At 33.3% G+C, this 61,763-nt stretch overlaps 5 protein-coding genes, 1 long non-coding RNA gene and 3 pseudogenes across 7 annotated transcripts; all 9 read right to left on the reverse strand.

Annotated features, from left to right (window-relative positions):
- Positions 1-9,569: 9,569 nt before the first annotated feature.
- On the reverse strand, positions 9,570-11,010 carry LOC112493250 (uncharacterized). The gene is made up of 6 exons (XM_060813136.1): positions 10,891-11,010; positions 10,555-10,848; positions 10,352-10,447; positions 10,152-10,280; positions 9,915-10,050; positions 9,570-9,589 (listed from the first exon to the last, which is right to left on the reverse strand). Exons 1-6 carry the CDS (start codon positions 11,008-11,010, stop codon positions 9,570-9,572), a joined length of 795 nt encoding a protein of 264 aa, XP_060669119.1.
- Positions 11,011-18,635: 7,625 nt separating this feature from the next.
- LOC107415504 (cytochrome P450 CYP749A22) lies at positions 18,636-20,830 on the reverse strand. Its single transcript, XM_060813703.1, has 5 exons — positions 20,548-20,830; positions 20,244-20,467; positions 19,793-20,025; positions 19,334-19,712; positions 18,636-19,242 (listed from the first exon to the last, which is right to left on the reverse strand). Exons 1-5 carry the CDS (start codon positions 20,828-20,830, stop codon positions 18,814-18,816), a joined length of 1,548 nt encoding a protein of 515 aa, XP_060669686.1. The 3' UTR covers positions 18,636-18,813.
- Positions 20,831-22,895: 2,065 nt separating this feature from the next.
- Positions 22,896-23,874, reverse strand: LOC112493080 (cytochrome P450 CYP749A22). Its single transcript, XM_048462807.2, has 2 exons — positions 23,467-23,874; positions 22,896-23,039 (listed from the first exon to the last, which is right to left on the reverse strand). The coding sequence occupies exons 1-2, from the start codon at positions 23,872-23,874 to the stop codon at positions 22,896-22,898; spliced, it is 552 nt and encodes a 183-aa protein (XP_048318764.2).
- An 81-nt stretch (positions 23,875-23,955) lies between these two features.
- Positions 23,956-31,127, reverse strand: LOC112488851 (uncharacterized). Its single transcript, XR_009635062.1, has 3 exons — positions 30,878-31,127; positions 30,570-30,793; positions 23,956-24,658 (listed from the first exon to the last, which is right to left on the reverse strand). It is a non-coding gene; the product is annotated as an uncharacterized LOC112488851 (long non-coding RNA).
- A 972-nt stretch (positions 31,128-32,099) lies between these two features.
- On the reverse strand, positions 32,100-34,250 carry LOC107415505 (cytochrome P450 CYP749A22-like; annotated as a pseudogene).
- A 1,215-nt stretch (positions 34,251-35,465) lies between these two features.
- LOC112488843 (cytochrome P450 CYP749A22-like) lies at positions 35,466-38,036 on the reverse strand (annotated as a pseudogene).
- Positions 38,037-39,711: 1,675 nt separating this feature from the next.
- LOC107428756 (cytochrome P450 CYP749A22) lies at positions 39,712-41,849 on the reverse strand (the record flags this gene model as incomplete). The annotated part of the gene is made up of 5 exons (XM_048461981.2): positions 39,712-40,185; positions 40,275-40,653; positions 40,736-40,968; positions 41,195-41,418; positions 41,510-41,849. Coding segments are annotated over 5 exons (1,605 nt in total), but the record flags the coding sequence as incomplete, so codon positions are not given.
- Positions 41,850-50,324: 8,475 nt separating this feature from the next.
- Positions 50,325-52,645, reverse strand: LOC125418448 (cytochrome P450 CYP749A22-like; annotated as a pseudogene).
- Positions 52,646-57,604: 4,959 nt separating this feature from the next.
- On the reverse strand, positions 57,605-60,044 carry LOC107428769 (cytochrome P450 CYP749A22). Of its 2 annotated transcripts, none has more exons than XM_016039358.4 (5): positions 59,703-60,044; positions 59,392-59,615; positions 59,020-59,252; positions 58,560-58,938; positions 57,605-58,462 (listed from the first exon to the last, which is right to left on the reverse strand). In XM_016039358.4, the coding sequence occupies exons 1-5, from the start codon at positions 59,983-59,985 to the stop codon at positions 58,034-58,036; spliced, it is 1,548 nt and encodes a 515-aa protein (XP_015894844.3). In that variant the 5' UTR covers positions 59,986-60,044; the 3' UTR covers positions 57,605-58,033. The 2 variants fall into 2 exon arrangements, with proteins under 2 accessions (XP_015894844.3, XP_048318757.2); XM_048462800.2 differs by having other exon boundaries at positions 59,392-59,610; positions 59,703-59,897.
- Between the last annotated feature and the right edge of the window lie 1,719 nt (positions 60,045-61,763).

Genomic DNA, 61,763 nt, shown 5'->3' on the forward strand with positions numbered 1-61,763 from the left:
TCATGATTATGAGTATTATTTAAATAGTTATATAAATATAGTGGTTGTGGATTTTTATGTATATGTACCATATTATACCATTGATGATACGAACATAGGATGACCTGCTCCTAAATCCGTATTATATTAGCCCGGATATGATTATATTCAAGTTCTAATGGTCACCTTGATCCCTAACCAACCTGTGATTAGAAACCTTGATATATAATAAAGACGCCACAATAGGTGATGGATGTCTTATTGATAAGTCAAAACTAAAACACTCATTGGTGTTTTAGGTGTTCAAAAGAATAAAGAGAATTCAATCTCACAAATAATTTTCTGTATAAAATTCAATCTTAATTCTTATTGAAAAATAAGCCTTTAAATAGGCTAAAAGTCACGAAATAAACTCTAAAAACAAAGGGAAAACCGACCATACAAAGTGGTTTCCTATGGTGGCCGAAATTCTCACTCCTTTCCTAATCTAATTTAAATTAATTAATTCCTTTATTTTGAATTAGGAATTAATTAATTTACAATGAAAATAATAAAATAATAACTTTCCTAAACTTATTTCCCCAGAAAATGAATAAATAAAAACAAAAAAGTAATGGTAATTTCCTAAAACAAAAAGTAGAATCAAATGAGTAAACTAAAATACTAGCTTTTTTATTAAGTTGACTTTGACCAATCTTTAACCTCTTTGAGCTTCAAATCAGCTTCTATATGCTTTTTAAGATGCCAAATAAGCTTATTATGGAGTCCCACACATTACCCTTGCTTGGAGGAAAAAGAAAAAGCCAACTCAGCACAAAATACAGCAAAAATAGGCCAAATTTACTAACTGTCCGTACAACCCCTTTTTGGATGACTTTGAAGCTGCTTTAACTTGATTCCATGTCCTCTTAGACATATGTGTTGAATCCATGAAACATTGTAACCATTTCATGCTTCCCGGCCTCCATAATTGCACCAAAACTACTACCCAGGTCCGTATCAGCAAGATTTTTCTTAAACTTCTTATCTTGAGCCCTAGTGATCAGCTCGATCTTCATCCGTATTGGGTCACCTCAGTGGGTTATCGATTGAGCAGATTCGGATGGATTTGCATCAATTGATATGGAATTGTTCGATTATGATTACAACATTTATTTGACCTTCCTCTGTTTGATTACATATTTATTGAGGTTGAATGGGAAATCCCAGTCTATGACTCATTTAGGACATCGAATGTTGCATTGATAGTTTTCCCTTCCCCTGGTAGTTGATGACACACTGGATGCTAGTGTGATCAAGTAATAGATTATGGTAATGGATATGGTACACAGAATTATTGTTGTTATACTACAGTTACAATATATAGTTATTTATATTTTTTATTTCTAATATTTATAATTCATTACTCATAAAAATATTATTTTAATATAATATGGAAGATATTATCTAGTTTTAATTTCATTATCTTAAGATTTATAAAATTGTTATATTAAGGATAATTTAGGATTTTATAAAAACTGTTTGTCAAAATGGAGAAAATTTCAAAGAGTGAAAGTAAGGTATTGAGAGAAATAATTTTTAAGAATAACATTTATTTACATAATACTGTAAATGTTTATTTACTAAGCTTGTCTCAAAGTTTTGTATTTTTTTAAAACTGTTTTTTTAGACATCAGCTGACAGTCGGTGCGTACTACGTCTGGAATATCTTTTCATTGCTAATATATTGCTGCTTTTCTATTTTCTTATAAGGCTTTTATACATTTTGTTTTATTTATTTTCATACCCATTTATTTTTTTTTAATATGCTTTGGTGGATTGACATAATATTTTTGCTTTTTTTTTTCTTTTTTTTTTTTTCCTCTCTTGAGTTGAAATCCTTAATGGGCATGGCTATGATTTCACAATTCCTATTAAAAGTAGTTTATTGTTTTGACTTCTCTACTATTGGGTTATATTTAATTTATGGGGAGGTTTTACTAAACTCTCGATACCGGTTTAGTGGATTTTCCCTAGATGAGGCCATCTTGGATGTCCAAAAATGACTCTAGGAATAGTTTTGTCACAAATATTAATTGAACATATTTAATTATATATTGATTTTTTTTGTTTTAAAAAAGTAATTATAGAAATTTAACCATATTTAAATAGCCAATTAAATTGCCAAATCGCATATGGGTTCCATTAGTGATCAATCATCATAACAAACAGCATTTTTCATTAATACAATATGCTAAAAAAATTAATTGCTACTTAATTATTTTTAAGAAAAAAATAATCTCAAAACAACTAAAATAATATATAATATATTTTCATAATAATTATCTTTTCACAATGTTTAGAATTAAATAATAAAATACAATAAAAATATAGAAATTAAAATCCTAATAAAATTTAATTAAGTAAAGAAACTAAACAAAGTAATATCAAAATCCTAATAAAATATTAAGCCTAATTATAAACTATGTTATAATTTTTGGACAATATCACCAAAAGTCCCTAAACTATGGGGCTAGTGATACTTATGTTCTCAAACTATTTTTTTGAAAAATTGGTAACTGAATTTATTAATTTGTTACACCATTAGCCCTAACTAACTTTTTATCCAAAATTTCATTATCATGGACCAAAGTGAAACTGTTGTATAATTTAGAGACCACTTGTGTAAACATTAAAATTACCTAAATAATATTTTTAAATAAAATAAATATTTTTTTATTAATAATCATTTAAAAATCTAAAAAAATTGATTTTTTCAATTGAAAATCATAAATCAAGAAAATAAAATTTAACAAATACTTTATCCTTTGAAATATTCTTAGAAAGATAAAAATGCTAAAACATATATATTATTTATTAATAATTTTATTCTTAAAATCAAATGTCATTTAATAAACTCTCTTTTTACTTCCTTCATTTCTTTATTATAACAATTTTTTAAATAACTTATGGGAATAATAATTTATAAACATTTTTAAATTTTTAAATTTTTGAATTGGTTTTTATTTTATATTCTCTTAAAAAATGTCAAACATTTAGCATTAATTCAATTTTCAAATATAATTTTGTATCAAAAATAAAAAATTTTAGATTTTTATGATTTTTTAAATTTGAAGTTATCTTTGAAAGAAATATTTTTCTCTCACATTTTTTTAATTATCGGAACATATTTATTTAAAAATTTTAATAGTTCAAAAATATTTTTTTTTACAATAAACAAATGGAGTATATAAAAAGAAACTTAAATAAATGGCATTTTATTTTAAGAATAAAATTTTTCAAAAATAATTTATACATATTTTAAAATTTTAACCTTTTCTAAAAATTATTTCAATGGATAAAGTATTTTTATAATTTTATTGTTATATATTTTTTTTTTCAAAAACATACTTTTTTAGATTTTTAAATAATTATTGATAAAAAATATTTATTTTATTGAAAATATATTTAAAAATATTATTTAGGTTTTTTTAGTGTTTTTTGCATATGTAATCCTTAAATTATATAAAATTTTCATTTTGATCCCTTATAATAATGAACTAATGATGTAATAAGTTGGCAAGTTTAAGAATTTGTTAAAAAAAAAAAATGATAATAGTCATTGGAGGACCTAAATGTCGCTAGCCCTATAGTTTAGGGATATCTAATGACTTTATCCCTCAGTCCTTTTCTCCATCTCAACGCCAGTCCTACTAGCTTCTTGGCATACCCTTGATTGTTAGTTTTTAGAAAAGCTTTATCTTTATTATTGATTATTTATTTGATCAATTCATGTTCCATTACAACCAGTTGTGCTTGAGATCCATACAATTAAAAATACTTCTTTCTTGATACAAAACAAAAGGGATAATATGTTGTCAAAATTTTATGTAAATATTCACAGAAAACATGTTATGTTCAAGAGAATTTTTACCATATATGTTGACCCAAGAATCAATATATCAGGCTGAACTTTAGGTAATATGGCATGTGATAAACCCATAGGTGTATGGTCATGGCTTCCATTTTCATGATAAACATTTCTCGTGTTTCTATGGATAAATATGCATGAAGGGCCGTTTATTCCTTGTCATTAATGCATCAAATATTGTACGCAAGTAGGAAACTACCATAGTTTATAAAATATCTTGATAAGAGCTAATACAAGAAACGGGACCTGAAAGGTTGAAAAAATTATTGCAAAGTCTCCAAGGCACTCATTTTTATTTCTGTTTTACCCCTTTGATTGGCTTATCTCTCAAAGCTATCATATTGTTTTCACGGAAAGAGCAAAGGAATTTATATGCTGGAAGCAGATGTGCAGAGACAAAGATACCGAGTCTGTAGTATTTGATCGCTTTTCTATGATCCTATGTGTTCTTTTGTGCATGGGTGGTCCTCCCAAATGGATTTAACTATACATAATCCACAGTAAGACAAAAATGAGCTATTTTTTACTTTATTATATTAATGGATTACACATCTGATATTTACTAGAATATTGTCCTCTCTTTCCTTGATTACTTATATTATACAGTTATGAATCCTTTCCACAAACGTGTCTGCTTCAAACTCATCACCACTTGTAAGAAACTTGCTGCAATGTGAATGAAATCATATTGGTAACTAAAGAGGTAAAGAGTTTCTAACCTAAATTTGCCTTAAAAGGAAAATCACCTGATACCAGAAAACCTAGGTTTGTAAATATCTTTGGATGTTAGCCCAACTTCATCAGCATCTAAAAAATACTTCTCCCTTTTGTAATTGCTCTCAAATATCTTTGTATACCTCCATCTCTTTCCCTTCACATACTTTCCCCCTTCCCAGCATCATCTCAACATTAGAGATTATTGCAGGAATAGCAGTCTGTGAAACAAATCCACCATACAAGCAAGAGCTTGTCAATTTTTTTTAAAATAGTGTAAGTAAAATGGGTGATCAAATTGTTATATTGTAAAATTAACTATTTTTCTTTTCCAGTATTCACTAACTCTGTCTAAATACAAATATACTTTTTAGTAAGGCAAAAAGCTTACTTTCAAATTCTCTCCATGAAATGCATAATGGTCAGTTTCCTCATTTTTCACCTTTTGTGGATATAAGGTCGTTTCTTAATATCTTCTTGACATTAGCCTTCAACATCAACTTTCGGAAATTAAAAGCTTTTTTTTTTTGTTATTCAGTATTTGTTTGATGAACTCCTGCTTCTGTCACAACCAGTTCAGGTACGATAATATTATGAATTTTATTACCAAAAATAGTAACATCATTTTCGTAAAAAGTATGAGGCATAATAAATAAGACATATGACATAATTGAGGCTGATTTCAAAATCTGGCATCTTAGAATGAAACCAGTATTGAACGAAACTTCTTCTTCTTCTTTTTTCTTTTTTTTATTTTTTTATTTTTTGCAAATAGAATTTTACAAACCAACTAGCTGAGTCATACTCACATAGGATGTTTTTGGCTCATTTATATATACAAGGGTTTTTCCCATAAATAGCCACCTTACAACTCCATTTTAGAAAAATAGCAAAATATTTTTTTTTTAAAAAACTAGCCACCTTGAGACAAAAATACCCTTGATAAAATTGAAAATTACGCAAAAGGTTTTTTTTACACCCTTTCCTTTCTTCCTCTACACAGCCGTTCGTGGGGGTGGGGTTTCTCTAAACTCTTTGTATCTCATCGCCTCTCACTCTCATTTTTTTGTATTTTCTCATATCTCAAACTAAAATCAGGTAAAAATTTTATCTTTTTTCTTATTAGATGAAAGTAAGGAAATATGTGTTTTTTTTGTTTTTTCTCTTTCTCTTTTTTCTTGTAAGTTTTATTAGTTTAGGGGTTTTTAAGCTTTTTATTTGATATGGGTATGCAAGAAATTGATTTATGAGATGTTATATGTGATTTTAAAGATACTTAGGTGGCATATGGTTTGAAAATGGGAGAAATTTTGTGTAAAACTGAAAAATCGCGAAAAACAGTAAAAACGGAGGAAATTTGGCGAAAAAGATGAATTTCCGCCAATTTCCTCCAGTTTGTCAGTTTTCGCAAATTTCCGCCACATTTCCGCCAGTTTTCCGCCAGTAGGAAAAAGCTATATTTGGCCCGAAAAAAAAAACAGAATCAACTTTTTTAATACAGTTAATATGTTTGTTTAATATTATTCAAAATTTTATATATTTATTGATTTAGTTTAACGTTATTCATTTAATTTTGTAGTAAAATGGAAGATGATGACATTGTAATTGCGGTTTTATACAATGGAACATTGGTACAAAATGATAGTGGTGATTGGGAATATCGAAATGGTAAAAATGTAATGGTTTCCGTCGGCAAGAGATGCATAAAATCAGAGTTAGAGGATGAGATTTTCAATTCTATTAAGATAGATCGAAATGAATATTTGCTAAAGCTAAAATGGATATATGGACGATGTGCAGAAAAGTTGGATCCTACAGAAATACGATGTGATAGGGATGTGAAATGCTTTCTTCAAGAAGTGAGGAATGGAGGGATGATAATGATGCGGCCTCCATTGTATGTTGAGGTGATTTCAAAAGTTGAAGATGTATGTAGAAATGTTCATCAAATAGTATTTGCTTCGGATAGTGGGAGTAATCTTCATTCTTTTTCTTGTCCTCCAATTGGCGGTCGTCTACCACAAGCTTCCGGTACTGAACCAATCCAGGCTACATCTCAGGAAATTATGGTTCAAGAAACTCAGTTTAGAGATCAAGTTGATGTTTGTGGGGCCTGGACATCATTTAACATTCACGAAGGAGTTGATGTTGGAGGTGACTATGATGAACGGTTTCCTAACGACGAGGAGTATGAGCAGTTGCATCATATTGATCATGATGAGAATTACAATGCAGCAGGGGATGATGTTGGTCATAATGATGTAGATTTTGATCATGAGTTGCCGGACAATGATAATGATATGCATCTTGAAATGAACAATGAAGGAGTTGATGATGTTAGGGTTCATCGTGCTACAAGTGACCACATATCATCGAGCAACAGAAGTGGTTCTATGGCCATATTTTCATCAAAGTTCACTGGCTGTGAGAGCATAGTAGTTGGACAATTATTTCACAACAAACGTGACCTACAGAATAAACTGAGTATCTATTGCATGCGAGAAAATAAGGAGTTCAAGGTGACACGGTCAACTACACAACGGTATGAGGTTGTATGCTTGGAAAATACTTGTAAATGGCGACTACGTGCAACCACATTTAAAAATGGAGAAATATTTGTTGTGAGAATTTTTGATAATGTACACCAGTTGCTCGTTAGATATCGTGCATCGAGAACACAAGCAAGCCAGTAGCCGGGTTATCGGGCAATGTATCAAATCTAAATATGAAGGTATTGCACGTGTTTACAAACCCAAAGAAATTCAACATGATTTTTTGCACAAATATGGGGTGAATATAAGCTACAATAAAGCATGGAGAGGTAAAGAGTATGCACTTAACAGTGTTAGGAGATCTCCAGAGGAGAATTTTGCTAAGTTACCTGCCTACTGTTATGAGTTAGTGTCGAAGAACCCTGGGACTGTTACAGGTATCAAAACAGACGATAATAACAATTTTGTATATTTCTTTATGGCGATTGGAGCAAGCATTAGGGGATTTAAATCCCACATAAGACCCGTATTGGCTGTTGATGCAACTACATTGAAAGGGAAATACAAAGGGTACATGTATATTGCATCGGGCATGGATGGCAATAAGCAAATATATCCTTTGGCTTTCGGCATTGGAGATGGAGAGAACGAGCAAGTATATACATGGTTTTTCCAAAACCTGAAGGATTCCATCGGAGATTTTCCAGATTTAGTGTTTGTGAGTGATAGACACCCCGCTATTGAAAGGGCATTACGCAAAGTTTTTCCCAATGCATACCATGCGTTGTGCACGTACCATATAAGCAGAAATATTAAAGCAAATGGACATGCAAAAGATGAATCAATAATACAATATTTCATGCTCGCAGCTAGTGCATATTTGGTTGAAGATTTTGAGTTTTATATGGGGCAAATTGAGGCAAAAAACAGTAGGGCTGCCCAGTACATTTGATCATGTGACCCTACAAGGTGGGCACGTTCTCTTTGTCCATGTAGAAGGTACACTATCATGACCACAAATATTGCAGAAAGCTTGAATGGCATTCTGCTAGATGCTAGAGAGATGCCAATAGTAGCATTAATAGAGCACATACGGGATTTACTCCAAAGGTGGTTTTATGAGCGACGTACTGCAGGTGCAAAATTGACAAAGCCTGTGACTGACCATATGGAAGAGCAACTCAAACTACGAAATTTGGAGTCCATCGGACTACGTGTGAAAGCCATTAATATGCATGAATTTCTTGTGGAAGGTGGGAGTTTGAGGGGTACAGTTAATCTCCAATAAAAAACATGCTCATGCAAAGTCTTCGATCTTAATCAATATCCTTGTGATCATTGTATTGCCGCTTGCAGAGACCGAAAAATTGCTCCTTATGGCATGTGTTCTCATTACTACACCGCGGATGCATATCGTGCAGCTTATGCTGAGTCCATTTATCCTTTGTTAGATGAAAAACAGTGGCATGTCCCAGATGACGTGGCAAGTCGCATTGTTCTTCCACCAAGATGGACACGTAGGCGAGCCGGTAGACCGAGGATGCAACGCATACCATCCGGAGGTGAAGATGTTATTGGACGTAGATGTAGCCGATGCGGTGGTGTTGGACATTATAGGCAGAGATGTACGAATCCATTGTCTTATGCTTCGAATTAGAAAGTTTTAATTTAGTGTTATGGTTTAATATGTTTTGATAATTATTTCATATCTTTTTTTTTTTTTGAATTTAATCCTAAATGAAAAGAGGCTTTCTGGAATTGATTTTCAATCTTTAGTTTACATATCATTTTATGAAATGTCCAAATGATTTTGAAAATAAAAACAAACATATATCAAATTTTTTTTATTTAAAATGGTTATTGATTTTAAATGTCACTACATTTTTTGTTAATTCCATCTTCATCTTATATAATATTTGTCTCCACTCCCAATTTTTTTTACCCTACTATTAACTTATATAATCTATTAGAAATTGATTTTCCAAGTGGAGGAAATTAGTTTCTAATAGGAGTAAAAATTATTCAACGATTTCCGCTTGGAGGAAATGTTTTCCAACAGGAGGAAAACTATTTCCGCTTGGAGGAAAATTTTTCCACCTGGCGGAAATTTATCAAGAGGCTTCAATTTTTCTTCATATGGGATTTCCGACTGGAGGAACGTTTTTCCTCCATTTTTCCTCCAGTAGGAAAATTTTTCCACCTATAGGAAATATTTCCGACAAGTGGAAAATTTTTTAAAATTTGCAATTGAGCTCTTAAGGCGTTTGTGCATAACAGAATTCTAATAAATAAACATGGCACATTTCCTATAAGGTCAATTACTTATCCTTACATCAATACCACATTGTTATCTTTGTTAAATGAACATTATAAGCCACCATTATATTTACAATTAAAAGTCAAATATAATAAATAATATGCATCTATAAACATGACAAAAGGAAAGAAAAAAGCATCACCACACAACTCATATGCTAAGTTCTTTGTTGTAAACCTCATATGCATACTTCTTCCTAAAGAACTCCATGTTATCTTGTGTGGTAATCTAGCATGTAAGAATTCGATGGTCTGGAGTGTAAATATGCCACAGTCACCACTACAAAAACAAACAATTATTATAACATATATTAGTATTATTAGAACCATATTCAATAGTTAATATTTATTCAACAAACATGTAAGTATTAAGGGGTTTTACCCGTTACTTTGCTGAGGGGTATTTTGTGCCAATTCACATGTTAACTCGTCAACGGAGTCTACAAGATCCAGCCGCTGCTCATAAAAGGATGCAGACCGCAGTAAATATGGTAACACTATGCATAATTTCTGGAAATAAATTTGTCCCTTGTATCGGTTACCAGCCTTATCTGAATCATATACAGTCATGCGACGCTCTTTTAAGTCCACGTGCCCTACCACCCAATGTATGTTGCGCTTGTTTAGTGGAATCAACAACTGTCAATACATTACAGAATTTCAATTAGCACAATAAATAAAGGAAGGCACATGAATAAATGAATTGTTAACATTACACAATTTGGACATGTATATATTACATGATTTACGTATTTCCATGGCTTGGACTCCTTCATTCGAATCCCCAGCACATATTCTTGCATTGCGTATGAGAATTGGAACTTAGATGGATTGTCGATGAACTTTCCATGACATTGCTCAATGTATACCTACAACAAAATAATTTATTAGTTATCTAAAATCACAATAGCCACATATAGGACACCTGGCCGTTACTTACCCAAAATCCTCCATCTAGCACCTCAAAACTAGGATAAAAAATATCAGGAAATTGATTGGCACGTACACGAAATAGGTAAGGCAGGACTTCCATATGCTGCATTGAAAGACGAGTTAATTTTAAATTACATCCCATGCAGTTGAACAACTATCTATGGAATTTATAAAATTATAAAATAAAAATCTTGATCGAAAAATACTTACATCGTGATTCAGCCACTTCTCACTGTTTATAAGCAACTGGAAAAAGTCTTTACCCGCAGTCAAAATGTCCATATCAACCTTTGCTGCCCAACCAGACTTCATAAATTTGTCAAAATTTTTTACAAGTCGCGTGGGTACTGGTTTGTATGGGTCGAACTTCAAAGTAGAAGATGCACCAGGTAAAGTGCGCTGTAGTTTTTTCCGCAAGCCTCCGACACTATAAGGAGTTGTAATAGCTGCTGCCGCCTTCCTATCCCTCCTCCCAATATCTATGTTTTGCTTAGCAACTGCTACCTTTCTTGCACGTCTCCCGGCAGGAAACTTTGATGGAGACACTTTCTCAATAATCGTAACACTTGGTCCTGCATCGTCGTCAACATATGGCTGTGACTGTCTATCAATGGGGGTCGCATCGGGACCATACTCTTCATTATTTTCATCCCCTTCAACGTCCATCCCATCTCCCAACCCGTCAGCACTAACTCCCACTCCTTGGTGCTTCATTAACTTATCAAGCTTGGTGTCCAAACTTGCAAACTCTCTAAGCATGGCGATTTGTAAATCCTTAACGTCTTGCCGTACACTAGCCACTTCGCCTTCAAGGATTGTTAATCTCTCTCTCAAAGGTACCTAAAAGAAATAATAATTATTAATACTTGCAATAATGAAAAAAAGATAAACATTCATACAATTTATTCAAACCTCATCATAGGATGGAGTCGTTGGAGGTTGGGATGGAGTCGATGGTTCAACATGAACATGAGCAGCAACTCCTGCAGTCGATGAAGAAGGCTGGTCTGTCGGCTTATGTCCCATTCGTCGCCTTCCTCCTTTTCCCATAATTTCCACAGATGCCTCTTTCTGTTTCTTACTTATTCCACTTCTTGTAAGTGGAATACCTTCATCTTTTTCATCATGACTTGCCTGTGGTGGCTTGTCTCGAACAGCAGGTGCAACATTGTATGGAGTACTGTCATGATGTACATCCAATGCCAAGTTGCCGATATATGCATGCTCAACTTCAGTCACATTCATTAAGCCATGAACGGGATACTGCAAAAGACAAAAGGGATTATAATCAAGTGATTAGCAAGTAATACTAATATTCATACAAATACTGCAAAAGTGTATAAATAATATTATTATGTTGGAATGTATATTTATATATATATATATATATATATTTGTACATATAAGTGGAAGAACTCATAGACTTACATCACGATGAACGAAGAGTTCAGTGGCCTTCTCAAATCTTGGCACTTGTGAAAAATGCCAATTAAGAATTCGAGGGAATGCCATGTCCGGCAACTTCTTTCCGAATGCTTGACCCAACGAAGGAATTGTCTCAAAACCCCAAATCTGTCAAACAATTAATTAGTAATGAATAAGTAACGAAATACACACCATAAATACAAGTGTAACAAACTTTAAATAATAGTGTAACAAACTTACCATGAAAGCCAAAGGAAACCCACAAAGACTATAACTCTTTGACTTGTTTAAAGCCATGGACTCTCTATGCTCAAAAGCACTCTTCAACGATCTAATGGTGGTAGTATATGATAAAGTACCCCATGGATAGTTATTGAAGTACTCTAAATCGTCCACCATCTCCAAGTGATTATGAGGTGCGGTGGCCATGCTTTCTTTGCCTAGAAGAACCGTCTCTAGGAAATATAATAAAGCCAACTTCAATCTATCATCGTCGGCTTCATCATTGTCTTGACACTGTGCAGTCATGAAAGCTTCGGTTATCTCCGAATTAGTGACCTTTCGCTTTCCGCCAAAATACGTGTCACTAATACGAGTAGAGATGTTAACCTGCCTATTGGGTTCGTAACCAAACCGTAGACCTGTAATTATGGTGAAGTCTCTCTGTGTAAATCTAGCACCACGCCCTCCAAAATTGAATACCATAGAGTCCTTGTTGTCGCAAACACATTACCTATACAGCATGCTATTGTCGATGTGGCCACTAAATTGTATCTCGTTGGCCTTCAAAAAGTGGCCAAAACAGCTATCCTCAAACTTCTTTATTTGGGCTGGAGTCAGCTTGAACTTAATATCTGACACGGCTTTCCAGAAGTTCGATCTACAATTAACCTTTGCCCTCGATATCTCCGAGTCCCAAAACCTTCGTTGGTAATCTGAATCCATTTATCTGCAAATCAAATACAACAAAACATAACAGATGGAGGAAACGTTTTTTCCGACACGAGAAAAGCCTGAAGGACAATTTTTCCGCCTGGAGGAAATTTTTTTCCTCCAGGAGTAAAAAAATTCCCGCCAGAAGAAAAAAAAGAGGAAATATTTTCCTCGGGTTGGAAAATTTTCCAGAACCAAAATAACATACACCTAACAGGATTTGTGCAACAATATAATGAAAATGGCTAAAGAATATTTTCAAACCAGCGCATAATACATTATACATTAGTAGTGTACATTATATATTGCTTCCTAAGGATAACCTATAGATATATTATGGTTTCACATTCAAACCTCCCATTAAATTCAAACAAAAACACAACTTCATAATAGTTTTAATTTCACATTTCACATTCTAACCATGCAACACAAACATTTCTGTCACACCAAATAACACAATATTATAAGCACAGCGCATAATGACAAGGTTCAAAATTGTAAAACTCATTCAATACAGCACAACTAAAGGTTTTCAGATAAGTTCGTTACATTAAAGCGAAATTAGTTTGCAAAATATTTTCTATGTTGTACAGAGAAGCAACTTACATTAATGGGGGACAAACCACCACCAATGCTTCTCTATCTATTTATATATCTCTCTCTCTCTTTATCTATCTCTGTGAGTGTATGTGTAATTTTATTAGCTTGCACTTGTAACTCCACGATCGCAAATTTTGTGCTTCAATTTTTTGCTCAGTCCATCAGTTGCTCTTCCAATGCTGAAAGAAATAGAAAATCAATATTAGTAACCATGCAACAATCAAATCTAGCATATTATATGTGTAAGATGTGCATATGAACAAGAGCATATGAGAAATTTGGAAATTTTCCACCAACAGAAAAAAACCACAAGAAGCATAAACCCTTTTAAACAAATATAATCCATACAATTAGGTATGTCTAACCAGTCATAAGCCAGATCTCAACATGAAAACCAAGAAAAACAACTAACACTCCAGTTAAAATCTCTGTTCTGGTTGCCTAATCAATTCACTCAAGTCAAAACACTCCATATCAGCAAAGATATTAGCCCATCATTGCATGAGATGTGGTATGCGATTTCAATTTGTGATAAATCCTATAATTCAAATTAACCATTTAGTGACACTTGGTTCTATCCTTTAGCGGGCAATGTCCTGTAACCAAATAGAAACGCAGACTTCCATAGTCAACCATTGGAATAACAAATTACTTGATAAACTAATTTGGGGTGGTTGAGACTGAAGGCTCCCTCTCATGGCATCACATTGTCCATAAAAACAAATATTGTTATAATTACAGCTTCACAATAAAGAACTGAGCACATAGCCTAAGAACTGAAAACAAGGCTTTAATTTAGTAATGCTGGTTTAAAGCACACGTATATGGCATGGACTAGTTGCTCTAGATGTTCATGTTATTTCTACCCAAAAAATAAAAATAAAAAAATTAAACTCCACACCTCATAAAATTTGACTAGAAAGCTAGTTTCATCATCAGAAGATAAAAGAGGAAGAGAAGTTTACTTGCCAAATCTGTTCAAGCTGAAATGCAAGAAATCCAAACTTAAAAAGCTTCAAAACTCAACAATGACATCTCACCAAACACCCATCTAAAACCACATGCAAGGTTCCCATCGGATAGAGAAGCCAACAAAGAGTGATATTGATTTGTACCAACAAAATGGAAGTAATAATTTTTTTTCTTCTCTCAAACTTGAAAGTGAAAGGAGATTGATTTTCAAAATATCATCTAGCTTCTACACCTTTAAAAACCATGACATGTACAATGAACTTAGAAATGAGAGACTCCATCAAAACTTAACTGCAACAATGATCATAACTAATTTGATTGAAGTTCAAATTCTCAACACAAATCAACCAAAATTGTTCAAGTAATAGGAACACTTATTTGTGTTGCATGCTCAAATAATGGTAGTTAATAAGCTAATAAAGTGGAAAGATGTAATCTGGTCAGCACATACAGTGATCCATGCTAATAAAAAGAACGAATATTTATAAGATAAGCACTGTCATTAAAATCATAATCATCAACCTCACTTTCACATAGGATTTCAAAAAAGGAAAAATCTCAATTTCACATAAATCGATGGTAACAACAATCAAGATAGTTTTCCAGTCAAATCATAGACCCCAAACTACATTTCCAGCAATTGGCATTGAAACCCTCCAGAATGCATGAATGGGTCCCAAATGGGACCTGTATGCACATACAATGCAGATTTAGTCCACTGAATAAATGCAGAGACAAAGGAACCAGCGAAAAACAAAACAAGAATTGAAGAACTGAGAATAGCTGTGTCCAAGTAAAATAAAATAACCTTTCGACAAAAAATGTCAGTGCTAAAAAATCACGCAGGCATAGATTGGTTAAGTAAATTTGAGTACCAAGTTTTACGCCAAGACGCTAAAAAAATTATATAAGGGATCTATTATTCTTTTACCAACTTAAAAGAGATCACAAAATTCAAAGACTGTACAGGGAAAATTTTCAAAACCATTTCTTCCAAAATTTGGAAACAAGTTCAGACTTCAGACATCATAAGAATAATAAAAGAAGTTATAAACAACAATGGAATTCAAGAAACAAAGCCAACACAAAGAATAAACTAATCAAGACAACTAAAATACCAAACAGTAATTAAATAAAACCTAAAAATTAACTGAAGAAAAAAATTTGCATTTGAAAAAGGTCTAAGATTGATACTTCTGAGAAGATGGGGCGCCAACATTTTATGAAGTCTAGATATCTGCTCCTCTTGATTGATATCCTTAAATTCTTCCTGAAACTCCTCCAGACTTCCAAACTGCAAGGCATAAATATCAATTACTGAATGTGGGAATTTATAAACATCAACTTTGATACCCATTTTAAGGTAACTTAAAATATCTGCCATTGCATTAGATGTTTAAGATACTAACCTTCCCAGCATCAAGGAAGTGCATGAGCATGAAAAGTTGATCAAGATTGTTCTGAAAGAATACCAAACAGGAGTCCATTCATAAGTTTGAACAAACAAATACCAATCATTTTATTTAAGTAAAGAAAAGAAAGGAGGTGATATATAATACTCTGAACAAGGAGGAAGATGATTCCCTTTCACCCCAAAAACACCCAGGAAATGCAGAGGAAAGAAAAGATACAACAGACATAACACCGCAAGCATTAACTGGCATAAAGTTCACATACCAAATAATGATAGCCAATGTGGAAATATGTCCAAAGGACATTAACAATCATATGGCTGCATGCATTTAGATACCTAAAATTACGTAGTAAGAGAAATTTACAACTGAAAAGGAATTGATAACAAGAAGACAAAGTACAAAACTTCTATCATTAGGAAGATAACTTGTAGCGATAAATTAGGGGTCAATTTTCCACATCACTGCAACCCATTTAACTTTGTCAGCCCAAGGCATTGGAACAAAGCCATACAAAATTCTAATTATGCAATCCCAATTTGAATCTCAAAATAAAAAGGTTTTTTTAAACCCTACACAGAAGTAAGACAGCATGTCTCATCCAAACCCACATAAAATCTGCAAATAAGCTGACCATAGAATAAATCAGCAAGACAAGCAAATTTTTCAAGTTTCATTTCACCAAAATGCTCCAATACAATATTGGCATGTTTAAAGCATACATAGAAAATCATTAACAGTTCATCTTCATCTTATCGAAAATTTTCAAACCGAAGTGTCCACAAAACCACTAAATAGTTTATTGGACTTTTACCATATGCAAACATTCTATGGACAGAGGAGCATTCTTCTATCTCTGGTAGCTCTCAATCGAACGGCTCTTGCCGACACAACAATGGACGAGGACGATGCCGGCGAATGGGAGACGAATGTCGGTGAAAATGGTGGCCGGGATGGTAATTTTTGAAATGCCCTAGCTGCGTTTTCAAACGTTTTCAAAGGGAAAGTAAAAAAAACAAAACCGAAACCAAAAAAAATAAAAGGCCTTTTGATAGAGAAAAGAACAAAAAAGAAAAAAAAAGAAAAAATAGAGATAAGGGTACTTTAGTCCAAACGGGTAAAATATTGGTTAGTTTTTAAAAAAATAAAAAAATTTGCTAGTTTTCTAAAATGGAATTGTAAGGTGGCTATTTATCGAAAAAACCCTATATACAATCTATGCTCCAAAGGCATTGCAATTTGATTGGATTGTAATATTCCAAACATTACCTCTTGCAGTTTTTAATCTCTGCGTACAGAAAGCAAATAAAGAATATACTTCTATAGCTATGAAATAGTGTTTGACGTCACAAGCAACGGTTTTGATTGGCCCATTTGCAGGATTCTAAGTACTGATGACCGACATTCAACTATCAAAGGCATTGCCTTTGCCATCCCCTCAATATTTGGTCTAAAGTTGTGCCATGAAAGCTGTTATTTTATCTATTGTCTATCAAATGAGAACAAGGTGAAGTTAAGTAGGTAAGCAGATTTTGCCTGTCTTGTCCAAGCTTCATTGACACTGTTATATGTGAATTGTCATTTATTTACCCAAAAAAATAAAAACGTTTAAATACACAACATAAAAAGAATTTTATATGATTCTTAACCAAAAAAAAAATATATATATATATATACTTTTTTAAGACATCATATTGATTTTATTTTTGGATGGGTTATTAAAATAGAAATAACAATAATGTTAGAGATTTTTTTTTTTCATGTCATATGAGAAAATGTATTTATTTTAACTAAGTAGAAGACATCCACAAATAACAAATATTAAACTACAAACAGTACAATAAGAAAAGAGCATAATTATAATCAAAATAAAACTCACACTAATAAAATAATGCCATTAATTAATAAGTAATTAGAAAATTCAAAACTTCAAAATGAAATGCCAAAAGTTATAGTGAATAGTAAATAAAATAAATATTGAATATTAATTTAAAAACAAGAACACTTACTTCTTTTAGATAAAGAATACTTGCATAATTATTTAATATATTAATTCAATTAATTAAGTTTATCATTTAGAAATACTTAAAAAAATAATAATAAAGTAGATAGAAAAGATAAACTTTTAATTATAGCGGCCTATTATATAATTATAGAGTCATTTTCATAATTTATTGAAAAAACACTATATATATATATATATATATATATCTAAAAAAAAAAAATTTTAAATGCTTGGGGGGGCATGCTCCCCACTTTAAAACGTGGCTCTGCCACTGCATTTATGGTATATCAAACAAAAAGAAAAATCAATAAACAAACAGAGTTCTATAAATATTAGAATTTGTTGGTAGATAGCAGGAATTTATTCTATTTGTTCTTTGCTGGATTCTAAAAGGGAAAAAAAATAAAAAATTCTTCACATGGCCTTTATCACCATCTAAACATTTTGGCAATCATCAAAGCTGTTATTCCATTTTGTCTATCCATTAAAAGCAGAGTAAAGCTAAGCTTGGACTTATCAACCAAAAAGCTTATAATAGTTGGTAGTATCCTGTAATTTTAAACTAATATCTCCATAAAAATGTATATATGTGTATATATATAATTTTGCTATGATTGGCATGCATACTCATCTCATTGTGCATTTATCACACCTATTCACTTGTGGATAGGCATAGAAAAATAAAATAACATCATAGGCCTATCTATGTGTGGATAAGCTTAGTACGCAAACCATAAGATGAGCATGCATGCTGATTATAATAAAACTGTATGCTTTTTACGAGAGATTGCATAAAACAAATAAAGGAGTAAGCATTTCCATGATAATTCACGAATTTTCTTACTCTACTACTAAGGAATTGGTAATTGAAACATGAGTAGATTCAATAGTATTTTTTACAGGCTTAAAACACTCAATTCTATTTATTGAGATAGTTTGGAACTTAGGATGCTTGAAAGTTACAGGAGTAATCTTCATTGATAGTCACCACAAACATTCTAAAATGTCATTCTACTGCATGCACGCCTCGCATTTAGAAGTTTATTTGTCATTCTTAATATCGTATTACAATTCCATCCATAGGACTACCAGGTGCAAGTTTTATGGAAATTCTACTACTGGTTACAGTGGCTGTAGTATCGCTTGTATGCCATGCTGTGGATGAAGTGTAAGAAGCTGAAACGGCGAGTGGACATAGGCTGGAGAAAGAGTGAAGCTGTAACGTTGAAGAATCATTGAAATGGTAATTTTTGCTTCGGTTATAGCAAAGTTTCCACCTACACAGTTTCGAGGTCCAATTCCAAAGGGTAAATATGCGGCAGGGTTGTTCTTAGTAGCTTCAGCAACCCCTTCTAGGAATCTTTCTGGTTTGAACTGATCCACATCTTCTCCCCATATTTGAGGGTCATGGTGAAGTGCTAAATTTGGAACATATAGGACAAGGTTAGCAGGAAGAGTGAGCTTTCCTACTTTTACTTTCCGTCCAACTTTTCTTATAACGCCAGCTACAGGAGGATATAATCTCAGTGATTCATTGAAGACCATGCCCATCTGCATGAAATGAAAAATTAAGAAGAAAAACAAAAGCATTTCAAATTTGGAGAGATGAGTCTCTTGCGATTAATGTGAGTTTGTGACTTACTATTTTTAGTTTGGCAATGCCTTCTGGACTTGGATTTTGATGGCCAAATATATTGAGCACCTCCTTTCTTACTTCTTCTTGCCAATCTGTATGGATTGCCAGAAGTAAAACCGTCCAAGAAAGAAAAGTATTAGTGGTTTCTTGTCCAGCAAAATAAAATGTTTTGCACTCATCAACTAAATCATCCACCGAGATCTTCTGGCTGTCGTTGGTGTCGTGATGAGCCTTTAAAAGCAAGCCAAGAAAATCACTACCAAAGCTGTCTCTTTCACCTCTCATTACCTTCTCTTCTCTTTCCTTGAGTATTTCTATGATATTGTTGCGAATATCATCCTCAAGCTTGTCTGCCTCAATCTCATCACCAGTTCTAAGAAACTTGCTACAAAATGAATGAAGTGCCATTGGTGCTGTAAAGAGGTGATCAGTTTCTTATACAAGATTTATCTAAAAGCAATTTACCTGATACCCGGAAACCTAAGTTTGTATGTATTTTTGAATGATAACAAGACCAGTCTCATAAGCATATCAAAAATACTTTTCCCTCTTTGGTAATTGCTCCCAAAGGCTGTTCTTGATATTACTTCTGAACTCAACAATCTGAATTCTTCAAATACCTCGATCTCTTTCCCTTCATATATTTTCCACTTTTCCAGCATCATCTCAACACAAGAGATCATTGTAGGAATTGTACTCTGCCAAACAACCCCATCATAATATTAGCATAATCACTCTACCATAACCTAAGACCTTGTCAATTTTTTCTAAATAGTGATTAGTAAAATGGACGATCAAACTGCAAAACTTTCTAGGTAGATTCAAGCAGCAAACACATCTCATTTACTCTCTTTTTCCTACATACTGTATCAAAATAAAATAATAATATACTTTTCAGTAAAGCAAAACAGCATACTTTTAAGCTTTCTCCATGAAATGCGTAATTGGCCAGTTTCCTCAATTTCCCCCATTTCTCACCTTCAGTGGTTACAAGGCCATCTCCTAATATCTTCTTTACATAGCCTTCATTGTCAGCTTTTGGAAAAGCTCTTTCTCTATTATTAAGTATTTCTTTGATCAATTCCGGTTCTGTTACAACCAGTTGTGCTTGATATCCATACCACTGAAGATAATTCTTTCCTGTCACAAAAGGGACAATATGTTGTCAGAATTTTATGTAAATATTCAAAGAAAACATGTATGTCCAAGAGCATTTTTACCATATATGTTGACCCAGAAATCAATATCAGGCAGAACTTTAGGAAATATGGCATGTGATAAACCCATAGGTGTGGCCATGGCTTCCTGTTTCATACTCAACATTTCTTTGGTGTTTCCATAGATGAATCTGTATGAAGGGCCTTTGATTCCTTGTGAACGCATGAAATACTGTACGCGAATAGGAAACCACCATAGTTTATGAAATATCTTGATAAGAGTTAATACAAGAAGCAGGACTAGAAAGCTTGAAAAAATGATCATGGGGTCTCTCAAGGCACTCATTTTTCTTTATGTTTTACCCTTTGATTAACTTATATCTCAAAGCTTATATATTTTATTTTATGGAAAGAGCTAAGGAATTTTTATGCTGGAAGCTGATAACACAGACAAATATACCCGTTCTGTAGTATTTGACCCCTTCTGGATGGTCCTTTATGATTGACTTTTTATAAATGGGCGGTCATCCCAATTGGATTTAACAATACATAATCCACAAGTAAGACAAAACTGAGCTATTTTTTATTTATTGCATTAATGAAGTAATCATCTGATATTTACTAGGATATTGTCACCTGTTGCAATGGACTTTGAGGTTCTTCTAGTATTCCTATTAGGTATCCTTGTCCACTTCACAAATCCCTGAGAAGAAAGAATGAGCTAAATATTCTAAAATCTATAGACATGCTTGCTGGAATATATATATATATATATATATAAAATAAAAAAATAAAAAATTATAAAAAAAAGATGCCCAGAATATTAATTCAATTACTAAAGTATTAGTTTGGTGAAACATAAGGCATAAGGAATAAAGCATGAGACATAATTAAGATTGATTTCAACAAAATAAGGCATCTTAGAGTCAAATTAGTATTTTACCGACCAATTTAGTTTTGAACCATACTTAGTACTCGCATTCTAGTGTTCAAATAAAAGTTTGAAGATAATCCTTTCATATGAATTAAATTGGAATAGATAAAAATCAATTTTGGTTTTGACCTTTATCATTTGGTATGGTTGTGGTTGCCTGTCATCATAGAAACTGCATTACTACAGAGTCTTTCAGATTTATTACCAAGGCCACAATCAAAAAGAAGTACAATCAACAAAGTAACCAAGTTAGGTTGCGACTGACCTACCAACGCTCCAGAAACAATGCAGTTTGATTGGGTTGTTATATTCAGGCATTATCTGTTGCAGTTTTTAATCCCTGCATAAGAAAGCCAATAAACAAATAAAATATATAGTTTTATAGATTTAAAATGTAGTGTTTTGCGTTAGAAGGAACATTTTTTATTTGGCCTTTTGTTGAATTATACATACAAATGACAAACATTTAAATGTCATACACATTGCATTTATCACCCGTCAAATTTGGTCTAAGAGTCCTGAAATCTGTTATTTTATATAGTGTACTATGCGTGGAAAACAAGGTGAAACTAAGATTGGACTTGTCAACCTTCTCTGTAATTGTCTATATCGCCCTAGTTTTTTTTCTTTTCTTTTTTTTATTATTTTTTTTTAATAGTATAACTTTATAATACAAATAAAATGAATAGCATTTCATGACAAATTCAGGCTACGTTGCTATAGAAAAATGTCACTATCATTGGAGTTTCCATTTGACTGCATGATTTTAATTACAAATCAGCATAAGCAATTCCAAAAGTCACTCTGATGCATACAAAAGTTTTATTCATCATGTTAATGAAGGGTTTAAAGTTACAGTACTTGGAATCTTTGCTTTAGGATTGATCAATCTCTGACAAAATGTCACTTAGGACCAAACTATTTAAGATTCTTTGCTGTCATAAAAGTTCAGACTCTGTCAAAGTTCAGCTTGTGGAACCAAGACTCCAGTATACCAAGTAGTGAAAAATGAGGCTCCGTGTCTAGAAAACATGACTGGTCTGTGAGCATCAAGTCCATATATCTAGGATATGATGAGTATCCATTCTTTGAGTACCAAGTCCATATTTAACATGGTGATTTTTTTTTTTTTTCCCCTTTTGGTTGATCACTTTTGACCATTCAAATTATAAAAAGTGTCACATTTTGAATCATTTATTTTAGATAGATGACTTTTATGAAAATTAGACATATAAAATTCATGTAATTTTATTTGGAAACTGTTTTAGTTCGTTTCATTTTCATTTTCATATTTTAGCATGTTGATTTTATCAAAATTATTTGTCAAAAATGCATTGTTATTAAAAATTTGTGATTTTCTACCGTACATTTGCTCATACTATAATGACATGATTTGGAAAAACAAGTTGAGAACAGCATGATATTTCAGAGGCTCAACCAACTTTGCATCTCGCTCATATTATTAGAAATGCCCCACTTAAACAATAAGATCAACAAAAGTGCTACTATTAAGATCTTTGAGTACTCTAAAGCATATGTCTTTGTTGATAGATGAGGTATGACTTTCCATCCCAAGGGATATATACATTCTCATCTCACTGCTGCTTTCTGTCTTGGACATCTGCATAATTAGTGTTAGAAACATAACAGAATCACACAGTACATTGAATAGAGAACCAAAATCCATAAGAATACCAACTAAAAATAATATTGAAAGACACAAGGTTAGCTTCATGGATGCAGCCATAGCTTAAAGCTTGTTTTATATCAGCTATTATATATATGGATGTGCATATCAATGAAAACGAAAACTTCTTTTTTATTGCCATCTTTGCAAATTTGTTCAATTTTGTAATCCACATAAACAATCTAAAATGTCATTCTGTTGCATACAAGCCTTGTTCTTGCACGTTTATTCATCATTCTTAAGATCAGTTTACAATTCCTGTCTTTTTGTAAAAGTACCATAACAAGAGGCTTAAGTCACTGTTTTTTGGGGTAAACGAATGGAAAGTCTCTACTACTCTTGACAGTGGCTGTAGTATCACTTGTATTCCATGATGTGGATGAACTGTAAGAAGCTGAAACGGCAAGTGGACATAGGCTGGAGAAAAGGTGAAGCTGAAGAGTTGAAGAATCATAGAAATGGTAATCTTTGCTTCAGTTATAGCAAAGTTGTTGCCCATGCAATTTCTAGGTCTTAGTCCAAAATGAAAAAATGCAGCTAGGCTGTTCTTAGTAGCTTCAGCAACCCCATCTGAGAATCTTTCTGGTTTGAACTGATTCACATCTTGTCCCCATATGTGAGGATCATGATGAAGTGCTAAATTTGAAATACACAACTCCAGGTTAGCAGGAAGAATGAGCTTTCCCACTCTCACTTCCCTTTCAGCTTTTCTTATAACACCAATAACAGGAGGATACAATCTCAGAGATTCATTAAAGACCATGCCCATCTGCATGAAATGAAAAAAGAACAATAAAAAAAATATATATATATATATATAATTTAAAAAAAAAAAAAAAAAAGGATTTTGATGCAGTTTTGCAATAAGTATGAGTCTGTTACTTACTGTTTTTAGTTTTGCAATGCCTACTGGATTTGGATTTTCATGGCCTTATTATTGAGCACCTCCTTTCTTGCTGCTTCTTGCCAATCTGTGTGGATTGCTAGAAGCAAAACAATCCAAGCAAGAAAACTATTATTGGATTCTTGCCCAGCAAAATAAAATGTTTTGCACTCATCAACAAAATCATCCACTGTAATCCTCTGGCTGGTGTTGGCATCATGATGAGCCTTTAAAAGCAATCCAAGAAAATCACTCCCAAATCCGTCTTTTTCTCCTTTCATTACCTTCTCTTCTCTTTCCTTGATTATTTCTATTATGTTGTTGTGTATTTCTTCTTCAAGCTTGTCTAATTCAATCTCATCCTTCGTTCTAAGAAACTTGCTGCAAATGGACGAATGACATATTACTGTGGAAAAAAGGTGGTGATTCTTTTCCAACTATAGATTCATAAAGAAAAACTTAACTGATACAAGGAAACCTAAGTTTGTAAGCATTTTTGAATGTTAACAATTCCAACTTCATCAGCATCTGAAAATATTTTTCCCTTTTTGATAATTGCTACCAAATGCTGTTCTTTAAATTACTTCTGAAGATAACAATATGATTTCTTCAAACACCTCAAATCTCTCTACTTTCATATATGTTCAACCTTTCTAACATCATCTCAACACTAGAGATCATTGCAGGAATGAAACTCAGTGAAATAATCCCATCATATAATAACTCCAATCACTCACCCTTCCACTAACTAAGATAGATTTTCTATACTTGTTCTAAATACTAATTAGCAAATCAAACTACTATACTTTCTCTGTTTTCCTTCAGAAACAGTCATTTACTAATTACTATGTCCCAGTGAAAAGGAAGAAAAACAGCAAGAAAAAGAAAGAAAGTGAACACTTTCTTTCTTTTTCTTGCTGTTTTTCTTCCTTTTCATGGTAGCAGAGCCAGCCTTCACGGCTACTCAGAAATATGCGTTGGTTGTTGTTTCACCTTTCTCAAGCAATGTTATGAAACTTGAGGAAGATAATTTTGTTCTATGGAGGTCACAAATTCTTCCTACTCTCAAAGGACACGATCTGGAAAAATTCATTCTAATCTTAAGAACAACGTCAGGAAAAGTTTCAGTTCTTGCAGACGATAGATCTGGCAGTGTTGCTAATGTTGATGAAGAACTTGACTATTGGGTGAAACAGGATCAATTGCTATTAGGATGGATTCGAGCTACAATTTCACGGGAAGTTCTACGGCATCTGGTTGGGTTACAAACAACATTTGATGTTTGGTAGACTCTTGAATCTAGGTATGCATCTCACTCAAGATCTCAGATTTTACGTCTTCGAACACAGTTACAATCCACTAAAAAAGGAGGTTTAAGCATTAATGAATATTGGCTCAAAATGAAGATAATTGCTGATGATCTTGAGGCTGTTGGTGAATTTGTGCATGAGACAGATTTTGTGTATTATATTCTTGGTGGTTTAGGACCTAAGTTTGATCCTGTCTCTGAAAATCTTAATTCTCGACTAGACTCAATCGGCTTGACAGAGGTTCGATCTCGGTTACTTGCGTATGAAAGCAAGTTGGAAGACTATAATTCTGCTCTTTCTATGAATCTTGGTCATTCTCATTCAGCAAATATGATAAGTTCAGTTTCTCATACTGGTTTGAATTCTGTAAACTTGGTTCAACCTCCAACTCATGGGCATGTTGAGACCTCTGGATGTAATTTTCAGTTTTCTGGTTCCAATATCAATGTTGGTCGTGGTTTCTTTCCACGAGCTCGGTTTGACAGAGGATTTGTTGGCAACTACAATGATCAAAATGAGAATTACAATACTCAAGATCGAGGTTTCTTTGGTCATGGCAGGGGTACTAATCGACCAATTTGTCAAGTCTGTAAAATGGTTGGACATACTGGTGATGTTTGTTATTATAGGTATGCTCAACCATTTCAGTAGAGTGTTCCACAGCCAAGCTTTACTGTTGGCAGTGCTAATCCTAGGACTTTCTTTGCTGGAGTTCCACACACTCTACAATCTGGTTTTTCTGATAACTTTTTGTATAATTACAATATGAGATCGCCAGTTATGCCTGAATCAACTATTGGGATGGTTGCTCCAAATTTGCAGTCATATGGTTCCATGTCTGGTTTATCTAATCCTTTTTCTTATGGTGTCTCAACACCACTTGGTAGTTCTAACAACATCTTTAGTCAAGTGCCACAACAGTCTACTGGTTTTTGTGTTCATAATGGTGTACCTCATTTCGATGCACCTCTTTTTGCTTCAATTGGCATGAATTCTGCTGGTTATCCTTTCATGCCTCCAATGTCAGCTTCCATTGGATCAAATGTTGTTGGTCATTCTTTAGTGCCTCAAATGTCAGCTAATATGAGTAATTTGTCTCTTTCTCCACATTCTAGTGCTAATGTTGTGTCTGCAATAGTGGACCCAAACCCTTCCTAGTTCTTAGACAGTGGAGCTACTAATCATGTAGCTACAGATGGTGATAGCTTGCTTGAACATATTAAGTTTCAAGGAAACAACAAACTTACTGTTGGCTATGGGCAGAATGTGGATATTACTCATATTGGTAACTCATTCATACCTTCCATCTCTATGGTAGTAAGACTTAACAATGTTTTGGTTGTTCCTTGCATAGCAAAAAACCTGTTAAGTATTTCTCAATTAACTAGAGACAATGGATTGATTGCTGAGTTTGCTGATAGCTAATGTTTTATCAAGGACAAGTTAGGCAGAACTCAACTTAGAGGAGTATTGGAAGATGGATTGTACAAATTGCAAGCTCCTGTTCTTAGAAGACAAAGACTACATCCAAATAAGATGTTCACAAGTTCTTTTGCTGCTGATTTTGGTTCAGATCGTGACAAGGGTCACTATTTCTCAAATTGTGCTACTAAATCTACTGCTGGTGTTTCTGGTGTTGTTGGTGAATCGTTTTGCTTTCCTTTAGCATGTACTACTTCTTCTCAATGTACTACTTCCTCTCAGAGTTTACCAGATGTAAGAAGTGACAGTTGTCGTAGAATCAATGTTTCAGAGTTTGCATTGTTTCATAATAGACTTGGACATCCAAATACTAAAGTTACATTGGAAGTCCTCAAAAGTTGTAATAAGAAATTTCTTAATAAAGATGAGTTCTTTTGTGATGCCTGCCAACTTGGTAAAAATCATTTGATCAATTTTCCTGTCTCTACTTCTAGAGCATTAGCACCTTTGGAAATCATTTATACAGATTTATGGGGGCCTGCTTCAGTTAGTTTCAAGGAAGGATACAAGTATTACATACAGTTCTTAGATGATTACTCAAGATATGTTTGGATATATCCTTTAAGAACCAAGTCAGAAGCTCTGGTAATTTTTTCAAGTTTTCATGTTATGGTTGAAAGGCAGTTTGATAAAAAAAATCAAAGTTTTTCAAGCTGATTGGGGAGGTGAATTCAGATCCTTTCTTCCTTATCTCTCAAAGTTTGGTATTGTCTTTAGGCATCCTTGTCCTTATATTCACACACAAAATGGAAAAGTGGAAAGGAAGCATAGACATCTTGTTGAATTGGGATTGTGTCTCTTGGCTCAAGCTCACATGTCGCTGGTTTATTGGTGGGAAGCCTTTCATTGTGCTTCTTTCTTGATCAATCAGCTACCAACTCAGGTTCTTAATCAGCTTTCTCCTTATGAGATGTTGTTTCATAAAAAACCTGATTACACTTTTCTTAAAGTTTTTGGGTGTGCTTGTTTTCCGTATTTGAGACCTTATAACAAGGTTAAGCTGAATTTTCATACAACCAAGTGTGTCTTTTTGGGATATAGCCCTGATCATAAGGGTTATCATTGCTTACATCCATCGGGAAGGGTTTATATTACAAATAGTGCTATTTTTCATGAAACTGAGTTTCCTTTTATGACTGGTTTTTCTTCAGGTTCTGCTAAGAAGGATGAACTTTCCTCTTCTTGTTCATCTTCTGATGCACCTCTGTTTGTCCTGCATAAAAATGTCTCCTCTACTCCTTTGACTGACTCCACTCCAGATATCTCTTCTCTTCCTAATAACAATTTACCAAGTTCTTTTCCTCAAAATACTTCATTTACTGAATCAATTTCTTCTCTGGCAAATTATTCTCCTTTACCTAATGTTTCTGCTCTTGTTCCTCCAGTTAATTTGTCTCCACATAATTGTTCTCCCCAGTCTGATACTTCCACTTCTGCTCCTAATACTTCAAATTCATCTTCTAGTCTTCAATCTCCTATTAGGCTAAATACTTCTTCTATTATTCCTCAACCAGTTTTGTCTAGTTCAAGAACAATGTTGAAACCCAATACTCAATCAGTTCATCCTATGATAACTAGATCAAAGAATGGTATTTTCAAACACAATGCTTCAAAAATTCTTTTAACTACTAAACATCCTTTACCTCCTACTTCTCTTAGTCAAATGGTTGTCCCAAGAACAGTCAAAGCAGCTCTTCTTGATCCTCAATGGAAATCTGCTATGGAACTTGAATATTCTGCCTTGATGAAAAATAACACTTGGCAACTAGTTCCTTGCACTTCTGATATGAATATTGTTGGCAATAAATGGGTTTTTAGAGTAAAGTATAATGCAGATGGTATTATTCAAAGGTGTAAAGCTAGATTAGTTGCTAAGGGTTTTCTACAAACACCAGGGTTGGACTATTTTGAAACCTTTAGTCCAATTATTAAACCTGCTACAATTCGGTTGATCTTAACAGTAGTTATTTCTAAAAATTGGGTGGTATGGCAGTTGGACTTTAATAATGCATTTTTGAATGGGGATCTCAATGAAACAGTGTATATGTCACAACCTGAGGGTTTTGTTTCTTCAACACATCCAACGTATGTTTGCAAGCTGCAAAAGGCTTTATATGGTTTGAGACATGCTCCACGAGCTTGGTTTGATAAACTTAAACAAGCTTTGCTTCACAAAGGATTCAAGAACTCACAAGCTGATACATCCTTGTTCATGTATAATTCTGGTACAACCTGTGCTATGATATTGGTGTATGTTGATGATATCATAATCACAGGTAACAATGCTATTTTTGTTAATCAGCTTATTGGCAATTTGAACCAACAATTTTCTCTTAAGGATCTTGGTGATTTACACTTCTTTCTTGGAATTGAAGTTCATAGATCTGAAGTTGTTATGCATCTAACTCAGAGTAAATATATTAGAGATCTATTGCAGAAAACCAAAATGGATGGTGCTAAAGAAGTTTCTTCTCCTATGTTAACTGGCAGACAGCTATCCCTATATGATGGTAACATGTTTGATAATCCTGAGCTATATAGAAGCACCGTTGGAGCACTTCAGTATCTCACAATAACTAGACCAGAAATCTCCTTTTCAGTCAACAAATTAAGTCAGTTTCTTCATGCTCCTACCACAGATCATTGGGAGGCTTGCAAGAGATTACTGAGATATCTAAAAGGTACAATTCAACATGGTCTTCAACTACAAGCCTCAAACCAGTTAGTTCTCCATGCTTTTGCAGATTCAGACTGGGCTAGTAATCCCGATGATAGAAAATCTACAAGTGGTTATTGTATTTTTCTGGGGGCAAGCTTAATTTCGTGGAGCTCTAAAAAGCAACATGTGGTTGCAAGGTCCAGTACAGAAGCTGAGTACAGGGCTTTGGCACATGTCACAGCTGAGTTGTGTTGGTTGAGGAACCTTAGTCAAGAACTGCAGTTTTTGTTTGACAAACCAATAATATGGAGTGATAATATTGGTGCAGCACTATTAGCTTCTAATCCTGTACATCATGCCCGATTCAAGTACATTGAGATTGATTTGCACTTTGTTAGAGACAAGGTTTTAGATAAAGAGCTTGACATTCGTTATGTGCCTTCAAAGGAGCAGATTGCTGATATTTTTACTAAATCATTAGGCACTTCACGTTTTTTATTTCTGAGAAACAAGTTAAGAGTGAGTGAAGTTCCTGTAGTTATGAAATCTGCATTGTTATAGCATTTGATGTTGATTAAAAGGTGTCTTCAACTTGAAAAGAAAGCATTATGGAGTGCTGCCAAGTTTTTTTTTTTAGTTGATGAAAGGAAGTATTGTCGTGGAGTACTATCAAGTTCAGTTCTGGAAGCATTGTGGAATACTGTCAAGTTCAGGTCTTTTTCATTAAGGTGAAAGGTGTCTTTAACTTGAAAGGGGGCGTATTGTGAAATGGTGCCAGCTCAGCATAGCTTTAGCACAGCCTTGGTGCCAGATTATCACACCAGTTAGTTAAATGTCATGTGACCCACCACATGCTTGTATTTTAGTTATAAGTTTGTTGTTTCTGTTTTAGAGTACTAATATAAATACTTGATGTATTAGTTTCTTGTTTTTTACTTAGTTTTACAATAACTCGAAAAAGAACTCTCTGGAAGTTTTCTCAGGAAGTTTTCTGCTTTTCTGATTTTTTCTTTCTTGAATTTTCTCTTGCACTTTCTTTCTTTTTCTTGCTGTTTTTCTTGCTTTTCACCCAGTAAAATAATGATGTAATTAATTAATTAGTAAAACAGTAAAGCCAAAAGCTTACATACCTTCAAGCTCTCTCCATGAAAGGCATAATTGGCAAGTTTCCTCAATTTCCCCCATTTCTCTCCTTCAGTGCTTGCAAGGCCATCTCCTAATATCTTCTCGATATAGCCTTCATTACCAGCTTTTGGAAAAGCTCTATTTCTATTATCAAGTTTCTCTTTGATCAACTCCTGTTCAGTTACTACTAGTTCAGGTATAGCTCCGTACCACTAAAGATAAGTCTTTCCTGTCATAAGATGGACAATTTATAGTCGGAATTATATGTAAATATTTATAGAATCATTATTATGTTCAAGATCATATACAATACCATATATGTTGACCCAAAAGTCGATATGAGGCTGGACTTAAGAAAATATAGCGATAAGCCTGTAGGATTGGCCATGGCTTCTCTTTCATGCTTAATATTTCTTTGGTGCTTCCATGGATGAATCTGTAAGACGAGCCTTTCATTCCTTGTGAACCCATCAAACACTGTATTCGAGTAGGAATCCACCATAATTTATGATATATCTTGATAAGAGCTAATACAATAAAGAGTACCAGAAAGCTTGAGAAATTTTTTGCAATGTCTCTAAAGGCATTCATTTTTCTCTTTTTTTTATTTTTTTATTTTGTATTTTTCCTCCTTACAAATTTGTTTTTTATTGAAAGAGATGAGGAATTTGTGTATACCAGTTTCGGAGGACATTTCTTGATGATCACATATGACTTTTTGTACATGAGTGGTCCTGCGGTTGACAATATGTAAGCAACAAGTCGAAACTGAGCTACTTTTAATTGACTGCAACAGAGAAGCAATTAACAAATTCCTGATAAGCAAGTGTGAGCTAAATAGTCTAATAGTAATAGTAATGCTTGTTGGATTTTAACCAAAATTATTATAGCAATATGAATTTAATTACCAAAATATTATTTCGGTGAAACATAAGCATACAACATAATTAAGAATGATTTAACAATTACGCATCCAAACTGTCATTGTCAATCCTTGTGATTCAACAGCTCGAATAGAAAGGCGCTGTATACCTAGTGTTTTATGTAAATGAAATGTTTGGAAAGAGACATAAATGAGCTTTAATTTGGACATCTCAAGCTGAAAAAGAACTCTCATCTGCAATGGTTGTCCATCACATTACCTTTCGCAATATTTTATTTCCTAAAAACAGAAAGCAAATAAATAAAGTAAAATAGTTGCATAGCTACTGTATGATGTTTGACTTTAGGAGGATGATTTGCATTTTGATTTTTCTAGATACTAAACACAAATGATAAACATTCAAATGTTGTTTGTGGTTACTCTTTCACCCCATTACTTATTTGTTACTTCCATTTCCTTATTGTCTATCCATGAAAAACAGAGTGAGGTTAATTCCAAGTTTCCTGTAACTATTGGATTGATGCTAATGCATCATCTGCATAAACATTTCCGAAAGCTACTCTGGTTTATACAAACGATTATTATACACTCTTATTCATCATCCTTATCATTGGTATACAGTTACAGATTTTGTAAAAACTCAGGTGGCTTAAAACAAATTTTATTGAGTTTTCAAATGCATCAATAGTTTTTACAGTGGCTGTAATATCACCTGTATTCCATGTCGTGGATTAAGTGTAGAAAACTGAAATGGCGAGTGTACATAGGCTGGAGAAAGGGTGAAGTTGTAGCGTTGAAGAATCATAGAAAAAGCGATCTTTGCTTGAGTTATAGCAAACTTGTTGCCCACGCAATGTCGGGGCCTCATTCCAAATGGAAAAAATGCTGCTGGGTTGTTTTCATTGGCTTCAGCAACCCTTCAGAGAATCTTTCTAGCTTGAACTGATGCACATCTTCTCCCCATATTTGTGGGTCGTGGTGAAGTGCTAAAGGTGATATAAACAGGTTTAGGTTAGCTGGAAGAATCAGCTTTCTTGGTCTAACCTCCCTTTCAACTTGTCTTATAATGCCAATAACAGGCGGATATAATCTCAGAGATTCATTGAAGACCATGCTCATCCGCAAGAAATGAAAAAATAAAAACAGAAAAAGGACTTCAAATGAATGAGTTTCTTGCTGTTTATCTAAGTTTGACTTACTGTTTTTACTTTTGCGATGTTATATGGATTTGGATTTTCATGGCCGAATAAATTTAGCAACTCCTTTCTAACTTCCTCTTTCCAATCTGAGTGGATTGCTAGAAGAAAGACAGTCCATCAAAGTAACGTGTTAGTAGTTTCTTGTCTAGCAAAATAAAATGTTCTTCACTCGTCAACCAAATTGTCCGCTGAAATTCTCTGGCTGCCATCAGCATCATGGTGAGCCTTTAAAAGTAATCCAAGAAAATCACTACCAAAGCTGTCTTTTTTGCCACTCATTACCCTCTCTTCTCTTTCCTTGATTATTTCTATAACGTAGTTGTGTATTTTTTTCATAACCATATCCGATTCAATCTCATCACCAATTTTAAAAAACTTGCTGCAAAATGGATGAATGACCAAATTGGCATGGGAAGAAGTTATCATTTACCATCTCTAAACTTAGTTAAAAGGAATATACCTGATCCCAGGGAACCTAAGCTTTAAAGTATTTTTCGATGTTAACAAGACCAACCTCATCAGCATCTCAAAAATGTCCTTTCCTTTCATGTAACTGCTTCCAAATGCTGTTCTATATATTACTTCTGAAGTCAGCAATGTGAATTCTTCATATAATTCCTCTATCCCTCCATATGATTTCCACCTTTGCAGCATCATCTTAACACTAGAGATCATTGCAGGAATCATACCCTGTCAAACAATCCCATCACACAATTACTGAAAACTCTCTCGTATCAATTATTTTTTCTTTTTTCTTTTTTTTTTTCTTTCCCCTTTTTTCTGAATTAGTAGTTCTTTGGTAGATTCAAATAATAACCACACCTAATTTATTTACTCTGTTTTCCTTCACAAATAAGAAATCACTGTACTCAAATAAAACTAACAGTAAATGGTGTATGATAAAACTTAGAGCTTACTTTCAAACTCTCTCCAAGAAAGCCATAATTTGCCAGTTTTCCGCAATCTCACCCCCTTGTCCACCTTTGGCGATCACAAGGCCATCTTCTAATAGCTTATTGATGATGCCTTCATTTTCAGTTTTTTGAAAAGCATCATCTTTATTATCAAGTATTTCCATAATCAATTCCTGTTCGGTTACAACCAGTTGAGCTTAAGCTCCATACAACTGAAGATAAACCTTTCCTGTCACAAACTGATAAAAACCATAACCAGTACTTTATAAAGATGTTCAGTAGCTTGTTACCATATCTGCTGAGCCAGAAATAGATATGAGGCTGAACTTCAGAGAATATGGCTTGTGATAAACCCGTAGGGGTAGCCATGGCTTGATTTCTCATCCTCAGTGCTTTCCATACATGAATCTGTCAAGAAGGGCCTCTATTTCCTTGTGAACCCACCAAATACGCGAGAAGGATTCTACCATAGTTTATGAAATATCTTGATCAGAGTTAACAGAAGACACAGAACTAGAAAGCTTCAAAAAATCACAATAGGGTTTCCAAACACACTCATCTTCTTGCTTTTACAGACAAAGATACCAGTTTCACCGTGTTTTTATCCTTAGGTTGAAAGATTATTCTGCCTGACTTTCTATACACTAATCGAACCTACCAAAATTGAGTTGGCAAATGTGAAGTCCACATGTAAGATATAGATACACCATTTTGGCTGTACTTTGTAGAGTAACAATAATGCTATGTAATTTGTTTGCCTAGTGTGGCCAAATGAGTTTCATTTATCTATATTTAATTGATTTTCCCACACTTTCATTTAATGAGGTCGATAACCAGTTGAGCTTCAGCTCCATAACACTGAATTTAATTCTTTCCTTTCACAGAAAGGGATAATAAGGAGTCAGAACTTATGTAAATATTCACGTAACCACATTATGTTCAAGATCATAATACTATATATGTTGATTCAAAAGTCAATGTGAGGTTGGACTTTAGAAAACATGACATGCAATGAGCCTGTTACCTCAAAACTTCCAAATTTGCTATTGTTGAAAGAGCTGTGGAATTTATGTATACCTGTTTTGGAGTGTTTGAACCTTCTTGATGATAACAAATGCATGACTTATTTTTTTAATAGATGATTGGTCCTGCAGTTGACAATATGTATTCAACAAGTCATAAATGAGCTATTTTTAATTGACTGCAATGATGGAGTACTAATAAATTCTTGAGAAGCAAGTATGAACTGAATAGTTTACTAGTAATAGTGATGCTTGCTGGATTTAAAACAAAATGGCGATAAAAATATCATTTAATTACCAAAAATAGTATTTGTGTCTATCCTTTTGATTCCATGTATAACTGTGAATCATTAGCTTTTTGATGTGATAGAAAGGCATTGATCTGCCTGCGCTCTAACAACATCTCCATCTGATTGAATTGTCATATCCAAGCATTACATTTTGCACCTTTTAGTCCCTCAAAACAGAAAGCAACTAAATAAAAGTAAAACAGATGTATAACTACTATTTGACTTTAGGAGGATTGTTTGTACTGGGCCAAAGGTTGCATCATCAAAGCTTTTATTTCCATTTAGTCTATCCATGAAAAAAAGAGTGAGGCTAAGATTGGACTTTTCAACCTGGGAGCATTTTTGGGATTATTTTTAGCCTAATATCCCCTTTTTTTCCTTTTTTTTTTTTTTGTTTTTTTGTTTTAACGTTGGTAAGATTGAAAAAAGCAAATAAAGTAGGTAATTTAGAGTTGTTCAACTGTTACTTATGTTAATCACTTAAAAGATCTGTAATAACCAATCTTTTTTCTGTGTTTGACCACCATTTGCCCAATAACTTCAGTCTTTCATGACATGTTGTGAATATATCAGAACGGAATTAAACGTAGCACTTCCGAAGAATAACACATTCTTTTGAAATCAAAACATGATGAGCATATCCAATTGTATCTTTTATGGACTAGAATGCTCAACTTATATATTGAAATTACAACCAAAGTTGCTAGTTGATGCAGTGATGTTAATCATCCTTATAAAGGGAATACATAGAGTTACACAGTATTTCTAAAGACTAAGGAGGCTCGAATCATATTACTGTGTTTATTAATGCACCAAGTGCATATGGAATTACTACAGTGGCCGTGTTATCAGTTGTATTCCATGTCGTGGACGAAGTGTAATATGCAGAACTGGCAAATGGATATAGGTTGGACAAAGGGTGAAGGGGTAGTGTTGAAGAACCATTGATAGAGCGATCTTGGCTTCCATCATAGCAAAGTTGTTGCCCACACAATTTCGAGGCCCCATTCCAAATGGTGAAAATGCAGCTGGGTTGTTTTTAGTAGCTTCAGCAACACCTTCTGACAATCTTTCTGGTTTGAACTGATTCACATCTTCTCCCCATATTTGTGGATCATGGTGAACAGATAAACGTGGGATATATACGTTAAGAATAGCAGGAAGAATCAGCTTTCCCAGTCTAACCTCCCTCCCAATGTTTCTTACAGAGGCGGTAAGAGGAGGATATAATCTTATAGATTCATTGAAGATCATGCCCATCTGTAAGAAACAAAAATTTTAAATTTTGAAGACATAATTTCAAACTACGAATGACTTTCTTGCTGCTGGTTATGAGACTTTGACTCACTATTTGTAGTTTTGCAATGCCTTCTGGATTTGGATTTTCATGACCAAACAAATTGAGCACCTCCTTTCTAACTTCCTCTTGCCAGTCTGGGTGGGTTGCCAGAAGCAAGACAGTCCATGCAAGTAAAGAGTTAGTAGTTTCTTGTCCAGCAAAATAAAACGTTTTACACTCATCAACCAAATCGTCCACTGAAATTCTCTGGCTGTCATTGGCATCATGATGAGCCTTCAAAAGTTAACCAAGGTAATCAGTTCCAAAGCTGCCTTCTTCGCCACTTGTTACATTCTGTTCTCTTTCCTTGATTATTTCAATAATGCAGTTGCGAATTCTTTTCTCAAGCATTTCCGATTCAATCTCATCGCAAGTCTTTAAAAACTTGCTGCAAAATGGATTCAATGACAAAATTGGCATTAGAAGAGGTTATCATTTTTCAACTCTAAATTTATCTAAAAGGAATTTACCTGAGGCCAGGGAACCTAACTTTGTGAAGATTTTCAGACGCTAAAAAGGTCAATTTCATCAGCATCTCAAAAATGTCCTTCCCTCTTAGATAGTTACTTCCAAATGTTGTTCTAGAAATTACTTCTGAAGTCAACAATCTGAATTCTTGAAATACCTCCACCTCTTTACCTTCATATGATTTCCACCTTTCCAGCATCATCTCAACACTAGAGATCATAGCAGGAAACATACCCTGTAAACAATCCCATCATGCAATAAGCGTCCATTATCAATTTTTTTTTTTTTTTCTGAACGGTATTACTAATTTCTTGGCATAATCAAATGACAACCACACCAAATTTACTCCTCTTTCTCAAACAATTACTTACCACATCCAAATAAAAGTTTACGTTAAATGGTATATTTGTAAAACTAAGAACTTACTTTCAAACTCTCTCCATGAAAGGCATAATTGGCTAGTTTCGGCAAATTCGCCCATTTCTCACCGTTAGTAGTCACAAGGCCATCTCCAAATATCTTCTTTAAAATGATTTGAATGTCAGTCGTTTGAAAGGCTCCATCTTTATTATTAAGTATTTCTTTGATCAATTCCTGCTCCGCTACAACCAGTTCAGCTTGAGCTCCAACCCATTGAAGATAAACCTTTCCTGTCACAAAAATGATAAAAACCATAGTCAGTATTTATAGCTTCACAAGTAAAATATCCATAAAAGGATGGATGTTCAGTAGCTTGTTACCATATCTGTTGAGCCAGAAGTCAATATGAGGCTGAACTTTAGAGCATATGGCATGTGATAAACCCAATGGGGAAGCCATGGCTTCAATTCTCATCCTCAATATTTCTTTGGTGCTTCCATGGATGAATCTGTAAGAAGGGCCTTTGATTCCTTGTAAACCCATCAAATATTGTATGCGATAAGGAATCGACCATTGTTTATGAAAAATCTTGATAAGAGTTAACAAAAAACAAAGGACTATAAAGTTTAAAAAATCATAACAGGATCTATCAATGAGTTTCCCCTTTTTCTTTTTTTTTTTTTTTTTTTTTTTTTTTTTTTTTTGGGTGCCCCTTCTCGATCCACTCGAACTTAGAGATGTGCTTTTAGTGAGAGCGTGCGATAAGGAATCCACCAGAGTCCTTATCCACCATAGTTTATGAAATATCTTGATAAAAATTAACAGAAAACAAAGAACTATAACGTTTAAAAAAAACCGTTTCAAAGCATCTCTATTTTTGCTGATGAAAACACGAATTCAAGTCAAAAAACATGTTATCCCTATTTGTGCTGATAAGAGCACGAATTCAAGTCAAAAAACATGTTGGATTTGAGTAGTGTATAAATTTGGTGATTTGATTCAAAAAGAAAAAAAAAAAAAAAATCTATCAATGAGTTTTTTTCTTTTGGTGGATTTCCATTTATTTGTACCGAGGCTCACTTTGATATGATGAATTTATATTATATTAATCTGTGTTGTAAGATTATTATGTAAGTTGCACAATAAATCTCTATAAATTGATGTATAATATTAATTATTTAAAAATTTTAACATTAAAAATTTTAAATATTTAAATGAAAATCTTATGATTTGAATTGATTTGTACTATACTAAATAAGAAAAGTGAACAAAATTGATTTTGCAATACTATTTTACCATTTATTAAAAAAATATATTATTCATTGCATAAATTATGTATTTCTTATTTTTTAGTAAAGTTATTATTATTATTATTATTATTAACATTATCTTAAAGTGTATAACATTTATTTATTTTTTTTACCAAATTATCATACATTTAACAGTTATCTAACATGTATATATATAATCTATGCATGATATAGACGTTTGTATACTTTTATTATATAGAGTTTAATATTAACAACGATTTTTTATATCCATATTACAATATGGCACAAACCGGTGCTTTAAAATTTTCTTATATATATATATATATATATATACTGGAAAGCTTTTTGGTTTTTTGATTTTTTCCTTATATATATGCATAATAAAAAGGAAAAAATCAAAAAACCAAAAAGCTTTCCAGTATATATATATATATATATGCATAATAAAAAAGAAAAAACAAAAAACAAAAAACCAAAAAGCTTTCGGTATAAATGCGTTTATTAGAGTTAAAAAATAATAATAATAATAATAATAATAACAATAATAATAACTTTTGCAAAATGAAATAGTTTTGGAAAAATAAATAAATAAAAAATGATGATGATGATGATGATGATGAAATAAGAAACATAAAAGGGCACCAACGGAGCTTATACACGCTAATCCCAACCGCCGGGTATTGACAAGGCGGTATATAATGCTGAAATTGGTGGGCCCAGTATTAACCAATGATCCTCGGATAACGTACTCATAGTAGCCAAACATTGTTTTGGGTTAAAAGAATACCATGCAGGATTTCTATAATTGGCACCAAACATGCACCAAGGAACTATAATGATAAGCGCACCTATCAATTTTTTTACGACAAATAAGTCATAAATGAAGACCCAATTTTTTTTATTTATTTATTTTTTTTTTTGAATGAATGCTTGAAGACCGTCTTGGTAAAATTACCAGACGGCAGCCCACCTGTGGTTCAGTCATCAGGGGGAAATATTATTAACGTCAACAACAGGAGGCTACGTAAAGGAGTGGACCATTTATTACTAGTTTACCGCAAACCGTGCTGGGTCATTTAAGACTTTAATCAAACATGTGGAGGGCAAGTGACTAAAGCAAAATTTCACCATTCGACTCAACTGAGTGACAAATTTCTGCAGTTTTTGACCTTTTTTTTCCTCCCTGAAACGTCGCAATTAGACCGTCTCCTAATATGTACTGGACATAAACTGTAGGACCACACCGTTTAAGATCCTATCCCCATCATATTAAGTATCACACTTTTTGACAATTCAGCTTGTGAAGCCATTGATGAATCTATAACATGGATTCATGGGTCTTCGTGTCAGAGTTCAATTGTTTCAAAAATATAACAAATAAAAAAATTAAAAACCTTAGAAGGCTCAAATCAAATTTTACTGAGTTTTCAAATGCATCAATGGTTTTTACAGTGGCTGTAATATCACTTGTATTCCATGTCGTGGATTAAGTGTAGAAAACTGAAATGGCGAGTGTACATAGGCTGGAGAAAGGGTGAAGGTGTAGCGTTGAAGAATCATAGAAAAAGCAATCTTTGCTTGAGTTATAGCAAACTTGTTGCCCACACAATGTCGAGGCCCCATTCCAAATGGGAAAAATGCTGCTGGGTTGTTTTTAGTGGCTTCAGCAACCCCTTCAGAGAATCTTTCTGGCTTGAACTGATGCACATCTTCTCCCCATATTTGTGGGTCATGATGAAGTGGTAAAGGTGATATAAACAGGTTAAGGTTAGCTGGAAGAATCAGGTTTCCTAGTCTAATCTCCCTTCCAACTTTTCTCATAATGCCAATAATAGGAGGATATAATCTCAGAGATTCATTGAAAACCATGCCCATCTGTAAGAAATAAAAGTTTTAAATTTTGAGGACATAATTTCAAACTATGAAATGACTTTCTTGCTGTTGTTTATGAGAGTTTGACTCACTGTTTTTAGTTTCGCAATGCCTTCTGGATTTGGATTTTCATGGCCAAACAAACTGAGCACCTCCTTTCTAACTTCCTCTTGCCAATCTGGGTGGATTGCTAGAAGAAAGACAGTCCATGCAAGTAAGGAGTTAGTAGTTTCTTGTCCTGCAACATAAAACGTTTTACACTCATCAACCAGATCGTCCACTGAAATTCTCTGGCTGTCATTGGCATCGTGATGAGCCTTCAAAAGTAATCCAAGGTAATCGGCCCCAAAGCTGCTGTCTTCACAACTAGTTACATTCTGTTCTCTTTCCTTGATTATTTCAATAATGCAGTTGCGAATTCTTTTCTCAAGCATTTCTGATTCAATCTCAGCGCCAGTCTTTAAAAACTTGCTGCAAAATGGATTCAATGACAAAATTGGCATTAGAAGAGGTTATCATTTTCCAACTCTAAATTTATCTAAAAGCAATTTACCTGAGGCCAGGGAACCTAACTTTGTGAAGATTTTCAGACGCTATAGAGGTCAATTTCGTCAGCATCTCAAAAATATCCTTCCCTTTCATGTAACTGCTTCCAAATGCTGTTCTAGAAATTACTTCTGAAGTCAACAATCTGAATTCTTGAAATACCTCCACCTCTTTACCTTCATATGATTTCCAACTTTCCAGCATCATCTCAACAGTAGAGATCATAGCAGGAAACATACCCTGTAAACAATCTCATCATGCAATAAGCATCCCTTGTCAATTCTTTTTTTTTTTTTTTTCATTCTTTTTATTTATTTATTTATTTAGTTTTTTGGAATGGTATTAGTAGTTTCTTGGTACATTCAAATGACAACCACACCAAATTTACTCCTCTTTCTCAAACAATTACTTACAATTTCCAAATAGAAGTAACATTAAATGGTATATTGTAAAACTAAGAACTTACTTTCAAACTCTCTCCATGAAAGGCACAATTGGCTAGTTTCCGCAAATCCGCCCATTTCTCACCGTTAGTACTCAGAAGGCCATCTCCAAATATCTTCTTTAAAAAGCTTTGAATGTCACTCTTTTGAAAGGCTCCATCTTTATTATTAAGTATTTCTTTGATCAATTCCTGATCCGCTACAACCAGTTCAGCTCGAGCTCCGATCCACTGAAGATAAACCTTTCCTGTCACAAAAATGATAAAAACCACAGAAAGTATATATTCGCTTCACAAGTAAAATATCCATAAAAGGATGGATGTTCAGTAGCTTGTTACCATATCTATTGAGCCAGAAGTCAATATGAGGCTGAACTTTGGAGAATATGGCATGTGATAAACCCAAAGGGGTAGCCATGGCTTCAATTCTCATCCTTGATATTTCTTTGGTGCTTCCATGGATGAATATGTAAGATGGGCCTTTGATTCCTTGTAAGCCCATCAAATATTGCATGCGATAAGGAATCCACCATAGTTTATGAAATATCTTGATAAGAATTAACAGAAGACAGAGGACTATAAAGCTTAAAAAAATCATAGCAGGATCTCCCAATGACCTCTTCTGTTTTTTTCTTTTTTTCGTTTTTGGCTTTCTTGCCCTTTTTGATCTACCCTTATGTCATAACTTAGAGATATGCTTTTAGGGGGACCATCCAAGGAATTTCTGTGCTGGATTTTTATATATTAGTACAGTGGATCAGTTTGATATGTTGTATTATGGTAATATTTATTATATTAGTCTGCATTAGTATTATTATACTGTGTTAGATGCAATTTGTAAACCTCTTTAAATTGATATATAATATTAATAATTTAAAAAATTGAACATTAAATATTTTAAAATATTTGAATGAATGTCTTATGATTTGAGTTAATTTTTACTATACTAAGTAAAAAGTAAGCAAATTTGATTTTGTATTACTATTTACCATTTATTTAAATAAATATATTATTCATATCATTAATTATGTATTTATTATTTTTTGGTAAAATTACTATTATTATTTTTATTATTATTATTCATAAATTATAAAAACATTATCTTAAAGTGTATAATATTAAATTTTTTTTTTTTACAAAATCATCATACACATGATAGTTATCTCATATGTGTGTGTGTGTGTATACATATATATATATATATATAACAAACAGAAAAAAAAAACAAAAAAAAAAACAAAAACAAAAACAAAAAGCTTTCCCAATATAAATGTGTTTAACATAAGATTGAAAAAACTAATTTTTGCAAAATAAAATAGCTTTCACACACACGCAGAGAGAGAGAGAGAGAGAGACACACACACACACACACACACACAAAATAATAAATAAAAGCAACCTGAAAAAAAAAAAAAAAAAAAAAAAAAAAAAAAAAAAAAAGAGATGACGATGATGACGAGGAAAGAAAGAAAAAAGGGCATCAAGGGCCTATAGACGCTCATACGACAATGTAGCATTATACAAGCTAATATGACAATGCCGCATATAACGCTGAGATTGGTAGATCCAGTATTACTATTAACCAATGTTCCTCGGTAACGTGCTTATACTGGTTAAACATTGTTCCGCATGCCACCAAGGAACTATGATGATAAGCGCACCCAACAAAACGGAGTTGGCAAATACATATTCGACAAATAAGTCACAAATAGGCTATTTGGCTGGCTGTATCTGTCAAGTAATTTACACCTTAAGTAATTTACACTTTTCTTGAAGAACTTTTTTTTTTTTTTTGGGGTTTATTTTCGTTTTTCCTTTTTTATTTTTTTTTTAAATGAATACTTGAAGACTCTCTTGGTAAAGTTACAAGACGGCAACTAGGAATGTTAATAGAACGGAATGAAGTCAATTTTTAAAATTTTATTTTTGTTTTCGTGAAAAATTTTATATTCCATTCCTATAATTTTTTCTGTTTCTTTATAGATGGGACGGAAATGGGGATTCCCCAATCGGGGACAGGATGGGGTGGTTTTTCTATTTTTTTTTTTTTTTTTACCATTCATATAATTTTTTTTGAAAATTTTATATAATTTTTTTTATGAATAAAATTTAAATAAAGTAATTAAAATACAACAAAAATATAATAAAATATATCGATATTAGCAGCCAAAATTGAGGGTTTAGTGTTGGAGCTTGTAAGAAAAGAAAAAAAATGATGTTTTACATAAATAAAACTATAAAAAAATTTAAAATATAAATATATATATATATATACTGGGCTGGGTTTGGGGCAGGGTGTTTATTCCTCGTCCCAGTCCGTTCCCAGTTCAGGTTTTAAATCTTTGTCTCGAACTTGAGCATAATTTCGATTTTTTGGGAAAAAACAGCTATGTTAAGGGCAGTGCACCACAGGGATCAGGTCATGTGGGGCAAATTGTCATTTCTAACAGCAGCCCACCTGTGGTTTAATCATCAATGGGAAACATTATCAATGTCAATAACAGGAGGCTAGGAAAGGAGTGAACCACTAACTAGACCTAACAATTTGTGTTCATGCGTCGTATTCATGTCAACACGTTTAATAATCATGTCAAAATTGCTTAATCCGAATACGACCCATTTGTTAATCGTGTCAGATACCTAAAATACTAATCCGACCTGTTTATAAACATGTCAACACGACATGATCCGTTAACATGATTACTTTAACGGGTCATGTTAATCTATTAAACTATTAACTTGAAATTGATCTGTTAACCCGAAAACTAACCTATTAACCCAAAAATTAACCTATTAACCTGAAAATTAATTTTTTTTTTGTTTTGTTAAAAATTTATTTTTTGTCTTTAAAAAATTAATAATAGAAAATTATTTTTATAAAGTTTTTAATTTATAATATTTTTTAGTTATTAAATATTATATTATGGATAAAATTATAATTTAAATGGGTTGTAATAGATATATAATCGTATCGGGTTGAAATTGATATGTTCAATAAATAGATCATAACGGGTCAATTTCGAATTAAACAAATCAACTCGAAAATGATACGATTAATAATCGTGTTAAACGGATTAATCTAATTATAATCCGAATTCATTTATAATAAACTCAAATTTATTTATTTCGTATCGTTTCCAAATCGTATCGACATGTCATGACCCAAATTACCATCTCTACCACTAACTACTAGTTTTCCGCAAGCTGTGGTGGGTCATTTAAGACTTTAATCAAACATGTAGAGGGCAAGAGACTAAAGCAAAATTTCACCTTACGACAACTGAGTGACCAGTTTCTGCAGTTTTTGACCTTTTTTCCGCCCAATGTCGCAATTAGGCCGTTGTCTCCTAATATGTTCTGTACATGAACTCGTAGGACCACACCATTTAAGATCCTTTATCACACTTTTTAACAATTTAGCTTGTGGAGCCATTGATGGATCTATAAAATGGATTCATGGTTCTTTTGTATCAGACTTAAATTGTTTTAAAAATATAACAAATAAAAGAAATTAAAAATTAAAAATTAAAAAAAATCAGACTTCAATTTCATGAATGAGCCGATTGGGACTTCCTCTATAGTCTCTTGTTTCAGATATTCCAACTTCCAATAAATTACCAACAAAATAATAATATTATTAATTTAATATTTATAATTATTTCCAATGACCAAGCAGCATTAATATGAGCATAATGTAGAATAGTTTGGTGGGCCCAGAAGAGGACAAAGAACTGAAAAAAAGACATTTATTCACAAACCTTTTTTTTTTTTTTGCTGCCCCGATGCCCTCCTCACCGTGACTCGAACCGGCGCGACTGTGGCACATGTAGTGGCTCTCAACCACGCGAGCTAACCAACTTCGTCCATTTAATCGCAAAACTTGTAAAAATAAAAATAATAACTAGACTTGTAGCACAATAAATAAATATATGATGGAAGCATAGTTATTGTTATCATTGTTATTTTTTTTAAATATTATTATTATTATTATTTTTGAATGTGGAAGCATAATTCCTGTACAGACAAGTAGGAGATATTTTTTTCACCGAAAACGTAGGAGATATTTATGATTTCCCACAGTACAAGTTACAGCCGCTTGGATTTGGGTATGGCCACCAAGTTACAGTTGCTACATCAAGTTAAGTGACCGTTGTGACTTGATTTCTTTGAGGAATATCTGAACAATTTTGAATTTCTATGGAACTTCCAAAGTTGCTTGCTGATCTTTGTCACCTTCATCTTCACTGTCATAATTTATTAGAATTTGCTGTCTATTGCCAATGTTATTCCATGACTAGAATTTTTCTTTATCAAACACCACACTATGATTTATATTAATTTTCTTGATAATAGGATTGTACAACTTGTAAGCTTTTGACTAATCACAAACACCAAGAAAAATACATTTTTTACCTTTTGCATCTAATTTTTTTCTTTTCTCGTCAGAAATATGAAAGTATACTATGCATTCAAAGATCTAACCGTTGATCTACCTCCTTTCCAAGCTTCCTCAAGGGTCAAAATATGAATACTCTATTTAACTGTTTTGGCTAGAAGCTCTTGGGAAGCTTACTTCTCCTCATAAAACTTCGTACCATATTTAGAATTGTATAATTTTTTCTCTCACACATCCCATTTTGTTGAGGTGTATACGCTACAATAAGCAGTCTTTTGATTCCATACTCTTCACAAAAATAATTAAATTCTTATGAATTAAATTCTCCAACATGATCTATGTGAAAGACTTTTATTGGTCTTCTAGTATATTTCTTAACAAATGCCTTGAAATGCTTAAAGGCAGCAAATAACTTCAGATTTTTCCTAGAAAAAAATAAATCCAACACTTCCAATTAAAATCATCAATGAACGTTATGAAATAACATTTACCTCCATTTGATGTTGGTTTTAAGGGGCTACAAAGATCAAAATGAAGTAGTTCCAACAACTTCTCAACTCTCCAAGATTGTTCTTTTGGAAAACTATCACGGTGTTGTTTGCTAATCTTCACAAACTTCTGTAAGAGAATTAAATTGTGGAAGACCATCAACCATCTTCTTCTGCTTTAAAGTCCTCAACCTACTAAAATTTAGGTGCCCATACTATAAGTGCCATAACCATGCTTTATCTTTTACACTTGTAGAGAAACTAGAATGTGTTGTCTTGTGAAGATACAATGGGAACATTCGATTTGCAGTCATTCTAACTTGGGCAATTAAACCCAAATTGTCATCTTGAATTCCACAAACACAATCCTTGATAAAGATCTCATATCCCTTTTCTTGAAGTTGTTCAACACTAAGCAAATTAGATTTCAAATCAGGAACATATAGAACATTTGGGATAGAAAGTGTAGAATTTCTCTTAGTTTGGACAGAAACTCTTCATTTACCCATAACAGATACTACAAAGTTATCACCAAACTTTACAATATTCCTAAAAGATTCATCCAAATTAGAAAACGCATATTTAACTCCACACATATGGTTGCTGCAAACAGTATCTAAATACCATAAATTCTCATTAGTTTCTTCTTGAATGTGAGACAACATAAGAAGAGAAATTCCTTCTTTCTTTTGCTACAAAATTAGATCTTTTACTACGTTCATTACAATCTTTGTTTAAATTAGTACGACATTCTAAACGATAATGTCCATACCTATGGCAACGGAAACATTCAATTTTTGATTTGTCTACATACTTGGGTTTAGGCCTAGTTGAATTTTTACCATCACGACCCTTTCCATTTCCTTGAGAGTCAGCTACTTTATTTTCTTCTGAGTTGTGATGCTTGTTGTCAGGACCCATCCAGAATTCCTCCCCGGAACCCTAGACAAGCCCTGATCCCAGGAAAACCCTACCGGACCCTCATATGAAAAATCCGGCAGAACCTCCCCTAAAGGATGGACTTACCACAATCACCTGCACTGAAAACACACTTCTATACTCGTCCCCTTATTCCTCCCGCAAACTACAATTTGATTTCACAATTTACAGCACTTCATAACAATAGCAACAGTCCAGTGCATAAATAAAACATAAGAGTCCCAATAGTATACAGAGCTTTATAAAGTGCTAATCAACAGAAATACAACAAGATGAAAGAAATAATACACTGAAATGAATGAGTACAAAGGTACTTCTCGAACACGATAGCAGCGGAAAATTGGTTCACTCCGGAAGAACGTCTACCACCACTTGCACCTAAGGGAACGGAACTTAAAAACGTGAGATGCTAATCATCTCAATGAGTAACCCTAACTACTGAACACTTTTAATGATAATAAAATAATAATAATAACAATTAAGGGAATTGATAAATACCAACAATAAGTAAATAATTAATAATAACTGTTGGAAATAATAATTTCCCTCAAAACTCTCACCAATCACTCCGTTTGAAATGTTCCCTTTTTAAAAAAATTTCACAAAACCAGATGTACATACTTCCCGAAAACCAAGGGATTAAACCATTTGATAAACAATAAATAAATAAATACATACCCCAATATAATTAAAATGTAATAAATTATAATAAATAATTTTTGAACACCTTTGGGGTTTTAAACTTTATTTGAAAACTACACTTGACGCATCACACCATATACAGGTGATGCCCTCCGATACCCAGCGTCCTGAGCACCGACTGGGGGGGGGGGATTAAAGAGAGAAACTTGCAAACGGCACGTCGGCGTCCCGACAGTACCGCTGCTGAAACCATCATCCCGGCCAAGGAAGGGGGCGGCTGAGGCCAATAACAAACTTGCCTGCCCACGGTCCAATGGCAACTCACGGGTGAAATAACAATACTTGCGCGCTGAACCACATATACATATACCAGAACACCAATACTGTATGAATGCGTCTAAAATAATTATTAAACCAACTGTACCATTTTCCAACATTTACCGTGGGAAATATACTAAAATTTCACAAAATACCATCCCACATATTTTATTTAACAAACGGCACGGAAACATCGATAACCAATAAATCACAATTTTTTCGAAGTACGGGGTTCAACAATAAAAATACCGCAGGCATAATTTATAAAATTTAAACAAATATTTTCATAAAATATTTAACCCAATTATGCCCGAAAATAATACTTAAAACCACGTACGATTATTACTGAAATATAATTTGCTCATGCATAATAAATAAATTAAATCACAATAAAACCATAATTAAATCGTACCACATGAGCATAATTTAAATACCAATTAAACATAATTAATTGCCCAAAATATTTTTTGAAGGTGGGTCACTCACCTTAAGCGCGTAAATCAACTAAGATCCTTCGCAGGACCAACTCCACTACTCGTACGCGTACCTAAAACAACCACAGTGTACCAACCAAATATATTAATATTTTATTCGGGTAATTCCCAAATGGGTACCCGGGGAGCGAACACCAAACGATATCTAAAGGTTGCGAGTTATATACCGAATCGAAGCTCGAGTGATGAGGATCACGGATTCGATCTTACTTTCCGGTGATCGAACCTGAGGTGGTCGGAATCTCGCCGGAAAGCTTTCGGGTTTCGACTCCGCAATTCTCCCAAACCATCGCGAATTGGCAGAAACGGATGCCAGATTCGGGTTCAGGAGGTCGAACACAGTGGACAGGGGCCAGCGGTGAGACTGGGTACTCGCCGAAACAGTAACTTCCGGCGAGCCGCCGCGGTCACCGGCAACCGTCGCCGGCGGCGGCACGTGCGGTGGCCGTTGGCTGGGATTTTCTGTAGATTTGTAGATCGAGGTGAGAGGAATCCAACGGGATCGGCGGTGAGGCAAACGGAGGCCGGACGGCGGAGAAATCGCGGTTTGAAGAATTTCAGCCCCTCGCCGGAAAAAGCTCCGATCCCGGCCCGTCGGTGGTCCGGTGGCAGTGAAATTTGGTGGGTAGGCCGGACTTGAGGAGGTGGTGAGGGCTGGCTGGCGCGTGTTGCCGGAAAATGGCCGAAAAGGGGTCAATCGGCGGTGGCCGGCGGTGGAGGGAAAAATCGCCGCCGATCTTCGCCGCCTCGATCCGGGCGCGTCTGGCGGCCAATGGCCGTGAAACTTTGGGGTTTTTCCCGAAACGGGGAGAGGCTTCTTGCTGACCAGCGCGTGTACAGTGAATCGGCCGGAAAATTTGAAAAACTCCGGTGGCCGATCGGACTCTCTCTCTCTTTCTCTCTCTTCCCCGAGATTTTTGTCAAATAAAAGTCATAGTGGTGACAATGTTCATCCACGTGGACCAATCAGGTGACGACACATGGTATTTCACTGTTCATCAACTCAAAAATATTAAAATATTACGGTATCCGGCAAACTTCACGCGTCCATAACTTTTTAACCGGATGTCCGTTTTAAGCGTGCCGCTAGTCGGTGAACTCGTATTGACGAGCACTTCACAATTATGCATGAGTCAAAGCTCATTTCCCCATAAATAAAAAGTCAACTCCGGCACCCCTTGGACAGTTTGGACCTCAACTTGTTTTGCTCATAACTTTCAAACCGTAGCTCCGTTTTCAACATGCTACTAGTCTACGAACTCGTCCCAACGTGTACTTCGTAACGGTACCTTAGTCAACCTAGAATTCCAACTGGAACAAAAAGTCAACTTTTGACCCATTCGGTCAACGGTCAACCTCGATCAACGTGTACGGATTCCGGTGCGATTTGGGACGGGGTGTTACACTTGTTTTTCCTTTTGAGCCACCTTTGTCATGCCGACTCCTTTTGTTTTTACCTATAACACTTGCTCCTCCTGATCTTGCTTGCTTAATTTTTGCTCATGAACCAGCAAAGAACTTTGTAATTCATCAATTTACAATGTATCAATATCTTTAGATTCCTCCATTCAACAAACGACAAAATTGAATTTTACCATCATTGATCCAATAATCTTTTCAACTATAGTGACATCCTCCAGCTTCTCTCCATGAATCTGCATTTTGTTTGCGATTGCCATCGTCCGTAAGAAATACTCTGTAACTGACTCTCTTGACTTCATTCATAAGTTCTCGAATTCAGCACGAGGGCTTGAAGTCGCACTCTTTTTGCCTTATAACCCCTAATCCCAAATCTGTTTGGAGGTGTCTTTGTTCAGAATTGTCTCTAAGATTGAACTATCAATATCTTGGAATAAATAATTCTTTGTCTTGAGATCTTACAACTTCTGTGCTTCCAACTCTGCTTCCTGTGCATCTATCCACACAATGCCAGCTACTGGTTCTGCAATCCCTTCACTAACAACATGCCACTACTCTTTAGACCTTAGGAAATTCTCCATTAACATGCTCCAATGACCATACTGACCATCAAAGTCAGGTATAGCAGGTTGCCCGAAGTTTTCAGTCGCCATGAATAAATTGTTGCTGCAATAAAGAAATTTAAGTAGAAAAGAAGATGCAATTCTCTCTTTCTCACTTCTCTCCCTTAACCATGCTCTGATACCATTGTTAAAAAAAAACTAAAGCAGATAATAAATTACACAAACTAAAAATTTATATAACATTGAAAGATACACTTTTATTCTAAGTGCAGTGCTTATATAGACATTACATCCAACAGACTCAACCAAAAATAAAAACAAGTACTACATAAAAATGGGACCACTATCCTGCAATAACAGAATTCCTAATGACTAGTTAAAGACTAGACATTTACTCAATAAAATTAAACACGTACTCATTAATAAACAAACTTCCAAGATATCAGGTCAACATAAATTTCCAACATTTCCCATATTTGTGGATCATGGTGAACTGCCAAACGTGTGATATATACATTTAGATTAGCAGGAAGAATCACCTTTCCCGGTCTAACCTCCTTTGCAACTTTTCTTACTAATTTAATAACAGGAGCATATAATCTCAGAGATTCGTTGAACACCATGCCCATATGTAAGAAATAAAAATTTTAAATTTTGAGGAAATAATTTCAAATTATGAATGATTTTCTTATTGTTGTTTATCTGAGTTTGACTCACTGTTTTTAGTTTTGCAATTCCTTCTGGATTTGGATTTTCATGGCCAAACAAATTGAGCACCTCTTTTCTAACTTCCTCTTGCCAATCTATGTGGATTGCTAGAAGAAAGACCGTCCATGCAAGTAAAGTGTTAGTAGTTTCTTGTCCGACAAAATAAAATGTTTTACACTCATCAACCAAATCATCCACAGAAATTTTGTGGCTGTTGTTGGCATCGTGATGAGCCTTCAAAAGTAATCCCAGAAAATCACCTCCAAAGCTGTCTTCTTCACCACTCGTTACCTTCTCTTCTCTTTCCTTGATCATTTCAATGATGCAGCTGCGAATTTTTTTCTCAAGCACTTTTTATTCAATCTAATAGTCATTTTTTAAAAATTTACTGCAAAATGAATACAATGATAAAATTGGCAATATAAGAGGTTGACATTTTCAAACTCTAGATTTATCTAAAAGGAGTTTACCTGAGGATAGGGAACCTAAGTTTGTAAGTATTTTTAGACGTTAACAGAGCTAATCTCCTAAGCATCTCAAAAATGTCCTTTCCTTTTTGGTAACTGCTTCCAAATGCTTTTCTAGAAATTACTTCTGAAATCAACAATCTGAATTCTTCATATACCTCCACCTCTTTGCCTTAGTATGATTTCCACCTTTCTAGCATCATCTCCACACTAGAGATCATTGCGAGGATCATACCCTGTAAACAATCCCATCATGCAATAAGCAACCCTTATCATAACTTTTTTTCTTATTATTTTTTGTCCCGACACTAGAGATCATTGCAAGGATCATACCCTGTAAACAATCCCATCATGCAAGAAGCAACACTTAACAATTTTTTTGTTATTATTATTATTTTTTCTGAACAGTATTAGTAGTTTCTTGGTATATTTAAATGGCAACCTCATCCAATTTACTCCTTTTTCATAAACAATTACTTACCAATTTCCAAATAAAAGTAATCTTAAGTAGTATAGAGTAAAACTAATTAAGAACTCACTTTCAAACTCCCTCCATGAAAGGCATAATTGGCTAGTTTCCTCATTTTCGCCCATTTTTCACCTTTAGTGGTCAGAAGGCCATCTCCTACTAGCTTCTTGACAAAGCCTTGTTTATCATTTTTTGGAAACGGTCCATCTTTATTATTAAGTATTTCTTTGATCAATTCTTGCTCCGTTACAACCAGTTGAGCTTGAGATCCGTAGCACTGAAGATACACCTTTCCTGTTGCGAAAATGATAAGAACCATAGTCAGCATTTTGTAGCTTCATAAGTAAAATACCCATAGTGGTAGCCATGGATTCATTTCTCATCCTCGATATATTTTCGATGCTTCCATGGATGAATCTGTAAGAAAGGCCTTTGATTCCTTGTGAACCCATCAAATACTGCACGCGATAAGGAATCCACCATAGTATATGCAATATCTTGATAAAAGTTAACAGAAGACAGAGAACTATAAATCTTGAAAAAATTATAACAGGGTCTCCCAATGAACTCATTTTTCTTGTTGTCTTGCCCTTGGATCCACCACCCAATTGTCAGAACTTAGAGATCTGCTTTTACTGAGGGTGTTCAAGGAACTTATATGCTGGATTAATTATTTAATATTAGTACAGCCCAAAGGAACTATTATTTATTAGCAAGCCAAGGATTATTATTTACGAGTCCAGCCAAGGAACTATCATTTTAATTGCACCTCCCAAAACGGAGTAAATATTTGACAAATAAGTCACAAATGAGTTATTTAGCTGTATTTGTTAAGTAGTTTATATTTTAGTTGAAGATCCTCTTTATAAAATCACCAAAAGGCAACCCACCAGTGGTTCAGCTGAAGATAATTCTTTCCCGTGCCAAAAGGTATTCAAATTACATCTAAATATTATGTTTTGTTGATCAAGACCATAATAAGCCTGTAGGATAGGCCATGCTCAATATTTTCGTTAGTGCTTCCATCGACGAATCTGCATAACGGGCCTTTAATTTTTTTTTTTTTTAATTTTATAAATATGGGCCTTTAATCCGTTGTGAATCCATCAAACACTTTAGTAGGAATTCACTATAGTTTATGAAATATCTTTTCTTTTTCCTTTTTTTTTTTGATAAATAGTTTATGAAATATCTAGTTAAAAGGTAACGCAAGAAATTAAGTGGAAAAACAGAACCACAAAGCTTGATTAGTTTACAAGCTTGACTCACTGGGATGCTATCGGATACACATTTTTTATATTTGTTTTAATATTCTACAATTTTTGTTTCTTTATTTTACATTTTGGATTTACTCCAAATATGCGTGAAGAAGTAGAAGAGTTTCATGAATAAAAAAAGATCCTTCTTAATTATTTTCTTTTTAAATACCAACTACAGGATGTGTGGACGAAAAGGAAAAGTTTTACTGATTAAAAAACAAAGCAAAACAAAACTAAATTTAAAAAAAAAAAAGATTACCGTTAAATTGGAGTTGGAATAAATAAAAAATAAAAGAAACACTTTCTTTTAAAGATTACTTGTAGATTGGTGTTGAAAAAAATTATAATAATTATGAATTTAGAAAGAGACTAGTTTACAACTAGTTCCGATGATGTGAAAATATAAAAGAAATATAATTAAACAATTTGTTTTAATGAGCATTCAAAAATTGTTAAACACTTATAATCTATATAAACTATCCTATCGAAGACTTTTACAAAGAGAACAAAGTAGAAAAGTAGTTTACAACTAATTCTACTGATGTAGGTTAAGGTAGACATGTGTCATTTATCATGATTATCAAGGAAATGGTTTCTAAAAAATTACAAGAGACAATGACTCTTGTTAATTTCAATTTACAAGAGGCATCGGTTCCTTGAATATATAGATAATTGGACAAAATTAGAACTTTACAACGTTCAGTAAATCTGGTAAAAATCCAAAATTCAGGTTGCAAAAAATTACAATACAATCATATATATCTTATTTACGTACTAAAATGTATGTTGTAAATCTTTAATTAATATTTACAATATGTTGTGTTTTTAAATGCTATTCTTATACATTTTACAACGTCTAATATTAGTTGCATAAATGTCACATTTTTACAATGTGTTACATTGTGCGTTTTATCACTTGCATGAATATGCAGCTTACTCATCCAAATACACAACATTTATAACACTCCGTTCAATTCTATTTACCTCGAACAAAATCTATGCTAAAATTTATTTTAATATGTCTTCAAAATATCCACAAAGATTCGGTACAACTAGGACTTGCAGATTTTTACAACATATCATAATTATCTACAAGGAACAAACAAAAAAAAAAAAAAAAAAAAAAAAGAAGATATTTCATCATCTGTGGCCCTAGTTTCCTCGATTATGCTATTTTACAAGCTTCATACACTGATCGTGGGCTGTGTAATTAAAGATAAAATAGAACCCAAAAATAATTTTCAAAAAAAAAAAGATAAAATAATGGAACAAAATTCTTTTTATAAAATTTATAGAAAACAATTTTTTTTTTTTTAAAAAAAGAACGTTATAGACAAAAAAAAAAAAGAAAAAAAAAGAAAATTGCAATATAATATTTTAAATTATCTCAAAAAATATATTTTATGAATTCAGTTAAAAAATTCAAATAACTTTTCTGAAAAATGTGGTTAATATGTGTTATATTATTAATATCTAGCATTTTATTTTTTAAAATACACATATAAAATTAAATTATAATTTTATTAATTTTCCTTACATAAATTATCAATAAATCCTTTCATTTTAATATTTGGAATTCAAGTATAAACAGCTTTTAATCAGAGAAAAAGCCAAAGAAGAATATGAAGAATAAGACGCGAAGCCCAAAACAAGAACAACAAATCTCTCTGCGCAAAGCTCATGCAGCTTCAGGAACTATCCAGAAGTAGCCCTGTATACATAGCACAATAAGCAACTTCCATGCAATTTCCTTTTTATACATTTTACCGTTTTATTATTTTATTTAAGGACCCCTAGGGCCGTAAATATAAAAGACACATTTTCAAGAATGAAATATTCATTCGTCTATTGCGGCGCAGCCATACCTAAATATTTGTCTTTATAAATTGTTTCCAAGAGCCTACAAATATTTTCAAGGTTTTACCTATGATGAACTGAGTCAAATCCATTTGATACATAATCAAATTATAATAACAATTAAGTATACAAGATAACAAATACAATGTAAGATATTTAAAAGAAATATAATTAACTCAAATAAAAAACTATAAAAAAAAAAATTAATGGTGAGTACTTTTCTAATAATAAATGAGTGTAAATTTGTTTTTAGGTGACAAAGAGTCTTTTTTTTTTTTTTTTTTTTTGCCCAATTACGTTTACGTTTTCTTTATTGTAGGAGATAATAGAAAGGTGAGGATTAAAGAGATTTAATCACATTAATTGTTATTATAATTTGATTATTGTAGGGGCAACAGCCTTATTGCCTCCCGTTGGCTCTGCCTATGTGTTTGGATGCGTATTGGATACACATTTTTACATTTTTTTCTAATATTCTATAATTCTTTTATATACATTTTGGATACGTTCCATGATAATTAAAAAATAAAAAATAAAAAAATAAAAAAAGAAATCCTTCTTACGCTTCTTCTTTTTTTTTTTTCTTTTTTTTTTTTTTGGTTGAAAAAATTACCAGTACAATAGATTAGAGGATCTGTGGAGAAGAGAAGTTAACTAACAAAGGAAACATTTTCAGGATACGTGGAGAAGAGGAGGAGTTTACTGATAACATAAACATTTTCTTTAAAAGAGTACCATGGTGAAGCATTTTCTTTCAGAGATTACTGTAAGATTGGTGTTGAAAAATTAATGATAATAATTATGAATTTAGGAGTAGACAAATGGTTCAAAACTAGCTTTTATTCATGTAAAAACATGTGCTATTTATCATGATTACCAAGATATTAAAACTTCAATGTTATTAATATCTAAAGAAAAATGTAATTAAAAAAATTTGATAGCAATTAAAAATTATTAAACACTTATCATCTATATAAACTAGCGAATCAAAATTAACAGTGTTAATATATATATATATAAGTTACGATGCTATCCATTTGCATACGGATCTACACCAATGCCATGTGTATATATATATATATATATATATTAAATGTCTTTAAATATCCGTGAATCCTGGAGTTAACAAAATATTATTTTGACTTGAAGTTACATATCATGTAATGTCGTCATATACGAATTAGGTATGTTCTTAGACTTTTGACCCTTCTGTGCTTGACTTTTGACAATATATGATCAGCAAGTCAGACTGCCAATCTGATATTAATACGTTCTTTAAGACGTATTGAGCTAAATAGTGTCTAGTAGTAATATAATGCTTGCTGACTTTTAAGCAAAATGATGATAGCACTATGAAAATTACCAAATATATATATATATATATATATATATTATTCTAGTGAAATATAAGTGATAAGACATAACTTAAGATTGATTTTACAATCAGGCGTTCAAAGCAAGTGTGTCAATCCTTGAGATTCAATATATGTAATTGTGAGTTAACATCTTGAATTTGGTAGAAAGGGATTACATACCTACCTATGCCCCATCTACATTTCAATTTTGTCTGAATTGTCATATTAATGCATATAGTTCTGCAGTTTTTGGTGCCTGAAACATTAAGGCAAATAAAATAAAGCAAAGTAGTTGTATGATGTTTGACCTATTAGGAGGATTGTTAGTATTTGGCCTCTTTTTTTTTTTTTTTTTTTTTTTTCCTGGATAGGAAGCACAATGACCATGTAATCAATTTTTACATTGTCTTTTATCACCCCTCTCAATATGGCTCCCCAGGTTGAATCATCAAAGCTGCTATTTTCCACATTGTCTTTATCACAGAGTATGATTTTATTTTTTCATAATTAATCATGTTTGGTTTGTCTACTTCCAATAGTAGTCAATAGCAATTAGAGTTTGTTAGACATTATAGTCAATTTAGGGGATAAAATAGAAACATAAACACCAAATGAAATCCAATTTGAAATTTTATTTTGTTTTTTTATTTTTATTTTTATTTATTTTCTTTAAATTTGTAGTTACTTAAGATATCTAGCAAACTTTAACTACCAACTAATAAACATTTAAAAAAAAAAAAAAACAAATTATACACAATTAATTTTTAAAAAAATAAAGCCAAAATCAAAAACCAAACACACAAATAGCAACATTTCTTTCATGAAATGTGAAGGTGTCAATTACTTTAAGGATTGGTAAATAAAACTCTTCAAACCTTTAATGAAGGCAATGGATGTGTAGATGAAAATAGTATCTGCCACTTCTAAGGATAACACATGAGAGATTGAAAGATAGAAAAACTAAGAAAGAAAAATCAAGAACAAACAAAATAGAAGCAAGAAAAATCAAGAAATGGACTGTTTGGATAACAAGAAAACCAGAGAGAAAGTTCGAGAACCAGAGAAGAACTTTTGCATTTCTGTTATTTACGTAAAAGTTAATGAAAATACAGTAACAAACTTGCATTTATACACTTGTCTAACATTAACAGCTTTTACACAATATGATTGGTTAATATCCGTATCACATGGATTGATGAGCTGTCAAAGCTACATGTGAGAGTTGGTTGAGCTGGCAGTAGTATTCTGGAAGTGGAAGTGTCTCTAACACCTGTCATAACTACAGGTGAGAGTTGGTTGAGCTGGCAGTAGTATTCTGTAAGTCTCTCTAACAGAAATCAAAACATTATGTGTACAAAAAATTGTCATACATGTTTATTTATGCATTTATAAACTCCCATATGATCAGGACTCATGAAGCTCAAATCAAATCACTATGTTTTCTTCTCTGGTGCACCAAATGCAAGTTCTATGGCAATTTCACTAGTCTTTAGAGTGGCTGTAATATAACCTGTATTCCATGTTGTGGATGCAGAGTAATAAACTGAAATGGCAAGTGGACATAGGCTGGAGAAAGGGTGAAGCTGTAGCGTTGAAGAATCATAGAAAGAGCTATCTTTGCTTCTGTGATAGCGAAGTTGCTCCCTACACAATTTCTAAGCCCCATTCCAAATGGAAAAAATGCAGCTGGGTTATTTTTAGTAGCTTCAGTAACCCCTTCTGAGAATCTTTCTGGTTTGAACTCATTCACATCTTCTCCCCATATATGTGGATCATGATGGACTGCTAAAGTTGGGAAGATCAAGTTCAGATTAGCAGGAAGAATCAGCCTTCCCACTCTAACTTCTCTTTCAACTTTTCTTTCAAAGCCAATAACAGGAGGATATAATCTCAGAGATTCATTGAAGACCATTCCCATCTGCAAGAATTGAAAATTTTAAAATAAAAAAATAAAAAAAAAATCAGGACTTTAAATTTTGAATGGCTTTCTTGATGTTTATCTGATTTTGACTTACCGTTTTCAGTTTTGCTATGCTATCTGGATTTGGATTTTCATGGCCAAATAAATTGAGCACCTCCTTTCTAACTTCTTCTTGCCAATCTGTGTGGATTGCTAGAAGAAAGACAGTCCATCCAAGTAAAGTGTTAGAAGTTTCTTGTCCAGCAAAATAAAATGTTTTACACTCATCAATCAAATCGTCCACTGAAATCGTCTGACTGTCGCTGTTATCATGGTGAGCCTTTAAAAGTAATCCAAGAAAATCATTGCCAAAGTTGTCCTCTTCACCACTTCTTACTTTCTTCTCTCTTTCCTTGATTATTTCTAAAATGCAGTTGTGTATTTTTTTCTCAAGCATGTCCGATTCAGTCTCTTCTCTGTTTTTAAAAAACTTGCTGCAAAATGGATCAATGACATATTAGTGAAACAAGAAGTCATCATTTTCCGAACTCTAGATTTAACTAAAAGGAATTTACCTGATGCCAGGAAGCCTAAGTTTGTACATATTTTTGCTTGTCAACCAGGCCAATCTCATAAGCATCTCAAAAATATCCTTCCCTCTCATATAATTGCTTCCAAATGCTGTTCTAGAAATTACTTCTGAAGTCAACAATCTGAATTCTTCATATACCTCCACTTCTTTACCTTCATATGATTTCCACCTTTGCAGCATCATCTCAGCACTAGAGATCATTGCAGGTACCATACCCTGTAAGCAATCCCATCATACAATTAGCATATAATCTCTGCCATACCTAATTGACCATGTTCTCTTCTTTCACAAACAATCACTTACTATGTCCAAATAAAACTAACAGTAAATGGTATATTAAAAACTAACGGCTTACTTTCAAACTCTCTCCGTGAAAGGCATAATTGGCCAGTTTTCGCAATTTCATCCATTTCTCACCTTTTGTGGCTACAAGGCCATCTCCTAATAGCTTCTTGACAAAGCCTTCATTGTCAATTTTTGAAACTGATCCATCTTTGTTATTAAGTAGTTCTTTGATCAATTCCTGTTCTGTTACAATCAGTTGAGCTTTAACTCCATACCATTGAAGATAATTCTTTCCTTTCACAAATAGATAAAGGCCATAGTCAGTATTTTATAGCTTCACAAGTAAAATTATTCATACAAGGTTGTTCAATAACTTCTTACCATATGTTTTGAGCCAGGAATCGATATGAGGCTGACATGTAGAGGATATGGCATGCGACAAACCCATAGGTTTGGCCATGGCTTCCTTTTTCATGCTTAATATTTCTTTTGTGCTTCCATACATGAATCGGTATGAAGGGCCTTTGATTCCTTGTGAAACCATCAAATACTGTATGCGAGAAGGAATCCACCATAGTTTATGAAATATCTTGATAAGAGCTAACACAAGAAACAGAACTAGAAAGGTTGAAAAAATCACAAGAAGGTCTCCCAATGAACTCATTTTTCTTGCTGTCTTGCTCTTTCAATCAATTCTATGTAAAAAAAAAAAAAAAAAAAAAAAAAAAAAAAAAAAAAAAAATTAGAGATATGCTTGTACTGTAAGTGTTCAAGGAATTTATAGCTGATTAGTGCAGATGAAAATAGTAAAATACCAGTTTCAAGGAGTTTTGTCCTTGTATGGAAATTTGATCCTGCTTGACTTTCTATGCATGACTGGACCTACCAAAATGGAGTTGGCAAATACTTATTCAACAAGACATAATTGAAACATTATGACTCTGCTTCTAGAATAACAGCGGCATTATCTAGGTGATTTTCTTACTAAGCATCATGATATTTGACTTTAGGGGAATTGTTTGAATCTGGTCTTGTTCTGGACACAAAAGAAAAAGGGAATAATCAAGTTGTTACCATGGAAATAAAGAGAAGCACAGAGTAATCAACAAATAAAAAATGAGTGGTCCAACAGTTGAAAATATGTAATCAACAAATAAAAAATGAGCTATTTTTAATTGACCGCAATAATGGGGAGTAGTTGAAAAATTCCGGAGCCAAATAGTTTAATAGTAATAGTAATGCTTGCTAGGTTTTCAACATAATGATGATAAGAATATGAATTTAATTACCACAATTTTATTCTGGTGAAACATAAAGCATAGAACATGATTAAGATTGAATTTAAAAGTAGGCATCCAAGTGTCATGTCAATCCTTGCGGTTTCAATAGTTAGGATTTGATAGAAAAGCACCACATGCCTTGGGTTTTATTTAACTCAATTTTTTAAGAAAATCCTTGTATATGAATTTCAATTGGGAATAGACAAAAAACAGCTTTGATTTGGAGATTTGAAGCTGAAAATGGAAACTTCCTCATTTATAATGGTTGTCCATCATCACAGAAACTGCATACTTAGTATTTTCAAGTTATTACCATGGAAATAAAGAGAAGCACAGCTTGTGCCTAACCTATATATGCTCCAATATCATTTCAATTTGTTTGAATTGCCTCACCCAAGAAATACCTTTTGCAGTTTTTTAGTTCCAAAGCAAATTAAGTAGTTGAACATACACCTATTTAATGATATTTGTCTTTAAGCAGATTTTCTGTATTAGGCCTTTCCTAGATACTAAACGCGTATGACAAAATATTCAATTGTTGGCATTGCCTCAATTACTATCCATAGTCTGCATCATCAAAGCTTTTAGTTCTATATTGTCTATGCATGAAAAACAGAGTGAGTTTGATTCTAGTTACCTATCACTTTTGTGATTATTTTCAGGATAATATCCCAATAGTTTTTTTTTTTTCCTCCAATGGTACGACTGCTTAAAACAAATAAGTTTGTAACATTTCAGGGTTGTTCTACTTCTACTTAAGTCAATTACTTAAAGGATTTGTAATAACAAATCTTCTTTTGTGTCGACCACCATTTGTCCTACACTCTTCAATCTTCTTCTTTTGTGTCAATTACCATTTGTCCTACATCTTCAATCTCTCATGAAGGTAATCAATATATCAGATTGGATAGAATCTGGCACCTCTAAGAAACATAAGAGTTTGAAATCAAAACATGATGAATAGATCCTAGTGTATCTTTTATGGGACATAATCAACCTATTTATTGAAATTACTTCAAAGCTTGCAAGTTGGAATGATGCTAATCCATGATCAGCATAAAAATTTCCAAATATCATTCTGAGGTGTAACAATTCTCGTACAGTTGCAGTACTTGTAAACTCCCATGTTAGGACTCAGGAGGCTCAAACCAAATTACTTTGT

This window comes from Ziziphus jujuba, chromosome 12 (assembly GCF_031755915.1).
Source record: "Ziziphus jujuba cultivar Dongzao chromosome 12, ASM3175591v1".
NCBI classification, from domain to species: Eukaryota; Viridiplantae; Streptophyta; class Magnoliopsida; order Rosales; family Rhamnaceae; genus Ziziphus; species Ziziphus jujuba.

Coding starts and splice junctions, on each gene's coding strand:
- LOC112493250 (XM_060813136.1), bottom strand. CDS start 11,010: ATGGACGTTGAAGGGGATGAAAATAATGAAGAGTATGGTCCCGATGCG. Junction 10,849..10,890: donor GTGTTACGATTATTGAGAAA/GTGTCTCCATCA, acceptor CGTGCAAGAAAG/GTAGCAGTTGCTAAGCAAAA. Junction 9,590..9,914: donor AATTTATTTCCAGAAATTAT/GCATAGTGTTAC, acceptor TATGCATATGAG/GTTTACAACAAAGAACTTAG.
- LOC107415504 (XM_060813703.1), bottom strand. CDS start 20,830: ATGAGTGCCTTGAGAGACCCCATGATCATTTTTTCAAGCTTTCTAGTC. Junction 20,468..20,547: donor TTTCTGGGTCAACATATATG/GTAAAAATGCTC, acceptor CTTTTGTGACAG/GAAAGAATTATCTTCAGTGG. Junction 20,026..20,243: donor TTCATGGAGAAAGCTTAAAA/GTATGCTGTTTT, acceptor GTTGTTTGGCAG/AGTACAATTCCTACAATGAT.
- LOC112493080 (XM_048462807.2), bottom strand. CDS start 23,874: ATGGGCATGGTCTTTAATGAATCTCTGAGATTGTATCCTCCTGTTATT. Junction 23,040..23,466: donor ATCCACATCATGGAATACAA/GTGATACTACAG, acceptor CTAATTATGCAG/ATGTCCAAGACAGAAAGCAG.
- LOC107428769 (XM_016039358.4), bottom strand. CDS start 59,985: ATGAGTTCATTGGGAGACCTTCTTGTGATTTTTTCAACCTTTCTAGTT. Junction 59,253..59,391: donor TTCACGGAGAGAGTTTGAAA/GTAAGCCGTTAG, acceptor GATTGCTTACAG/GGTATGGTACCTGCAATGAT. Junction 58,939..59,019: donor CTTAGGCTTCCTGGCATCAG/GTAAATTCCTTT, acceptor TCCATTTTGCAG/CAAGTTTTTTAAAAACAGAG.